The 72,089-nt window shown below is 37.6% G+C and overlaps 1 protein-coding gene across 1 annotated transcript; it reads right to left on the bottom strand.

Moving 5' to 3' along the window:
- Positions 1-14,190: 14,190 nt before the first annotated feature.
- Positions 14,191-45,361, bottom strand: LOC106060126 (collagen alpha-5(VI) chain-like). Its single transcript, XM_056007277.1, has 10 exons — positions 45,142-45,361; positions 44,450-44,468; positions 35,954-36,129; positions 35,589-35,785; positions 30,354-30,547; positions 29,658-29,708; positions 27,850-27,983; positions 26,085-26,210; positions 19,288-19,428; positions 14,191-14,512 (listed from the first exon to the last, which is right to left on the bottom strand). Exons 1-10 carry the CDS (start codon positions 45,178-45,180, stop codon positions 14,378-14,380), a joined length of 1,212 nt encoding a protein of 403 aa, XP_055863252.1. The 5' UTR covers positions 45,181-45,361; the 3' UTR covers positions 14,191-14,377.
- Positions 45,362-72,089: the final 26,728 nt, after the last annotated feature.

The raw sequence follows: 72,089 nt of genomic DNA, 5'->3' as shown, positions 1-72,089 counted from the left end.
GTTTGTTATGAATCTCACTGCTCTATTTTGTGTCTGTTCCAGTTTCTTAATGTTTTCTTGAGTTGAGGGGTCCCAAACGGAGGAAGCATATTCTATTATTGAATTGAGGGAAAAAAATAATATTTGTACAATTTCTCTTACCACTTAACCCTAAATAATTTGTTACATGTCTTGGAACCTACACAATTTCACAATGAATGTATTCTACTTGTGAGATTCACATATAATAATCAACACATTCGTGACATAAAACAAAAAAAATATTATGAACATTTTTAATGGATTCGACGTCGCTCTCTTTTCGAGTAGAAATGTTGAAAGACTTTAGGTAATGCTTTTACAAAGAATAGTTTTGGGGATATCTTGAAATACACGCTGATAATGCATCCTCAATTTAAAAAAAAAATGATCATATTTCACTAATAAGCCTAAAATCACACACTTGTAATATTGCTCAAATGGCAGCCTATATACCTGCCGTTCAACAAAGAATTATGAGAATATAAGGCATTGTGTAAAGTTTAAATTCGCAGATATAAGGAACGAATTTATGTAAAAATGCTTTAGAAACACATATTGAAGGTTAATTTTTAGTAAATAATTGACTATATTTTGTATTTGTATGTGTCAAAGTAAAAAAAACTATCTTTGCAAAGTGTGTTTATAAAAATTCAATTTAGATCCTTTGGGTCATGTCTTATGTAAACATTGCTAAATGACCTCGATTCATGAAATAGTAAGACTTTCATAGAGTTGGGCAACTATTTGTTTGAGGTTTCCTTGATGCTTATAATCAAGTCTTGTCCTCGAGTACGTACGTGGCTACGAAAACCAAGCTGTGACACACGCAGTTTGCCACATTCAACGCTATTATAACCATATGCCGGTGGTCGATTTAGGTTCTCTTTTTGCCGTCTACGCCTGTCCTTGGAAGTGGATTTTTTTTTTGGTCTATAAATTGTATCCCTTAGCCTTAGCCTTTGTAAAAAAAAAATATATCCAGATATCTCGTTCTAAAGCCGCCTGCAGTCAGATGTCCTTTTCTATGTCAGTTAAAGCAAGCTGGTGCCTAAGCTGGTCTTTAAATTGTTTCTGTGTGACATCTCTGTTACCGCTACCACCTGTCAGCTCACAAAAGAAACTGTCTTTTGTAAACGTCCGTCCCCCATAAGGGATAGTGCTTTCTCCAGCGTCACTGTCCCACTATACTGTCCTTACTGGCGTTCGCTAGAAATTTGATTTGATCAATCATTCTTTAGAATACTTATGTAATGTTTTAAAGTCTTTCTGATATTTTATTTAGTTAAAAGTTAAAAAAAACAACACATTTCCAAGATAAGTAAATATCATTCATCAAAAAACTATTCAAACAAGCGAGGCTCAGTCACCTGGTAATTTTTTATTAACGTAATCACTTACTTTGAACTATCGTAATAAAAGCGTTGTACGCCTTATTGATTAGCCAGGGTCAGTTTGGCAGACTCAGCTGACCACTAGATGGGTTTTGTCATGCAGACCAGTGCAGCTGTTATTGTGTGTGTGTGTTTGAGTATGCTAGCGGTTGTGTTTGAAAGTTAATGTATGCAGATGAAACACTTTCTACAGAAAGATTCCATGTACATTTTGCAGTTTGCTTTAAGTGAGGGTCCATTACACCCAGTGAATCATTCAGTTACAATAATTAACTCAACAATTATGTTATAAGATTACGACAACCGGAGTAAACTATCGATGACTTTCCTGCAATCTAGAAGCTGCATAGTTTTGTTTACCCTACTCTGTTCCTTTAGTCCTCTTGTATTTATTGGCAGTATATTAGAAACAGGTTCGTTCAAAGAATGGTGAACAAAAAAAATTACTCCCCCCTTTCACTTTACTTTGTTATTGCCTTAGTTCCACATTTGGAGCATTCGCAAAGAATTTAGTTACGACAATCTCGTTTCTGCTTCAGAGAGACCTAGACAGAAATCACCGATAGAAAATGAAACTTGATGTCAGTCATTGTGTATGGGTGTACTTGAGCACTGTCTCACTTTTCTGCAGTCTTAAAACATGGCTTCGAATTTTGTGTTGAATAGAAAATCTGATAAAACAGAGAAAAGGATTTTTAGCAGCACCCTTTAGGGTAAACCCGCTATTTTCTGTGCTAAATGTCCGTCTGTCCGACTGTCACACTTAGATCTCAAAAACTAGAAATGTAATGAAAAATATTATTTCACTATGCGATGTGACTTGCAAAGTTTAGGTGCAACGACTACTTTTTGTTTTCAAAATGCAAACCGTTTTGTTTATAAAATTAATTATTCCAGCTTTTTTTCATAAAAATACACCAATTCTAAAACAGTACATAAATGTAAGGGGGATAATGTTTTAATATGTTAACAAAGAAAGATAATGTATTGTGTATTTTTAGTATCTCTAAGTCAAATATATTTATAAAATGTACAAGAAATGTTTACAGCAAATATAAATGTTAGCTAAGTGTGTATTTTTCTGGTCAACTAACCGCTAAAATTTAAAGAAAACATTTATGTTTGTTTATAAAGGCTTAGAATGCTTTTTGTATGTGAATATCACGCATTTTTTAATGGACTTTTTTATGCAGCGACTTTCGTGCAGAAGGGTGACATCCGCTGCTATACATCGTACTAACTAGTTCACTTAAAAAATGTTAAATAATCAGTTTTTTTATTTTGTTTAGTGCCACCAGCAGGATAAAATCCGTTTATTTTTGTGCGTTTATTTCTATTAGTCGGTCTGTCCGTCACGTTTAGATTTAAAAAAAAGACAACACTAAAAGCTAATAAAAATCTGATTTAACCTTTAATGTTCCATCCGAACATCGCAATAGTTTTAAGTATCTATAATAGATTGTTCAAGATGTTTTTGTGAAAAACAAATCAATGCCAATGAATGTTTGTTTGTTCTTCTAGCTTGTATTACATTTAATTTCCATGCTTAAACGTTGCCAAAACACGTGATCAATAATATGTTGTTCCGTTTTTTTTTAAATAAATGGCATTTAAATTTTAAATAAAAATCTCTATACTGACTTATATTTCATTAACAATAAACTTGTTCCGGATATTGTTTTATAAAAAATAAATTATGTCAAATGATTGTTTGAAATCTTATAAATGACTAATATTACACTTATATTCTTCGATAATACGTCACTACAGTTAAATTATCGATATCATTTTGTTCAGGATTTTCAGCTTAAAACAAATTTATGTCAAATGACTTTTTTTTTTAAATATTAGATAATAAGTAGTTCGGGATTTCAAAATAAGAAAGTAATTTACAAGAAAAGATTTTTGAAAATCATTTTTTAGACTTATTTTACATTCAATTTTCTTGCTGAAAACATCACAAAAGACTTTTTATTCCAGCTAAATTACTCAAAGAACTAAGCAATGAGCAAGCACCAGTGTTCATAATACTTTTTCAGGCATCTCTTACCCTGAGAACAGTACCAAGGACTGGAAAGAAGCTAATGTCACCCCTCTATTTAAAAAAGGAGAAAAATCTGACCCAGGAAACTACAGACCAGTATCACAAACCAGTGTCACTTACCAGTATCACATTTAAAATCCTAGAACATCATAAACCACTTCTACAAAAATAATGTCCTTACTTCATACCAACATGGCTTTAGGAAATATAGATCATGTGAAACACAACTAATAGGATTATTTGATATTTTTCAAAAGGTTTAGATAAAAGTGAACAAATAGATGGTATCTTATTAGATTTTTCCAAGGCTTTTGACAAAGTTCACCACCATAGTTTGCTTAAAAAATTAAAATATTTTGGCATTGATGGTCCATTGCATCAGTGGATTAAAGATCTTCTGATAGGGAGAGAACAAACAGTTATAATAAATGGCTCTAAATCAACACCGATAACAGTAAACTCAGGCGTACCTCAAGGAACAGTCTTGGGTCCACTACTATTTTTTAATTTACATAATTGATTTATTTAGTTCAGGAACCAAAGTCAGATTATTTGCAGACGATTGCATAATATATAGTACAATAAAATTAACACAAGATACAAGATACAGAAACTTTACAAAGAGAATTAGACGAATTAAAGAAATATGAGTCAAAATGGAGCTTGTCTTTCCACCCAGAAAAATGTCAGTTATTAGAAGTAGCAAAATAGCAAAAAAAAACTAAAACAAATTAATTCCACTTATCTTATTCATGGTAAACCAGTAACACAGACTAAAAATGCAAATTACTTAGGTTTTATAATAAATAAAATACCCATATTGATGAAACTATCAAAAAGTCAAACATAGCATTATGATTTATTGAAAAATAAATTTCTATAAATTAAATAAGTACATAAAACTAAAATGTTATTTAACCTTGGTTAGGCCAATAATAGAATATGCATCCTCTGTTTGGGACTCCTCAACTCAAGAAAACATTAAGAAACTGGAGTAGACACAAAATAGAGCAGTGAGATTCATAAAAAACGAATATTCCCATTTGACTAGAGTAAAACCTTTAGTAAAATCATTAAATTTAGAAAACCTTCAGAATAGAAGACTCAAAAGTAAAGAAGTAATTATACATAAAACACTGAACCATAATCTTCAAATACAAAAACATAATCTAATAAAATACTCAGAAAGACACAAAGATAAAGGCACATTCCTCATTCTATATTCTAGGTCAAACTTGTACAAAATGCTCCTTCTTCCATAGTGCTATTAGAGCATGGAATGGGTTGCCTGAGCTAGCCAGGAAAACCAGGGACTTGGCAGAATGTAGGTCATTGGTTAACATGCATGACTAAATGCATGACGCATATGACGTAATCATCTTCATATAAGAAGATAAGACATCGGTAAAGAATGTTCCGATTTTGTTTTGAAAAAGAAATCGACCTACATTACTTAATTTTCTTACAAATCGTCACCAAAATTGTTCCAAATTTTTTATGAAGAGTCTACTAACGCCAGATAACTGTTTGAAATGCCTCTTCTAATAAATAAAACAAATAATTTTTTGGTAACACGTAATAAAAAAAAAAAAACAGCTCATTTACGAAAATCGGTTAGTCCTGAATTTTTATTAAAAAAATGTAACTCAATTTATTTCCAATCTGCCATCTATCTTACACTACATTTAATTTAATTGTCTAGCTACAACGTTACAAAATCTTTTGATCGTTACTATACTGTTCGTTTTTTTTTAACGAAAACAACTTCAGAACACAAAAGTACGGCTTGAAAATCTCTCCACAAGGCTAGGTGTCACGATCATCAATGGTGTTGATGTCACACTCTAAGATGATGCTACTGTCACGATCAGACTTGAACTATATTGTACCATCAATGATCGTGATTGCCGAGGATCTTGAAATGATCTTTCGATAAGATGATCGCATAGAAGCAGACAGATCTATGTTGATGATACGATCATATAGAATGTTGCCAATTGATAAGAGGATCATCTAGGTCTAGGAGTTACAACTTGACAAATATGATCTAAGTACGATCTAAATTCAATGAAGAAACTTCTCTTCGTTCAAAAACAATTACTTTAATTAATAACTTGAAAACACTATACACATATAGTTACAATAGTTAAAATGTACTTGAATAACTGATCTATTCAATAATATATCAGAGTCTTGTGCTGATAGCGGATCTTTTGTTGGAGTTTTCTTCCCCAGCACTGGGTAAGTTAGTTTATGTTACTTTATTCTTCGTCGTGTAGCTCTAAATTCGTTGGTCCTATGATCTTTTGAATGGCGATCTCAAGGAATGTTTATTTTTCTTGTTTAGGGACGCAGGAGCAAGAGCGCACAAACCATTATGGCGCACAAAAGAGAAACATCACACAAGAAGCAACTCTAGATGCGCACGACAGGATACACATTTGAGACCAAAAGAAAATTCGCTGCCGAGGACAGACGTAGACGCTAAAAGAAAATCTTAATCGACCACCTGCGGACAATGTTTATGATTTGCCTTGGAGGTGGCAAAATATATAGGTCACAACTGGGGCGGCGTATCCACGGGAAATACTGCATTCCTCATTAATCTTCGGACTAGATGACAAGTCCTATTTTTATTATTATCATTTTATTTTGACATGCGTTAATGCTTCGAAGTCTACTGTCCCGTAGCAAAAGAAAGGAAATGGTCAGAGCACAGCTTCTCTACGCTTTACTTGCTCACACTGAACATGATATCTAGCTAGCGATCAACGAGTTGGCTTACGATGCAGCCTTTTTTGATTTAATTATATACCTCGGTAAAAAAAACTTGGGGTTAGGGCGTGGAGCCGGAAGGCCCAGGAGAGATCTGAATGGAGGGATATATATATGGTTCCTGGTCATTTCATCTCCAGTCACTTCATCCTACTTCATCTCCGTTCACTTCATCCCCGGTCATTTCATCCCCTGGTCTTTTCATCATTTGATCATTTTATCTTACAAAGAGTAATCGTAGAAATCATGAACTAAGCAACTATTTATTGTATTCATTTTTATTGACATGACAAAAAGTGTAACACATAGGATAAGAATAAAATTAAATGCCACTAGAAAATATAAAAATGTTACATTTATAGAGGTCATGTAAAATAGTTTTTATGTATTCATTTCTATATATCAAAACTTTTCAGGCTATTGTACCTACAGAAGACGATCCATCGATGATCAATTCATATTACTTAATAATGCTTTAATTCTCTTTGCCTATAACACAATTTACAAGTTTAATGTTTAAAAGAATTTAAAGCAAAACTTATATAAGCGACATGATATCCTAACGATGTTTAAAGTCAGCTCTTATAAGAAAAAAATTAAACCTTATTTCAAAGCTAAAAATGACGCGACCATTTTTAAGAAAGAGTGATTAAAAAATAAAATAAAGTGAAAGATGGTCGTCAGGAGTTATCAGCGGCATGATCATAAGTAATCTAATCGTTCTCATCTTTTAAATGATTTCCACTACTTCCACCACACCTTAGCCTTTGATCATTGGGTCCTGCGCAGAATAATATTATAATATCCTCCACCCAGATTTACAATATATTATAAGATTTCTCATCAAGAATATAAAGTGGAAGGGGAACACTATAAACGCATTAATAACATGTAAAAGAAAATATCAAAAAAGCATTCTATCTAATCTTATTTCTATATTAGATCAAATTAGAGCTTAAAATCAAAGCCTTAACAGCACAATTAAACAATGAATAAGAAAAAATATTTAATTGGGTATAAAATGACAGGAGATGAAATGACCTGGGATGAAAACTGGGGATGAAGTGACCGGGGATGAAGTGACCGGGGATGAAGTGACCGGGGATAAAATGACCGGGAACCATATATATATATATATATATATATATATATATATATATATATATATATATATATATATATATATATAATATAATATATATAGATAGATAGATAGATAGATATAGATATATTTAAATTAAATGCTATAAGAACTCGATGCACCAATATGTCTATGAACCCTCGTCAGCTCTCTCGTGTTAATAAAGACATTTTTAGTCTAACTAGGCGGTGTGGCGTAAAGGTTTTGTTTTCCTTTGAAGTCATTTTTAAAGGAAATCTTATCTTATCTTATATAATATAGACGTTACTTCAAAAAAGAAGATTATTACGTCCTACGCGTCATGCACTAATGTTTATTAAACATCGCCAACTTTGTCGTATTAAAAAAAGACATTCTATCTAGGTTTAGATCTAATCTAGATTTTTTACACTAGATCTAGATTTTTTACACTAGATCTAGATTGTTTTACACTAGATCTAGATTTATATTCTAATTAAAATCTTTGTAGATTCTAGATTTAGAATTTCTAGGTGTAGTTTATAATTCGACTAGATAAGATCTAGAATTTCAATTTCTAGATCTAAATCAAGACTTAAAGTGTAAATTTTGATTTCCAAAGTCAAGATCTATATTGCAAGGTTAAAAATATTAAAACTTATCTACAATTTTTTAATTTAATTTTACTTTCAGTCTATTGATAGATTACCTAGGCTTTTTTTTTAAGTAAATCTTATCTAAATTACATACGAATTACCTAAAATTTAGATTTTAGATCTAGATCTAGTAAATATTGATCTTAAGAGTGCTAAATCAGAAGTTTAGTTTAGGTAGATCTACATCCTTATTCTAGTTCCATTTAAATGAAAATGCCAATAGCTCTGTTGGTAACTGTGCTGGGACATCGAGCAGACGTTGCCGAAGTACAAGGTCGATACCTGTTCTTTTCTTCTTTTTTTAATTACAAATCAATCCAAAACATTATCTCTACAATGAAGAGTTTCATCTTAATACAACAAAATAAAACTATGCCAATTAGATCTTCGTTCACATTCCTCCCTTTCTTAAAACCTCTTCTTTTTCTTTCAACACGCATTCGCACCATCCCACATTCGCACTATGCTGCGCACGTAACAATTATCTCGACGGTGTCGTGTTCATAGCTGCTCGCTGCCATCCCCCATCGTCTAGCTGTAGGTTTGGACTAGGAATTAGATTTATCTTTTAATTTGAAGGAACATTAGAAACATTTAAATATTTTATAGAATAAAACAACATTTTCCCAACGCTAAATGAGTCTTTAAAACATTATTAATTTTGACAATGAAAACAAAATCACGTTTTGAATATTCCTTGCAAATAGGCGGATCCGATGGGGATCCGACGGGGGCCGCTTTTCAATTTGAATGATAACATAAACTCTATTTATAATTTTGTTGATACATGAAATTAGATCAGATAGTAATCAGGGCTAATTAAATCCAAGCTAAATGAATCTGTTAGGCGTTATGTCTCATAGCCACTGCAGAAATCCGAACGCTCATTCATGAGAAGTGGTTAAAGTCCTGGCAGGAATCCGACAGAGCACGTAGTGTTTTCTGGCAGAGTATGCGTCACCATGGTGGCGGTTAAGGAGGTCAGAACAAGCAATCATTGCACAGTGTAGGACGGAACATTGTCCTGTTGGGGGCATACGATTACGCCCGAACTATGAGTCCCGATGTCGTCTTATACGAGTGTCCCCAGCTCCGAGAGCCACGGGTGGACGTGTCTGAGCAGTCACTCGACTTGTATGGTAGCTACGAGGCATTACGCCGAACGGCCCAATAGCACTACGGGAGGATTGAGTCCTTCTTGCTCTGATTTTTCAATAGGAGTTCATCTCAGGTATGCCACGAATAGGATTTTGGCGCGAAAGTTGTTTCATAGAAAGGAAAAGTGTTGACTTAGAGACTGTGAAATGAGTAATAATAACAAGACTAATATTTGAGGAAAGACAGCGAAAAATTAACAGAGAACTTTTAACGGCTTTAGAGGAATGCACGTTTTATGGACGTTGACATTTCGTTTCACGACATTCGACTTTAGAGGAAGGTAGGTTTTATGGACGTCGAGATTTAGTTTCACGACATTCGACTTTAGAGGAAGGTAGGTTTTATGGACGTCGAGATTCAGTTTCACGACATTCTACTTTAGAGGAAGGTAGGTTTTATGGACGTCATTTTGTTTCACGACATTCGACCGTTCCCTTCATTATTATAAAACTTTTTAATCGACATTGTTCTTTATCGTCGTGTACCTTTGTACTGTTGGCCTTACGCCTTTGTTATTTCATTATTTCAGTGTTACCTCCATTTGGACATCCACACAAGACACAGCGACAAAAAGCCTAACATACATTGCAAATCAATTGACTCTGCATTTCCTAGAAGACACTCACCATTGTTTTCGAAGACTTGTCTTAGACAACAGTTGTCATCATAGTTTGGTCAGTGCAAGGAAAACTATGAACCCAATGTTAGGTTTGATTCCAAACTGCTCAATCATTGATCTTTTTCTTTTACTTATTTTGCCTCTCTTTGTTAAAAACATATAAACTACCAGACGCAACAATAATTGTCGGATTTTACCTAAATATTTAACCACGTATAAGTTACACCTTGTTAGATTAATGTTTAAGTCTGTTTGTAGCTAGGCAAAGTAATATATAGTAAAGTTAAAAATAATTGTTATTTCTAAAAATGTTTTTTTTTTAAATTATCACCAGACCTCTAACGGGTCGCGCGAAGACAGATGCGCTAAAACCGTACCGAAAAATCACAGCTTAAAAAGCCCTTGGATTTTGTCATCTGCTAAATAGAAAGCTTCTGTAACCAATATTTACCTTCACCCCAAGACTGTGTCTGGAATCTAGATCTGCAATTGAAATAAATAAAGCTCGCTTTCATTAAGAGAAAATGACTGCAGTCCTTGCCTTCAATTAGTTGACTAAACGCTCAGGGTAAATGTAAAACAGCAATCTCATATGCTCGTAATTGTTTACCATCTCTGAAACTCTCTACGCTTCTGTTTGTTGTTTTTCGTGTCCTCCCTCCCCCACCCACCACTGCACACTTCCCCACTGTATCTTTCTCAGCCTATACATTCCCATCTCTTCCCATGAAAACCACGCATGCACAAAATGTGACCTTGTCCTGTCTACATGTAAATTGTATAACCTTGAAGTCCCTTTCCTGAGCACTGCTCTTATATAACTTAAACGTCACTCGTCCTCCCTGACCTTGTTTTTTTTTTCTTTTTGATAGTTTGTTTCCCGTGCACCATAGAAACGGACCTATTCGCAAAAGTCACAGTAATTGGATCATGATTTGACTAATCGTTCTTAATTAACAAACACATTTTTATTGGCCTCGCAAAGGTGAAAAGCCCCTATTAGGTTTGTTCAAAATGTCCGTCTATTCGTCTGTCACACTCAGATCGCGAAAACTAAGGGAGAAATTTTTTTAAAAAATTCAACATAAGTTGTGGCTTGCGCGTGAGTGACCTTTTTGTTAGATGTACGCGACTAATGAATGGAACTATTAAAATGTATGTCAACACGGCTTCGCAGCTATAACGAACGAATGTATAAAAAATGCTTTAGAAAAACACATTTGAATGTTAATTTGATTAAAATGTAATATGAATGGACTATAATTATTATGTTCATATTGTTATAAACCTGGTGGTGGCACAGATGGTGGTACTGATGTGAGTGTAGTCAGTCGACGCAAATCGCCCCAGGCCAGGGCTAGACGAGCGGTCAACCGTGACAAGCTACGACGGTCAGTCGAGACGAGTGTCAACATGACGGTTCGGGAAGGATCGCCGTCGTGAACAGAGCTCAGGAGCGTCACGAGAGTTGTAGTCATGTGACGAAGCTAGAAACGTCCAGCGACGTTATGTCCGGTTCTAGAAGGCCAGCAGGGACCCTATATAAAGAGCGGAGATGTCGCATTCAAGACGGTTCACGAGAGAAGGTTCACGACAGGGCTCAGAACACGGTCAACTACAGCACAGCTCAACAGTGTGGTTCTGTACGGAGCATTACGACGGTTCAGTGCGGAGTACTGTCAAGTACAGTTGAGACGACTGGCGTCTTGATCTTGGTCTGCGATCGAGTCCGACACAACGAGCCTAGTGTGTGAAGTCAGTCCTGAACTGTTGAACCCAGTGCAAGCCCGGAACGAGACGGAGAGGCCAGTGCAAGAGTTGATACGGCGGTACGGTGTTATCGGAGAGATATTTGTACAGTCCTGTGTTACGTGTTGCCAATTGTACAGTATTGGCTGTTATTTATTCAACTATTAAACTGTTACGTTACTTTGGAGCTCTGAGTTGTCAAGTTCTTTAAGTTGGTGGTGTATGGTGCAATTTGCAGAGAGCCTGGAAAGTGAGATTCGTAACAATATGTTAAAGTATAATACTATATTTGCGAAGAAAAGTTCTATCATCTTAGAGTTCAATTAGAGTTTTAGACCTAGGAATAGAGAGATGTGTAACATTTTGGTCTTGTCTAATGAAAGAATGTAAGGAACAAATATATTTAAAATGCTTTTGAATGTGAAGGTTACTTTTATTAAATAATGAAAGCAATATACTATTTCTTGTATTTTCATGTGTCAAAGTAAAAAACTATCTGTGCAAAGTGTAGTTTTAAAAAAAAAATTTAGATCTAGATCCTTTCGATCTAAACATGGTAAACATGGCCTAGATCCATGAAATAGTATTACTTTCATAGAGTTGGGCAACTTTTTTCATCGTCTTAATTTTGTTTTAGGACTACTATACATACGTCAAGGTTCCAGTTAGTACTCAAGGAACATGTATGCCAAGTTTTATCAACATTGGTGAAACGGTTTTGATTTCTATGCGGGGACATACATACATACATACATACATACATACATACATACATACATACATACATACATACATACATACATACGCCTTACTTTCTACTATAGTATATATATCACCCGTCGTCCAGCGCAGGGTTTGGACTAGGAATTAAATTATCTTTAACTTTGAAGGAACATTTTACATTTTGCAAAAAAAAAAAAAAAAAAAAAACTTTTACAACTCCAAAATAGCCTTTAAAATATTATTACTTTGGACATTCAAAATAAAAACATGTCTTGAATATACCTTGCAAATACGCGGTTTCGATAGGGATCTGACGGCTGCCGCATCTGTTTTTTTTTTTAAAACAATTAAATAAATGTCATAAAAAAGTGTCATACAAAATTTCATTAAAAATGTCATAAAAATGTAATTAACAAGGTTACAAAGACAGTTTGTGTGAAACACAAACTCAAAATCGGCCCCCGAACTGGCCCACCCAGGCAGGCATCAATATGTTCAGAAAGTACATCCGAATGAAATAATTTCAAAGGCAAATGACGGATAAGAATGGAGAAAGAAGGTTGACAGATCTTGTGTAGTGCCCCAACAGTCCAGCAGATCAAAGGATAGGTGAAAGTGAATGTAAAGTTAGATGTAAACCTGGCCTAACTGATGTCGTATAATTGATCTAATTGTTTTGTAAAGGCTCAATCTCTTATTCGAATTCTCAAGAAAAAAAACATTTCCGTAAAAAGGAAAGAAAAAACCTGAAACAAGCGTATAAAACTACACATTTACAGTAATTTATTTGAGGAGTCTTTTACCCAAGATCTGTGTATTTTTTTTTAGGCCTAGCTTATTCCAAGTACCCGGAATTTTCCGATACATTATTTTACACACAAAATAATTGTAGAAAAAAAAATTGTAGTGATTTTAAAACCTTTAATGATTTTTTTTTTAAAGTGTTACTCTAATCAATTGTGAATATTCGTAAGTTATGAATGTCACTGTCTATTTTAATTTCTTAATGTTTTCTTGAGTTAAGGGGTCCTGTTTTTTCCTGATGTTTATACCTGATTTCTTTTATCAGCCGTTGTGAGACATTGGTCCAAAATAATACTAAGCTTATAAATATAAAAAAATGCATATGAACATATGAATGAACTTGTTCTAGATGAAGTCCATTAATTATAGTTGCTTTAAAAATTTGATCTTACACATGCCATGGACCTTGTTAAAATAATCATAGACTTATAAAATCTAGTTATAATCTGTAATCTTTATATTTATAAATATTCAAGTTGAGTTCAAATTGTAACTATTGGGCAGACAGCTGATCTAAAAAACAAAATGTAACAGTTGATGTATATCGCCTAGAAAAGAATTACCAGCTCATCGATCACACGGGGAAAACTCTAGTTGAACCGTAATAATTTTTAAAATTAAAAACAAGGAAATTTGGCTAAAGACTATATCTAGGTCTAGAGCCAACATGACGTAGTCAGCCGTATTACCGTAATTATATTTTATGTCTATATTATGTATACTATGTATATAATAAAAAATAATGATTATATATTTACGTAAATCTTATATACATTACAATATCTAGAGTCTAGATCTTGAAGTACATCAAGACTAGATCTTAAGATTTCTAAATCAGAACATTGGGTCTAGTGTTAGATCTAGTTATCCATATAATGAACATTCCAATAAACAATCGCTCAAGAATCCCTTCCTCGCAGGGCGAATCAGAAAATGCGCAATTTTTAGCAGATGACATTGTTAAGGGTTCGATACCCGAATGGAATCAACATTTTAGATATTTTAAAAATTAATTGATTATATTTAAAGTTTAATACTAGAGGTTTCTAAAAAAGGGTTTTGTTTCTTCTTTCCAACCAAAGTGCTTGAGTCGCAAATCTAAATGATATTTCTAAAAGCAAAAGTCTAATAAGAAGACCAAAAGACAGCTCTGAGAATGATATTAATTATAGATTTTATTGTTGTTGTTTTTCACTTCCAGATCAAGACATTTATTTCCCCAAAGTCTAAACATAATTTCAAAAACATATAAAATAAAAAAAAAACAAATTGCCAAATGCATTCACAATGAAATAATACACAACAATCTCAATGCAGTAATGAGGTCCCTCCTGACTTCTACTTAGACGTAGCGGGCTGACACGGGTTACACAGATAGTGGATGAGTTCTTCAGCCTGTGCCAATGACTGGCCTTTAAGTGTGGTAGCTCCTTCAATCTTAACACCAGAGTCTGTTGGGTCCGCAATGAACACCTAGTTAAAAAAAAAAGTTTTTATTCAGTGCTAACTCGTAAACATTCTTATTAGCCTGGAAACAAGACATAAAGTACTTTAAAAACACACAAAGCTTATTAGCCTGGAAACAAGACATAAAGTACTTTAAAAACACACAAAAGCTTATTAGCCTGGAAACAAGACATAAAGTACTTTAAAAACACACAAAAGCTTATTAGCCTGGAAACAAGACATAAAGTACTTTAAAAACACACAAAGCTTATTAGCCTGGAAACAAGACATAAAGTACTTTAAAAACACACAAAAGCTTATTAGCCTGGAAACAAGACATAAAGTACTTTAAAAACACACAAAAGCTTATTAGCCTGGAAACAAGACATAAAGTACTTTAAAAACACACAAAAGCTTATTAGCCTGGAAACAAGACATAAAGTACTTTAAAAACACACAAAGCTTATTAGCCTGGAAACAAGACATAAAGTACTTTAAAAACACACAAAAGCTTATTAGCCTGGAAACAAGACATAAAGTACTTTAAAAACACACAAAAGCTTATTAGCCTGGAAACAAGACATAAAGTACTTTAAAAACACACAAAAGCTTATTAGCCTGGAAACAAGACATAAAGTACTTTAAAAACACACAAAGCTTATTAGCCTGGAAACAAGACATAAAGTACTTTAAAAACACACAAAAGCTTATTAGCCTGGAAACAAGACATAAAGTACTTTAAAAACACACAAAAGCTTATTAGCCTGGAAACAAGACATAAAGTACTTGAAAAACACACAAAGCTTATTAGCCTGGAAACAAGACATAAAGTACTTGAAAAACACACAAAGTTTCTGCGATATATACTTGTATCAATTAGATGGATCAGGCATGTGATTAAATGTGTCATTGCTGTAGATTTCTAGATTAACTGATTAAATCTGTACGATTAAAAATATTTTTATCAATTCTTTAAAGCGCTATTTCATACTTGTAGCTTTCTCAATACGCTAAGATCCAATCAAATAACTTTGAGACTAGATTTGTTAACAAACTATTATCTCTGAATAAAAATTGGACCAGCCCCTCTTACTCAAAAGGTTAGGGTGTGGATGGGTTGAAGCAATCACACCCCCCCCCCCCTGACCCAGCCAACCAAATCAGCTTACATTACTAAAAGGAAGGGGAGACATAATTTAAACATTGGTTTAAATTTTATAATTTGTATAGATTTTTAAACGTAAGAAATAAACGTGTCTACACATTGTTTGATTTCTCTTCTCAAATTCGCCCGCTTTCCCCCCTTCTCTCTGCGGGAGCGGGTGGGGGCTTGGCTGAGTGGGAAGCGATCGCATCTACCGCCCACCCCCATCCCCCCTTCGGATCCGACAGCGTCCTATGATCAATATAGCCATGTCTCTTTGTTATAACTCAAGGTCTCAATTTCTTCATTCATTACAAGAAAATAAACATATTGAACTTTTACTGTAACACACTGTGATGGTTTCTTTTGTTTCCTAAATATTTAAAGCTATTTTTATTATTTTATTTTATTACTTTTATTTTTCTTTGTTTAGATTTCATCTCGTTTTCTTTTAAATATGTTATCAAGATTACATTAACATTTTATGCACAATTCAGAAGACACTAAATCTATGTGATGAAGACTTCCAAGGACGCAGTCGTCCTAATAAAAATAATAACAAGATTACAAAGAGAGTTTGTGTTATCACACAAACTCATAGGCGCCCCCTTCGCATCACTGTCGGATCTGCCTATTCGCAAGGAATATTCAAGACGTGATTTTATTTTGATTGTCAAAAGTAATATTGTTTCAAAGATTTATTTGCCGTTAAAAAAAATGCCTTACATGTTTCCGATGTTCTTTCAAAATTAAAGATAATTAATTCCTTGTCCAAACCTCCCGCTGGACGACGGGGAATGGCAGCGAGCTGGGTGTGAACCCGGGACAGTTGAGATTATCAGTCCATAAAGCTAACCGCACGACCAGGCATTGCTGTTAACTTAAAAACAAACTGGTAACAAACTAATAGCCTATTATTGATAAAGAGATATATTACACATTACTGCATGGCATCTATCGAATATGTACAATATTATAGATCTAGATAATCTTTCAGCATTGATTTGTAATTGAAAAAAAAAGAAGAAGAAAAGAATAGATATCTTGCTTGTAGGCCTTCAGCACAGTTAACAACAGAGCTATTGGCATTTTCATTTAAATGGAACTAGAATGAGGATGTAGATCTACCTAAACTAAACTTCTAATTAAGCACTTTTAAGATCAATATAAAAAGTAAAAAGCCTATATAATCCGTCAATAGACTGAATGCAACATTAAATTTAAAAATAGTAAATAAGTTTTAGTATATTAGGCTATAGCAATATTGATCTAGACGTTTGGAAATCAAATCAATACTTTAAGTCTAGAAATTGAAATTCTGTATCTTGATCTAGTCAATATCATTTTAAACTAGACATAGAACGATTTTAATTAGAATATAAATATAGATCTAGTTTAAAAAATCTAGATATACTGTAAAAAATCTAGATCTAGTTTTAAAAATCTAGTTAAGATCTAAATTTAGCTATTAAGTTTTTTTAAAATACGAGTCAGATAACGAGTTTTTTTATAAACATTCTTTAAATGAATGGCTAAAACAAAATCGGTACAGAAGAGATAGATTTTTTACACTAGATTTAGATTTATATTCTAATTAACATCATTGTAGATTCTAGATCTAGAATTTCTTGGTCGAGTTTAGAATGTTTATTGTTTTACATGTTTCGGGTGTTCTTTCAGAGTTGAAGTCCAAACCTCCCGCGGGACGACGGGGGATGGGAGCGGGCAGGGTTTGAACCTGGGACCATCGATAAATCCAAACGACAGTCCAGCGCGCAAACCGCACGACCAGGCAGCCATGATTTAGACTAGAATAAGATCTATAACTTCAATTTCTATACTTATATATAGGTTAGATCATAAGAGTGCTAAATCAGAAGTTTAGTTTAGGTAGATCTACATCCTTATGCTAGCTCCACTTAAATTAAAATGTCTATAGCTCTGTTGGTAACTGTGCTGGGACATCGAGCAGACGTTGCCGAAGTAAAGGTCAATACCTGTTGTTGTTTTTTTTTTCAGTTATCTAAAATCTCTCGTCTGACATATTGTTCATATCCGGTAGTTGTCATGCCGTAATGTGTAATAATAGGCTATTTGTTTGTTATTAAGTTAGCTGGTCGTGCGGTTAACGCGCTGGACGGATGATCTCATACACTGCTCGCTGTTATCACCCGTCGTCAAGCTGGAAGTTTGGATATGGAAGTAAATTCTCTTTATCTTTGAAGGAATATCCGAAACATGGAAAACAGGGATCCGACTCCGACGGGGGCCGCCTCTAAAAAAGTAACAAGTTCATTAAGTTTTTAAATATTTGAATAATTTGACTAATTAGCTTCTTTAGTCAGGGTAAGAGTTAGGTATATATATATATATTCGACTTCTATTCATACTAAATGTATTACTTCTCTTTAAAAACAAAAATAAATATGTTACTTGAATTTTTAGAAATTGTATTGCAGAAAATAGTTGACTTAGTATGCAAGTTTTTAAATATGTTTATTTAAGAAAAATAAAACACACTTTTATAGAAATAGTATACAAATTTGTATTGCCTACTCTGTCTTTTGTTGTTTGTTTTTTTGCTATTAACTCTTTCCATAATGATGTTTCAACGTTGTAATGGAATTCTTCAATTTGGTCATTACTATTTCACGCCACTAATAGGATTAAGCTTCTATAGTTTTGTTATTGTTGTTTTGATCAGAAAGTGTTTTATTTGGTCTAGAATTCAAGGGGAATGCATGCTCTTTTTATGTTACACAAAGTCAAGTTTATAAAACCATTGGATTTAATGAGGTCAAATCAACGATAATATCGTCAATTAGGAGAGAAAGAGTTAATAGTAAATCAATATAAAATGATGTACATTTATGAAAAAAAAAAACCGTCTTAGATAGCTAATTTAAAAAAAAAAACAAGTTCTCTTTCAGAGGATAACAAAAATAGTTGCCCTTGCACCAAAGGTTTAGAGGGTGAAAATGTGAAATCGGGTTTAATCATCTTTTCTAGTTTATGAGATCTAAGTGGGAGGAAGGAACTAAATGCAGCTTTTCTCCTTTCAGAGTCCGCTCAAATAAAATCCATAGGGCACTACAAAAAATAAAAGGGCTCTTCGAACAGACTAGAAGTCCGAAAAACAAAAAAAAAAGTGACTTTTTTATTCTAGACTCATTCGTGACAATGTCTTCTGTATGATGTTTAAACCAAACCTGCTACTCGGTATTCCTGAAGATCTCTGAATTTTTCCTTAACAAAAGAAAGCGGCGCAGGGAAGAAGAAAGGGAAGTCCTATAAAATATGTTAAGAAACTGTTCTACACGTATATCTGTGTGAGAGGTGAACTACTGTAATAATTTACTTGCTGACCAATAGGATACTTTTAGTTTTACAGTCTTTGATTTCTTCAATTCAATTGTCAGTTTGGTTTAACGGTTCAGTCTTAGTTTTTAAAAATCTTTTTGATTTTACATGGATGTTTCCTTATTTCTGTCCACATTTGAGGTCTGGTGACCCTATTAAACATACTGTCTTAATGGCCCTATTAAAAATACTGTCTTAATGACCCTATTAAACATACTGTCTTAATGACCCTATTAAACATACTGTCTTAATGATCCAACCAACCAGATCTTAATCTACTTTTTAAATGGTAACTGACCGTGATGCCCTGGTCCAGCAAATTTTTCACTTGTTTTGACACCAACTCTGCAGACTTGACACCGCTTACTACCAAGACAGCAACTTTTTTAGCGTTAGGTCTGGCTCCTCGCTCGGAGGTATACCCAGAATCAGCAAGTTGCTAGACATATGAAAAAAGGGAGACAAACAGTGAAAGTGAAATAAAATAACCGTCATCAATGTTTTTTTTTTATTATTTCCCTTCTGAATCCCATCAAAATCATACGCATTTCATTGGACTATTGAGCAGAGCACAAGAAACAAATTGAAGCACTAGATTTATATTTTGTTGAAAATTGTTTTAATAATAAACTAATGAATGAAGGGAGACGAAGAGTGAAATAACTTTAAGTCATAGTATTTTTTTTTATTATCTCCCTTCTACTATCCCAATAATGTCTAAATGTATTTCTTAGGATCATGGTGTAAAGCTTAAAAATAGAGATGGGAATTGAACAAATGTTTGAAAGTTTGTGTTTAATTCCGTTCAGTCTCATATAAGTTCGGGTTCGGGTTCAGATTTGGTTTTTGTCAGATATAAGTTCGGGTTCAGGTTTGGTTCGGTCAGATCTAAAGATCGGGTTAGGGTTCGGTTCGATGTTATGCAATTAGGTTATAGCAAAAGCAATGTGCATGCAACTATGCTCAATTTCATTTATTTAATAACACTGTGATGCCAAACCTTACACAGACAAACGATCATTTTTTTTCACAACAGAATAAGACAAAAAAGCACTTTTATTAGAAACTCGTCGATATAGTACTTAGACTGATTCATGAGATGTAGGAAGGCAGAAGAATGTTCCGAGCATTAAATGTAATTGTCAAATCATGTCATGACTACATTTTTTTTCTTAGTAGTATATTGCAAAATCTTGATTCAGTTTGGTTAAGGTAAGGATTGTTCTTTTGGTTCGGTTCGTACAGATCAGTTTTAAAGTTCGGGTTCGGTTCGGTTCGGTCGTAAGTGAGTTTTTACTTTGGCTCGTTTGCAACTTAAAACACAATATAATGGTGAGAATTATTTTAAGTTATAGTTTCAAAAAATGATTTTTAAATATTATTTTCCTTCATTTTCTAATGTGATATTTTACGTTTTGTTACATTTCTCCTACTATCCAGGCTCTCTTCAAACTGCACCACACGACACAAAAGAACCTTACAACTCAGAGCTTCAAAGTATCAGTCAGTTTAATTTCAAATACATCGCAATTGGCAACAACATTAACACTGTCTTTACAAAAACCTAGTCTTGCTGGGCCTGACTTCACACACCGTGCTGGTTCTCGCCTCGTACTGGTCACATTGCGAGGTAACGTGAAGTGTCTAGACTCAAACACACTCGCTCTTATATAGGGAACGTTGCTTGACCACTCCGGTTGATTACAATCGCCGTGACTTGCGTGCGTAATATTTACAGTACAGGTCTTGGCCGAACTGGCATGTACCGTCACTGGTCACGGTTGACCGCTCGTCTAGCGTTGGACTGGGGCGATTTGTGTAGGCTAAAAACGCACACAGCCTACGACCATCTGTGTCACCACCAGGTTTATAACAGTATATACACTTTGCTCTAGCAACGGCCTATAATTCTAAGACTTCGAAGACCCCAAAAGATCAAGTGGCTTACTGTACTCCCATTTTAGTTGAATTTTGGGAAAGGGGGGGGGGGCAAATTAATACTCTGACATGAATATTACAATATGCAACACATTGGAAACAAATTTCAGATGTTTTTTTTTTCTTCTATGTATGGTACTCTAATGCAGGGTAATGTAATGCAGGGTAATCTAATGCAGGGTACTCTAATGCAGGGTAATCTAATGCAGGGTACTCTAATGCAGGGTAATCTAATGCAGGCTAATCTAATGCATGGTAATCTATGCATGGTAATCTAATGCATGGTAATCTAATTCATGGTAATCTAATGCATGATAATCTAATGAATGGTTTTTCTTATACAGGGTTATCTAATGCAGGGTAATCAAATGCAGGCTAATCTAATGCATGATAGTCTAATGCATTGTAATCAAAAGCGTTGCTTTCGGATTCAAAGATTTACGAGTTCTGTAGTGTTTCACGTGAAAAAACAGACCCAACCGTGACCTACATACTTTATTACCTCCGATGCATACATACCGTTGCCCAACTATTCCACATCTAGGTAAACATTTTTATTTGGTGCCACCTACTTATTTTACTAAGCTTTCAATAAGTTCTCATATCTACTTGTTGGGGTCTTTATGAGGGAGTCTTACGTTTTGGCCCTTTGGTTTCACTCTGAATGTAATGAGCAATGACATGGATTACATCGAAAAGAGTTATTAACATTCCAAAAACATGTAATTATTTCTTTCGTTAATTATTAAGGGCAGCAAACTTTCAGTGTGTACATCATTACAATGCTAAAAGTTTTAGTAATAGAAAAGAACATTTTAATTTAAAAACTATGGTTAAAAAAAAAAGCAAAATAAAAAAAAAATCGTTTAAAAAAAATCAAAGCTTATCTAAGGGAATAACTCCGGACTTATAACGATATTTCTCTATATATTTCCCTTATTCGATAAATTAAAGTTTCAACTTGATACGGAAATGGGTGTGAAACAAATATTGTAAATACTAAATGATTAATTTCCCTTGTTGATATTAAACAAAATAATTAATTGGCAATGTTGGACTAATGCGTTTCGTTTCTTTGGTTAAAAAGTAGAATCACAAATTGGGCCGGAAGTGCCTTTTTTCCTTATATATCTTTGCATTTTTTAGTTCTCTTTTTAAATTAAACTGACATTATTCTGCTATAATTTTAAGTGTGTATGATAGAGAAAAAAAATTCTGAACAAAAATACGGGTAGTTGGGATCAAACCCGATAGAGGCTATAAAAAGAAAAGACTTGAAACTAGCGCCAGAAACTACGCGTTTACAGTACTTTATTTGATGAGTCTTTTACCCAAGATCTGTGTATTTATTTTAGGACTAGCTTACTTCAAGTACCCGACATTTTCCGATACACAATTTCACACCAAAAAAATAATTGTAAAAATAAAAATTGTGATTTTAGAACGTTTAATGATTTTTTAAAAGGTGTTTTTAAAAAGGTGTTACTGTAATCAAATGTGAATATTCGTTTCTTAAGAATCTCACTGTCTATTTTGTGTCTGTTTTAATTTCTTAATGTTTTCTTGAGTTAAGGAGTCATGTTTTCTCCTGATGTTTATACCTGATTTCTCTTATCAGTCGTTGTGAGGCATTGGTCCAAAATAATACTAAGCTTATAAATATAAAAAAAATCGCATGTGAATATATGAATGAACTTGTTTTAGATGAAGTCCATTAACCCTCAAGATGCGTGTGGTACTTTAGCCTCTAAACATGAACATTGTAATTTCATTTTGTATGTCTTCATCGTAAAACAGCCCAGCACTTTAAGGGTTAATCATAGTTGCTTTGTAAAATTGATTTCACACATGCCACAGGCCTTGTCATAATAGTCATAGATCTATCAAATCTAGTTATAATCTGTATCTATATAATCATAAATATTCACGTTGAATTCCAATTGTAACTATAGAATCAGTATAGATCTACTTCTAGAATATGTATCTTTGACTGTCTTAGACAGTCTTGATTTTAGACTAGATTTAAGTCTAGTACACTATATAAACCTATATATACGCTGCCTTTGTGGTTAATTGAGGATTTTGGCCAGGCTCAGATGCTATTCGTTATCGTCTTTGGCGTAATGCTGGGTCAAATGAGGTAGCGATTGGAAGAAGGCATCGACATCACGTTTCGATCGGACTGCAATCTTCAAAAGAAAAGGTTATAGCAGAGCTTCTCTATGCCGATGATTATGCTTGCCCTGTTTGTGGGAAAATGTGTAAGTTCTAGATAGAACTAACAGAGCTTGCCAATTGATTAGGTCCATCATTAAATTTCACTATAAAATTTTCATTCTAAATTGAAAAAAACAACAAAAAAAAAAAAACAAGGTTACAAAGACAGTTTGTGTGGAAACACAAAATCAAAATCGGCCCCCGAAGTGGTCCACCCAGGCAGGCTTCAATATTTTCAGAAAGAACATTCGAATGAAATTATATCAAAGACAAATGGAGAAAGAAGGTGGACAGATCTTGTGTAGTGCCCCAACGGTCTAGCAGATCAAAGGATAGGTGCAAATGAATGCAAAGTTAAATGTGAACCTGGCCTAACTAGTTCCCTTTTCAGACCTTGTGGTCTATAGGGCAGATGATTTAAAGTTCATCTGTTTTTGTGGCCTACGGTTAACGAGGGTGTCATGTAGCCAGCACAACGACTGTCACAGCTTTCCTATTCTATTTATACTTAAAACTCGATAGAATCTACCTTAGGTCTCGATACGTCTAGGTGTCCCTGGTTCAGCTGTAGTTAACGAAATAAAACAATTAACCACTAGGTCAAACACATAAACTTTAATCAGCTTTACTGCATATCACACACGCTGGTCTCTCTGTCTCACAAAACAACACACTTCCGGTCATTCGCGCAGATTGTAAAAATAGATTATACATACATACACACATTTGTCCGTGACAACGACCAACCGCCTTTACTTTTCCCCAACTAATGTCAGGTACCCATTAGAACTGGGTGGACTCAGAGGCGCCCAAAGATTCCGAAGTTGAAAATTCCAGTCTTCAGCAGGATTCGAACCCGGGACCCCCCGGTTCAGAAGTTAAGCACTTTACCGCTCATCTACCTCGCCTCCCCTGGCCTAACTGAAGTGATATAATTGATGTAATTATTTTGAAAAGGCTAAATCTTACAATTGAATTTTCAAAACCTGCACAGAAGGGAATTTGTTAAAGAAAATGCAGTTTACATACAAGATTACTATTCGTTTTCAATTAGGTCTAATTTATAATGCATACTAAATATCTTTTTCTCTTTAAAAAACTGCTTGCATAAGTGATTTTAAAAATTAGATTTTTCGCTTTCAGAAAAAAAAAGTAGCCGTTGCATCAGAAATTTGAATGGTCTAAAATATTGTAATGTCAGATTTTCACTATCTTTTATAGTTTACAAGATCTAAACGGGACGGACGGACAGACATTTCACACTAAACTAATAGCATCTTTTCCCCTTTCGGAGGCCGAATTAGACGAGTCAGATATGCAGAAGGGATCACGTGATAATTGAATGTTTTCCCCTATTGAGTCATAATTTCCGAGAAAAAGTTAGAAAGAGTTTGACTCCAGATGTGAACACTATATAAAGAACATTGAGAAAGCTGAACACAATATCTACATGTGCAGCTTTCTACATTGCCGTGAACAAAATTTTGACTTGAAACATAGTCCTGGGAGAGTTTTAAGGACCAAATGTAAGGGAAGCTCAAAATTGGAATCAGTGAAATCTGCCATGCGAAGCGTCTCCAGAGAATGCTGACTATGTCATTCAAAACTGCATTCTTTACCAAGAGGCCCGCACAAAACACTGGCCCCCAAAACACCACAATAGAAAGAAAATTATATGGAGAGCTCCCTAGTCATCTGAACACTCAAATAGTTCAACTCACGTATTGGTCTACTCATCTGAACACTCCAACAGTTCATCTCATGTTTTTAGTCTAGTCTTCTGAACACTCCAACAGTTCATCTCACTTATTGGTCTAGTCATCTCAACACTCCAACAGTTCATCTCATGTATTGGTCTAGTCATCTGAACACTCCAACATAATAATGAAAAAGAGGAGGAAGAAGAAGGGAGGGCAGGGACTCCACAAGAGAGAAGCCCCCCACCCAAAAAAAAAAGATATTTGAAAAAAAATTAATATTTCAATTTTTTTTTCGAATTTTCACCCACAATACTTTTAAGTTGGCAACACAGCTGTGGTCAAGATGTGTCCCCTTTTAGCATCTCCGGATTTACGGCAGTGCTTCAACCCAAAGCCTTATCTTCCACAAATTCAAAAATATACATATTTTGAAATTAAACATGCGCATTAAATATTTTTTAAAGATAGAAAATGAGATTAAAATTACCAGTACTATTATTTTGACTTTTAAAATATTGTATACTTTTAGATATAAGTCGATTTTTATTAAAAGCTTTCGAAAAAGTATTGAACCTCCTCAAAAATAAATAAAAATAAAATAAATTATATCTTTTATATAGCGCTACTTTCATGCTTATACCATTCTTAGAGCGCTATGGTGCTGATTGATTGATTAATCTCATTAATCGACCGGTGGCGGAGGGGGTATCTTGGAGAAGGTTTTTCCGTGCTGCCTTTAGGCGCTCAGCAAACACAACACTGCTCGAGTCGAGTGTCGAACATCGAGCCCCTTTAAAGGTAGCCAAGACAAGCCAAGTTTAAGCGTACTTAGCCTTTCGACCACGCATCCCACCATAATACTAAAAATACAACCCCGGGGTCTCCACTTACTTCAGTCCGGCTCTGGATATAAGAGAACCTTTGTTAGGATTGCAAACATCCTCGATCTTGTTGCAAGTAACAAAGTCTTAGCATAATTCGTTAGCAGTAATTATCATAATGGCATATATTTTGCTAAGAAGGTCTTAATTAAAGGGATCATTGTTGTTTTGTTAATTGCTTTTGAAACACGTGAAAGAGATAAAACCTGATGTCAAGTACGTGAGCGTAAGAACCAAATCCAAGTCTCATATTGAAAATATCATGGATGAAGATGAAGAAAGTTTAGCGAGCTTGGGAATTGGAGGTATTAGATGAAGTATAATAAATATAATTAAACAATTATTAATTCAACTCTAACCTTTGAGAGAGAAATCAGTTTACTGGTTTCATAAGATTTAAGGCGATTTCTAATTTCTTTGGCTGTACTGTAGCGATCCAGGTTGAACCCTTCGTCGTCCGGACAGGAACCGGATATGACGCCATACTGAGGAGAAAATAGTCAAAAATTCACTCTTTTATTTGTCACAAATATTCGTTATTTGGGAATACGACACATTTACAGCTCGTCACCCCTATTGGAGTATAGGCGCCAAAAATAAATCTCTATAGTCCCCTGTCCTGGACCATTCTTTCCATCTCGTTCCAGGTGTAACCAGACTTTAATATGCCTGCCTCTAGCTCGCGTCGCTCAGTGCTTCAGGACACCCTCTCTTTTTCTTGCCTTGTGGGCTCCACTTCAATGCCTGCCTTGTGATCCAGTCCAGCTTCATCTTCTATTTCTGATTTTTTTCTTTTACAGGAGTTTGGTTGGTTCTTTGCAAGAGGTCACTGTTGCTGATGGTGTCTGGCCAACGAATGTGAAAGATTCTTCGCAGGCAACTGTTAATGGAAGTAAAACAACACATAGACTCGAGTTTTCAGCTGTGACTTTCTTCCCCTTCAACGTCATTGTTATACGTCTTTCCTATTAATGAAACATTTCTTTCGTAAAAATAATTCTGAAATAATATTCAACTTTGGCCCGTGTATAACATATTGTAAAGAAATATGACTTTGTCAACTGACATTTTATAGATAAACCCATGTGTTTAAATTGCTTATGAAAATGCCTAAGACATTAAAAGAAAGAAAACAAATTGTATATATTGATTAAAAAAACAACAACAAAAAGCTGTAATCGATGTCCGAAAATGTGGACCAATAACCATTTTAAAGTAAACTAAGTTTCTATTCAAGATAGATATTCAGAAAGAACCCTAATAACACGGAACTGGAGCCTTAGTGTTGTAGATATTTCTGCTCAGACAGTAAATGAGATTCGATTTCTTAGAAGATTTAATCTAAGACAGAATGACAAGAAAATATACATAATATTAAAAAAAAAGCTTATATTAAGCGCAATTGAAAAAAAATAGTTTAAATTTATAATAGATCTTGCTATTAATAATAAATCTAACTAACAAGAATAAATCTGTGCAATTAGAATTTGTGTTACCAATTGTTTTTTTAGCGAAAATTTTATGCTTTTATATCTCTCAATACACTATGAACCTATCACCTTGTCAAGATAATGGGGTGTTATGGAAAACAAAGAATGGGGTATCTGGATGATGTTACATGGTCACTTTTTAAATATAAAAATAATAGTTGAACGACCTAAATTTGAACTCTAGGACTCAAGCCCCCTCAAGCCAAAATACTAACCACTGTGCCAGCGAAGTGCTTATGAAAAAGGAAAGCTATATGGTTATCTATTATTGGCTTCAAACTTAAAAGCCGCGACCTATTTTTCTCTACAACGTATAAAGGGGACTAATTCAACTTATACAACCATATCAATCATGTAAAATTTATTTCCTTTATTCCATACCAAACACAATAATTCATTCCCAATAGTTAAATTAGTTAATTTGTTTTATTGAATCTTGTTATATTATGTAAAATAAATAATTTCCGCTTGATTAGATATTGCGTGTGGGAGAAATAACGTGTATATACTTTTTACCCAGACAGGCAAAATAATAGACATAGTAAATTCATATAAGCTTTGTAAAATGTTCTTGTCTTAAGACATTAAGCTCGATATAAAAAAGCAGTACTTGTCCTTGGTCATTTGAACTCACCCTGAACCCTGTTTTTATATCTTCTGAAACAATGGTCCGTAAAATAAAGTCTGTGGTCCAGATTGTCTTCTCGGTGCCCAAGTCAGCAGGACTGAACAAAAAGTAAATATCTGTCGGATTCTTTTCTCCACATGCTGACAGACAAAAAAATCACTTTTAATCGTCTTAATATCTCAAAGAAACTTTGACTATTGTAAATGTTAACTAAAAATGAGTAGAGTTTAAGGTAGAGATAGTTGTAAAGTAATTCTCTAAATTTCTAATTTCTTTTTGTAATTCGTAATACGATTTTTTTGTGATAGACATAAAGGCAGATTCATTGCACAGAATACCGAAAGGTCCATAAGCGAAGTATTACCATATTGTATTTTCTAGGCTATCTTAAGCACTATAGAATTAGATTTGAAAGCGCTTCAAAATTAGCCTGTGTCACAAAGTATTTTTATGATTTAGTTGGCAACAGTCTTATCTTTCAACATGGCGACCTTAACATTATTTACTCCAGTGATTCTCAAACTTTACACTTCGTGGAGCCTTTACAAGCCATACGACATAATTGGACAGCCGTCGCAGTCTGAACTGTCTGCCCCAGTCGCATAGTTGTAAAGTCGCTGGCTAAATCAAACACCCCACAACCGTGAGCTTTGTTGCTCTGCGCTTTCCTCAATGCTGTTATATACGAAGCCTTAAGAGATTTTTTTTTATTCACACTTGTCGCATCGCTAATAATATTCTACTAATTTGCATACAGTTGATGTTCGTGTTTGAAAAAATCAATTGTTTGTCTTTTAGTCCTTTATGATTTGTTACAATATGACACATAGAATAGTTCGTAATCTATTTATCTATCTATCTGGTCTACCTATCAATCAATCAATCAATCAATCAATCAATCAATCAATCAATCAATCAATCAATCTATCTATCTATCTATCTATCTATCTATATATCTATCTGGTCTACCTATCTATCTATCTATCAATCAATCTATCTATCTATCTATCTATCTATCTATCTATCTATCTATCTATCTATCTATCTATCTATCTATCTATCTATCTATCTATCTATCTATCTATCTATCTATCTATCTATCTATCTGGTCTACTTATCTATCTTATCTATTTATCTATCTAATCTATCTATCTATCTATCTATCTATCTATCTATCTATCTATCTATCTATCTATCTAATCTATTAATCTATCTAATCTATCTAATCTATCTATCTATTTATCTTATCTATTTATCTATCTAATCTATCTATCTATCTATCTATCTATCTATCTATCTATCTATCTATCTATCTATCTATCTATCTATTTATCTATCTATCTATCTATCTATCTATCTATCTATCTATCTATCTACCTATCTGGTCTACATATCTATCTAATCTATTTATCTATCTAATCTATCTATCTATCTATCTATCTATCTATCTATCTATCTATCTATCTATCTATCTATCTATCTATCTATCTATCTATCTATCTATCTATTTATCTATCCATCCATCCTTCCATCCATCCATCCATTCATCCATCTATTTATCTATCTATCTATCTATCTCTCTTTCTCTATCTCTCTCTATACATATATATGTTTTAACTGTAGTGAGTGTTGATGTGATTTTTTTTTTCAAATTATCCGATCGGATAAACTGACTTTTAGCGAAAAAGTAATTTTAAATGTATGCAATTATGATCTTTCTGCGGCCCCCTACGGTCGTATGGCGGACCCGTGGAGGTCTGCGGACCACAGTTTGAGAAAGACTGGTTTATTCTTTTCTTATCAATAGCTCGTACTTGGCTCATCGCCTTGTTCGTTGGGAGAAATAGTCGTGGTGGATTCTTTTTCTGAAAAGAAAAAAGAAAATATTGTCACTAAAACATATATTTTTTTCAGAAAGAAAACCTCTTCAAAATATATCTATTGTTTCTATACTCTCCTTCTTATTTTACATGTTGTGTCACTAAGACTCAGAAGAGGATGTATAAAGGAGACTAATTCAGCTCATACCACCACAACTTCTTTCCCTTGTTTAAGATACCAAACAAAATAATTAATTATCAATAATTAATTAAGTACTTGTTTTTTTTTATTGATACTTTTGTTGTCAGGTAAAAGAAATAATTGTGCAAAATTTCACCTTGCTCCGAGATAGGGTGATAATAGAGAAATAACATGTACACTCTTTTCACCCGACAGACACAATGATTTAATATAAGCTTTGTAAAAAAAAAAAAAAGAATTGTTTATAAGCTATAATTTTCTTAATGTATATATTTTTTGTATAAATAGCTATGTGATTATATGCTACATACTGACACAGATCAACATTATAGGTAACTTACTGACAGAGTCATGATTGTAGTCTACTTACTGACACATGTCAAGATTAGTGCCTATTTAATGACACGCCATGCTTATAGGCAATTTACTGACACAAGTCATGATTATAGGCTACTTACTGACACAAGTCATGATTATAGGCTACTTACTGATACAGGTCATGTTTGCTAGACTTTTGATGATACTGTTCAGCTGGTCATAGTTGTCAACTTTTGCGACTCTGGACATGTCCCCCGCAATGTTGAGTAGCTCCCTGTCGCCAATCTCATTCCCAACTCCCACGGCGAACATAACGATACCACTGTCTCTTGCAGCCTCGGCCTCCGCTGCTGTTATTTTAGAACTACCAATCAAAATATGGAAATGAAAAAAAAAAAAGCAAAACACTTAGTATTACTAGATAAATTACTAAGATCTACCTTTTCAGAAAATACTTAGATCTACCTTTTCTTAGATAGAACAAAGTTGTATTTGTGAAAGGTCGTCATAAAAAAAATGCTCTGTAAACTAAAACAAGCAAAATAAATAAACACAAGATTACAAAGAGAGTTTGTGTTATCACACAATCTCAGAGGCGGCCTCCGTCGGTTCCTGTCGGAAAATGATACTAAATCATAAATACTGTGACGAACCGTTTTAGCTCACTCAAGATATCACTCAGGTCTAAGCATTTAATTAATTTATTTACTCGCTATTAATCATCAATTGCACTAATTTAGCGTTCAAGCGCTAAAAACACAACCACCACCCCTTCAATCCAACCCCACCCCCTATGGCAGCGATGTCACATTTGACTATCCCCACCTTGACACGTGTCACACTAGAGTCTTGACAAGAGTACACTCCCTCCATCTATCGTGGCAAACATCCGTTGACCCCCCCCCTTCCTGGAGCGGCCGGTCACTTCAAAGTGCCCATTCAACCCAACGCCTCGGGCAACGCTGTTCGTCTAGCACTAGCCATTATCAAGGTATAATCTCCTTTGATCCAGCCGAGCTCTGATACCCCCCCCTTCCTCCTTTCTATCCTCTGACCACCTGGCGAACTACCTGGACTTTCAACTCGCGCCTTCGCGCGGTGTCTATCTCCCGGAAACGTCGTCACGGTCAAGCGAGGATCTCTTTGTCAAGACCACCTTTGCACTTATCACCAGTCACTCACCCCCCCCCCTTTCTATCCACGTGTATATGGACAGCTTCATCGTCCGATCTCATTCACGCTGGAGAGCCCACAGGGAGCACATCTATCTCTTGCTTGAGCTCTAGACTATTTTCATTCCCTTATTTCACTTTGGATTGGTGGTATGTAGCTTAGTAAAGTGCTTTTACTTAGTAATGTATATATATATATATTTGTGAATTTATTACTACATTATTTGTGTATATATTTGTGCATTCTTATCATGGATAATGTAAGTAGATTACTGTATACTTATATTTTGTTATCATGACTTTGTGGCTAAATGTTCAAGCCATCTGGACTAGATTCTATTAACAATTCTTACCAGATGTATTTAGCTCTTTAACTATTATTAATTTAACTCGGCACGAGCCCTCAATATATTATCATTAATTAATTCCTTGGCAGGGAATTATCAAGACACTTATGTAAACATGTCTTATTACTGAGTATGTATCTACTTGTGCTCTATGTTTACTTATGTGGGAACATGGGCAAGTATCAGACGTTGATCTCTCCTTCCCCTTTCATCTCATTTATCTTAGTGATGTATGTACTTGCTATTCACCGTGATTGGTGAGCGTCACTTATATTACATATCACATATCACTTACTACTGTTTGTTATTTCCCGTTATAGGAGTCCCCATTATTATTGTTATCCCCCTTGATGGGACACTATATTCATTTGTTAGTTCCCTTTGATATTTATGAAACTAGATTATAGTTTCTTCACATCAGTCTGAAGATGTCCTCCACGGAAAGGCATCTACCTCCCAGTGTTATCATTATGGCTAAACCAACGCATACATCATATCGTTGCAGCTTTTATCTATAGGCTACATCCGCCTGAAATCTTAGCAACCTAAAGCTGATAGCAGATTTGCTGGCACCAGATCTGTAGACATCAGACCTACTCATCCTTCAAGAGTCCAAGTAACAACGCTAGCCACAGACTCGTCACTGGCTTAACTGATTGTTAGACGCAGCTTAGCTCTGCAACCATACAAGTTGGACTGCACACGGAGCCTGGATCCACTACGCCAGCCCACCAGCAGACAGCATCAGTATCAGCCACACCCGTCTCACCAGTGCAGCACCGGACCAAAAAGCTAATGACAGTCAGACCACTTGGTTCTAATATCTGATGATGATACTCCTATATATGTAAATACGCTAGATTCCATACTAGCAACCATGGGCGTAGCCAGGATTTTTTTTCGGGGGGGGGGGGTTTGGGGGGTGAATTTTTTTCTCCCCCCCCCCCCGACCCCCCCCCCCCCCCAGGAAAAAATATATGTATTTATGTGTGTGTGTGTGTGTACATAATCTTTATTACATTCTGACCCTTCATTCTTTCGGAAGACGTTTATTGTGCCCTAGAATAGGTTCTTCCATGAGTTAGTGAAAAAATTGTAGATTCCCCGACATTACTAGCAAAGGGGTCTGCGGGAGCGCTAGGAGCTCCCCCAGCGCGGGGCGAAGCCCCGCCGCCAAGCACTATTTCTGATATTGAAAACCAACAAAAACCAACAAAATGCATATTCTGAGGTATCTACAGTGGATTTTTCTGCTATTAAAAAGTTCTATTTAAAAAACCTAATGTGCTATTCTTACTGACTTAGACCCTCCCACGCCGTTCGGAGCATTTGACGTCAAGCAGGTTCCATAAAAATCTGTCACTGGTAATGTCTGAAGCCTCTTCCCACCTACCATGAGGACCTCAATGAATGAGTGGCGTCAAGTTGTACTAGGATATCATTGCAACTCTTCTTATGCGTAATTCATTTTGTCGGAGAACATGTCCCGCTAACCTCATGCGTCGTTCTCTCACAATCGACTCCCAGTTCGGCATAGGATTTCTTTGATTTAGATCCGATCTCTATAACTGACTCCTGAAATCTGTCTTAGCCATGTTGAGTTATATTTAGTGTTTTTCGATTTCGGTAGATGACTATTCACTGCAGTTTATTAATGGAACCCTGCCACTGGTAAAAATGTGTAACCTCTCTTGAATACGCTCTTGGAATTAAGTGACTGTAGTTTGCTTTAAATTTTATATCAAAAAGAGAAGTTTTATCGTCAAAATCTTCTGTTGGGGGTTTTCCACCTCAAAATGCTCTGTAGGGGGATCTTAGACTCAAAACCATCTGGAGGGGTTTTAAACTTAAAAAAAAAGCCATCTGTAGAAGAAACTCAAAACCCCGATTGGCTTGGCTACGCTCAAATAATTTTAGTGTGTAATTTGCTTTTTTTTATATTGAAAATGTATTTTTTAGCATCAAACCCCTCTGAATGGGGGTTTAAACTCAAAACCCCTTTCGGCAACGCTCATTGCATTTGCTTTTTTTCTTACACTGAAGATGGCGGAGGGTTTAAACTCAAAACCTCTTTGACTACGCTCATAGATTTTAGAGTGAGTAATTTTCTTTTATTTATATTGAAGAGGTACTTTTTAGCTTCAAACTCCACTGGAGGGGAGTTTAAACTCAAAACCCCATAGACTACACTCATAACATTTTTAGTGTATAATTTGCTTTTTTTTATTATTAAAAAGAGGTATTTTTTACCTTCAAACCCCAGTGAAGTGGGGTTTAAACTCAAAACTGAGTCAAAACCCATTTAACTACGCTCATAACATTTTGAGAGCGTAATTAGCTTTTTTTATATTAAAGAGGGGGTTTATCGTAAATTTTAGACGGGGTTTTAAAATCAAAATCTTCCTTAACTGTGCTCTTGGAATTAGGGGATTTTCGTTTGCATTTTTTTTTGTTTTGTTTTATAGAAGAAGGGGGAATTAACTGTAAAAACACCAATTAGGGGGTTTAAAACTCAAAACCCCTGGTAGGGGGTTTTAAACTCGAACCGCTCTGGTAGGCGTTTTAAACTCGAACCCCCCTGGTAGGGGTTTTTAAACTCGAACCCCCCTGGTAGGGGTTTTTAAACTCGAACCCCCCTGGTAGGGGGTTTTAAACTCAAAACCCCTTTGGTTGTGCTAGGGCAAGTGATGGTTTAGTATTAAAATCTCACCTAAAATAAACAAAATCAAAGCAAAAAATCAGTCACTCAATTCCGATTCCAAGGGGGGGGATTTCATTTCGGGGGGGGGGGGGGGTTTGAACCCCAAGAACCCCCCCCCCCCTGGCTACGCCCATGCTAGCAACTGTACAGCATTTCACCTTTCATTATCTTATTTTGTATAATAAACTGTACATAAGTTTACATCTAAATATAGTATTTGTTGCCTGCATTATAACGCTGTGCTTGTAGTTTATATGTGCAAGTAAGGATTCTCAAACCATAAAAATCCCCTAGACACTCAAAACGGCCAAATCTTTAATCCGACTTGTCACATATACAATGGAGTGTGGGGTAGGGGCCTCCACTAAAATACTGTACAGGGTGTTAGCTCCAAAGAAATACTGTTCTGGGTATTAGCTTCACTTATTTAAATCTGGAACTGTTGAAGATATATGTAGTAGTACTCAACACTATCTTTCGACCCACACATAAGTCAGCTCTGCAAGGGCTGCAGCTTAGGCCAGATCCGACCATATTTAACAACGGAGTCTACAAAAAAAAAATAGTTTTGGCATTCATACTCTCCCACCTTAACTACTAACACGCCGTGTTAGCAGGTATTCCCGATGACAAAATCTCCAAGCTGCAACGAAATTAGAATAGCGCACGAATAGTCCTAAGAAAAACAAGACGAGATTCTGCTACTACTTTCTTGTGCACACTCCATTGGATTCCTGTGAAAGCGAGAATCGACTACAAGATGGCCACACTTTGTCATCAATGTATCTATAATATAGAAATGCCCTTGTACCTTAGCGAACTGATCACTCCATATGTCCACCACAGAGCGCGTCGCTCAATGGACTCGACGCTTCTAGTGGTGCCACGTTTCTGCCTCAAGAGCTCCGGTCTGCGGGCTTTTTCAGTGCACAGACCAAAGGTTTGGAACTCACTTCCCATTGACCTCAGACAGACAACATGCTACACTACATTCAAGATTAACATTAAGACCAACCTGTTTAAAACGTTTTTTAGATTAGTTTGTCATTTTAGCTCTCGTGTTTATGTTTGTAATATTATCACAGCGCCTTGAGCCTACATTTTGTTTGTTAACAGCGTTCTATAATTCTTTATTATTATTATTATTATGTTTATTTGTCTTATCAGATACTAGGCACAACTCACTCCTGAGAATTCCCGTCTGTTATTACCAGGCCAATCTTGATGACCCCTGGCCTGACCACTTCATCATTCAGCTGGACCTCACGCATGTACTTGATGCCTTTTCCTGTGTCTGTATAAAGACCTTTTTCATGGGTGATCCTCCCTATAGCGCTGATGACGTCTTCTTTAGTTGTGTAAGTTGTCAAGTTGAAGGCGTTCTAAAATGTAGAAGATTAAAACAAATTCAGTAGTATCTAGTGGCAGCTTTCTAAATGTACTTGATATGCTAACTAAATGTGCTTATTTGATGTTATTATACAAGTTTCTGGAATGTCCCTAAACTTTTAGTTCATTCAGAAAAATAAATAAAATACTTATCTCCTTACATTCGTGTAGATTCCTTTAGCGAAAGGTATGATAGAAACTCTCATAGTGTCACTGCCGATGTCAAACTGTTGGAGGTAGTCTTGAAGAAACGTGATGCCTTTGACGAAGTCACTGCCCCTGATGGAGCTAGAAGAGTCAAGGACAATGCCGAGTTCAAGTGGTTCCTGGCTGCAGACTGAACAGAACAGTTTGTTTTGTACGTAATGATACCGCAAACTGGGTAAGGAAGTTTCATTTGATTTGAAACAAATACATAGGTCGAAATGTAAACAACAACAAAAATCAAGTCGAGTTCTTACATATGTTTCAATATTTTAGACCTTCCTACCTAGAGGCCAACAAACGTTTTGGTGCATCCGGTGGACAAAATGAATTTTTTTTTTAAGTTATAGGATTTTATTTTTTGTTGTTGCATTTTTCACTAAAGAATAAAATACATTCTTTTACGTTCTTTTGTTTGTATAATTTTGTTTTGTTAGTAAAAATTTAATTTTAATTTATAATTCTTGAAATTGTTTCGTTTCTCGTGATAATAAAATTTCCTATAATCAACTAAGTATTTGTTTTATTTCGTTAACAAAATAAAGGGATCGAACACACGACATTCGCCTTCTTAGCTTGACGACTATATCAACTTTGCTAACCAGCAATATTTTATGAGCAAAATTATAACTTAAAATAAATGATTCACTTGTTACAGCACATGACTCTTACTCCGTACTAATTAAAAATAATTCATTAATCATAAATAGTGTCTACGATTTTCATTACTTTAATTTTGGAATACATTCATCATATAAAAAACATATAAAACATCTCCATATATGTGTCGACTTTCTCTCTTGTTTTTTTTATATACTCGGTATGCAGACCATCCCACACGATTTGGACCATCTGTTAACAACGCGACAATATTATAGGACACTACTAACATCTGGCATTCTCTTCATGGTTGGGTGGGAAAACAAATTGGAGACTGGAAGTTGGACGGCTATGTCTAAAACGTCCCTAAAGATTTCCTTAAACATTTCGCAGTGCGCATATATATATATATATATATGAAAATATATATATATGAAAATCGTAGACACTATTTATGATTAATGAATTATTTTTAATTAGTACGGAGTAAGAGTCATGTGCTGTAACAAGTGAATCATTTATTTTAAGTTATAATTTTGCTCATAAAATATATATATATATTAGATAGCTAGATAGCTAGAAAGATAGATAGATAGATAGATTGGACAGACAGACAGACAGGCAGATATATATACATTTCGCAGTGCGCATATATATATATATATATATATATATATATATATATATATATATATATATATATATATATATATATATATATATATATATATATATATATATATATATATATATATATATATATATATTAGATAGATAGATAGATAGATAGATAGATAGATAGATAGATACATACATACATACATACATACATACATACATACATACATACATACATACATACATACATACATACATACATACATACATACATACATACATACATACATACATACATACATACATACATACATACATACATACATAAATTAGACAGACAGACAGACAGACAGATAGATAGATAGATAGATAGATAGATAGATAGATAGATAGATAGATAGATAGATAGATAGATAGATAGATAGATAGATAGATAGATAGATAGATAGACATAAATTAGGCATTGTAAACCCTAAACTAGATTTAGACTAGACCCCTTTAAAAACTAAAATCTACAACAGTCATCATGAAATTGCTCTCCTAATAATTACTAAATACACACTAGCTGAACACAGAACCAGATCTACCTTAGTCAACACTAAACTTAAAAAGGAAACAACAGTCATAATCAATCATCACACTTTAGATCAAAGCAACTTAAAAAATAACCTAACATACACATCCATAACACTAAAGAAGATTACCTATCACAAATGGAAGTTCTCAATCAGACACAGCAGAAATAAATATTTATCACTGTTAATATTAATAGCAGGAGATGTAGAGTCAAATCCAGGGCCTAGATCTAAAGATAGATGCAACATCTGCAAAAAAGTATACACCATGAAACAAAAAAGCCATTCAATGTGACACCTGCGATGAATGGTACCATGCATCATGTCTCCATATGAATACACCTGTGTATTATGCCTTAGGCAACAAAGATGCATCATGGCACTGTGTACCGTGTGGGTTACCTCAGTTTACATCATGACTGTTTGATTCCTTTGATGCGGACACTTCTAACCCATACAACATCCTAAACACCATCCCAAACCAAACTCACCAACCACTAGCCAGATCCACTCCTGTTAAACCTAAATATACTAAAATTAATACAATAGCCTCACTAAACAAACCTACTAAAGAAGTAACACCAAAATACCTTAAAACCTTAGTAATAAATTTTCAAAGCATTAGGAACAAAACAGCAGACTTAGAAATTTTATTAGAATGTGAGAAACCAGATATAATTGCAGGCACAGAAACTTGGCTACATCCTGAAATTTATAATGCAGAAATTTTCAATAGTAATTATGAAATTTTTAGAAAAGATAGGGCTGATAATCAGCAATAATGAATAATCTTTTAGCAATAAAAAACACTCTTATAGCAGAAGAAATTACCTTACCTAACTAAACAAATATAGAATCAACATTTTGTAAAATTAATACCACCTCAACATCCCTAATAATAGGCAGCATTTACAGACCACCAAATTCTAGTTTAGAATACATGCAGGAACTATGTAATCAGATTACTACACTTAAAGAGACAAATAAAAATGCAGTTTTTTGGATTATGGGTGATTTCAACCTACCTGATATAAATTGGAAAACACTAACCATAGATAAACACCAAAACCTTAAGGACATAAATGAGCTTTTCATAGAAACTTTACACAACCTAAGTTTAGATCAAATCATTAAAAAGCCAACTAGATTAAACAACACATTAGATCTCTTCTTAACCAACAGACCTGGGTTAGTAGTTGATTATGATATTATCCCTGGTCTATCAGACCATGAGATCATAAAAATACACAGTCAGATAAAAGCAGTAGCCAATACAAAACCCAAAAAAAAAATATTACTCTGGAATAAATGTAACCTAACACAACTACACCAAGCTGCATTAAACTTTCAACAAACATTCTTATTAGAAAAAGACATTAACCAACCAGTCGATGACCTCTGGAATTTCATTAAAAACCATCTTAAAAGCATTATAGAAAATCATATACCAACTAAATACACACCAAACAAAATAAATAAATGCTGGTTTAATAATAGACTAAAGAAGCTTTGTAAACAGAAGGAAAACCTATATAGAAAATTTAAAGAAACTAATGCAGAAAGAGTTTACAAAAAGTATATAAAAATTAAACACTTAACCCAAAAAGTAAGCAGACAGCTGCAGAGTGAATACATAAACAATGTAATATCTAAAGATAACAACAAAAACCTATGGTCATACATTAAGTCTAAGAAAATGGAAACAACAGGCGTAGCGCCATTACAAGATGAACATAACATAATACATAATGATAATGAAACTAAAGCAAACATCCTAAACAAATACTTTGCATCAGCATTCTCAGCCCCAGGAGACAAAGACATATTACTGAATTTGAACCAAGTAGACAACATAGAAGATATAGTAGTACAAGAAAATGGAATTCAAAAACTATTAGCCAACACCAAACCAAATAAAGCTTCTGGACCTGATGGTATTCCAGCTAGATTACTCAAAGAACTAAGTAATGAGCTAGCCCCAGTGTTCAAAATATTCTTTCAGGCTTCACTTAACCAGGGCAGAGTACCAAAGGACTGGAAAGAAGCTAATGTCACCCCCCTATTTAAAAAAGGAGAAAAATCTGACCCAGGAAACTACAGACCAGTATCACTTACCAGCATCACATGTAAAATCCTAGAACACATAATATGTAGCAACATCATAAACCACTTAGACAAACATAATGTCCTCACACCATACCAACATGGCTTTAGGAAATATAGATCATGTGAAACACAACTAATAGGACTAATTGATGATTTTTCAAAAGGTTTAGATAATAGTGAACAAATAGATGCTATCTTACTAGATTTTTCTAAGGCTTTTGACAAAGTTCACCACCATAGTTTGCTTAAAAAACTAAAATATTTCGGCATTAATGGTCCACTGCATCAGTGGATTAAAGACTGTCTGATAGGGAGAGAACAAACCGTAATAATAAATGGCTCTAAATCAACACCGATAACAGTAAACTCAGGTGTACCTCAAGGAACAGTCTTGGGTCCACTTCTATTTTTAATTTACATAAATGATTTACCAAATTGCATTACTTCAGGAACAAAAGTCAGATTATTTGCAGACGATTGCATAATATATAGAACAATAAAAACAACACAAGACACAGATATTTTACAAAGAGAATTAGATGAATTACAGAAATGGGAATCAAATTGGAGCATGTCTTTCCACCCAGAAAAATGTCAGTTGTTAAGAGTAACAAAAAAACTAAAACAAATTAATTCCACTTATCTTATTCATGGCAAACCAGTAACACAGACTAAAAACGCAAAATACCTAGGTGTTATAATAAATGAAAAACTGTCATGGAATCCACATATTGATGAAACTACAAAAAAATCAAACAAAGCATTAGGATTTATTAAAAGAAATTTCTATAAATCAAATAAGAACATAAAACTAAAATGTTATTTAACCTTGGTTAGGCCAATAATAGAATATGCATCCTCTGTTTGGGACCCCTCAACTCAAGAAAACATTAAGAAACTAGAACAGACACAAAATAGAGCAGTGCGATTCATAACAAACGAATATTCACATTTGACTAGAGTAACACCTTTAGTAAAATCACTAAATTTAGAAAGCCTTCAGGACAGAAGGCTCAAAAGTAAAGTAGCAATCATACATAAAACACTGAACCATAATCTTCAAATACAAAAACAAAATTTAATAAAATACTGAGAAAGACACAAAGATAAAGGCACATTCCTCGTCCCATATGCTAGGACAAATTTGTACAAATACTCCTTCTTCCCTAGTGCTATTAGAGCATGGAATGGGTTGCCTGAGCTAGCCAGGAAAACCAGTGACTTGGCAGAATTTAAGTCATTGGTTAATATGCATGACTAAATGCATGACGCGTAGGACGTAATCATCTTCTTTTTTGAAGTAACGTCTGTATTATATAAGATAAGATAAGATAGATAGATAGATAGATAGATACCACGTGATACGCATATGCTAGTGCCACCACGTGTTACACATAATTCTACTTCAATGTTCATTGGTTTTTATGCAAGAAAGAAACAACAAAAAATGTTCACGTGCTCAGCTATTGTATAGTCAACACGTTTTTCTGTGCAGCCGCTTTTCTAGAGTGAAGATATTATTCAGGATTATCTAGAACACAAGTCAGCAATTATGAAGGTTTATTTAATTGTATCATTGAATTGTTTTAAAATAACGTATAGTAGAAAATATTTTTTCTTTTTAACTTTTCAACTTAGAGATTAAAAGTAGGCTACATACTAGTCAGGGACGGATTTAGGACAGGACAGGGGGCCTCCACAAAATTTTACTTTTCAGCAACTTTATTTATTTTTTTTATTTTTTTTTCGCATTTCGACACTTTACATCTTAGTGTCCGCTTCTAGCGTGCTCATTATAGAGAAATACAGTTTCGGATCAACAGGTCAACCCAGGACATTAAACTAAAAAATATACGAAATCTATTCTTTTTTTTTTTAAACTAAAAAAATGCAATAAAATATTATTTTATATGATATGACCCTCGGCCTGCGGCCTTAGTTTTGGTATTACTGATTTACTGGTTTGAATTTACATCTATGTTAGACATGGAGAATGTTTCTTTACATGTTTTTATTTGGCACGAAATCAAAAGTAGATTGTGAAAATGGGTTTACCCGATTTCTAAAAAGTTTAGTTTTGTAATAGAGATACCTTTTGTCTATTTTAAGGGCCATCCGGTAGTGGTCGGGACATTAAACATACACTACGGTCTCCGCCGTTATCTAAGGAACTTTTATGCCAACTTTTATCAATATTGATCTAACGGTTTTGATTTCTATAAGGGACATACATACTTACATACATACCCTTTACTTTCTGCTTTATATATTAGATAAGTGGATTTTTATTACGGCTTTTAGAAAAAGTGGAGCACAAAAGTTCTTTCCAAGAAGCTTCCAAATACTTAAATCCGACCCTGATATTAGCACAGTATTAAGGCAGTATAAGATTTATGCCTTTGGTTGGCAGTTGCCCCTCGGGCTTTGTGATTAAAATAATTGTTTCTATGGACGACGGTTATTAATGGTGTCATTTGACCAGCGCAACAACCAACAACTTCATTTCCCTATTTGGGTCGGGTGGACACATGGGCGTCCTAAAATTCCTTATATCAAGGTCCCACCCTTGATCTCTAAACCATTCGTTTTGGAAGTCAAACAAATTACCACCAAGCGGCCACGACCCCATCGTATGGCTTTACACTAAATACTGTGACGTTAGCCAATTGAAACAAATCAAAGTCTCTTCAATGTAATAAGTTATTTAAAATGATCTATGAATTATAAGTGACAACAGGTAGATATGTCGATAACACTTTGAACATTCACTAACTCTGTTATAAGTTTAATAGAGATGATGTCACGAATTTGTAGAACGACCTAACCGCCACTAAAATATACTGGAATAAAACCTGCAGAAGCATATTAAGTATTTTGTTATTATATTTTTTAAAAAGCGATATAAAGATATTCTTGTTAAAAAATGTTCAATTAAACAACATTTTTGTATCAATGGCTCATGTAAAGAAAATCATCTATAAGATGTTAACAAGATAACACTGGGCCCGGGTTCCAGAATATATGTTTCTACCCCCCCCTTCCCCAATAAGACAAATTTAGTGTTTCTCAACAAACTCGAGTAGTTTGTATATTTACAAAAGACATTCCAATGCAACCTAGTTTTAAATCGGCTTTATAGAAGTACGAAGTATCATCTCTAAGGGCTCATGTGGGCCCCAATAGGTCACGAGCCATGGGCCAGAACGCAAAGAAACACCCACTTGCCAGGGTTGTTACATCACAGGCTGTGGGCCCCTAATGGACCCCTTCGCTCCATGGATGCTACGCCCCTGGTTCAAGCACAAAATGCCCATCTAAAAATGTTCAGTTAATGTTCATCTATTAGATGCTTGTTGATAAGAATACTTTGTTTTCTGTAAAAAGATTCTCAAGTAAAGAATGATCTTTCTTTAGGCTATTTAGCAAAGTATAAAATGCTGGTCGTTGTTAGGGTTTCACGATACCCTCGTAAGTCTTGGCTTACTCAAACACTTGCGCTAAAAACATTGACTTTATTTAGAACAAACGTTAAGATTTTAATGCAACTGTGATTTTGTTCTTGCTTATATTAGAGTTCTTCATACTTAAAAATGCAATTCATTTGTAGCTAGCTTGTTAGGGTATCCGAAGGAGGGTTGAAAAGCTTTCTTTTTAAAAAGTTTTATAATAATTTTTCTGCACTTTGAGCCCTGCAGAATCAAATGTTCAAATCTTTTCCAGTTCTTGTTTTTTTTTTTTTTTTTTTGTTTGGTAGGATACATTGAAGTTTAATTTAGCATCATTGCAATTGATTACTTTGTCGTCAAAATCTAAACAAAAATGTCGATTGTCATTAATATGTCACGTGGTATTGGGAAAAACAGGTGGGGAAGAAAAGTTGTTTCTTTTTTTTTTTCAATATTTACAATGTATTAGTGGACATTTTTGTGACAACATGTTAAAATATGTCAGAGAAGTTTAACACTACGAGCAATCTGTTCTTACACAACGATATTTTTTATTATAATTTATAACTTAAAATTGGAATGCCATAGTTTCTTTCATTGTGTTTAGGAATGTAAATAGTGTCGCGTAAAATAGACCAATTATTAGCTTTTATAAAATTTCTATACAAAGTTTTGTTTAAAAAGGTTTCAAAACTACGGATCAAGGGCAGAACCATATCATATATGTTTGTATTTCATAAGTTAAAAAAAAAGAGAGTTAAATTATTTCTATTTGTCTTTGCGCCTACTTAACAGACCGTGAAGAAGTATGAGAATGTTTGCGACAAAGACTTGCTTTAAGATGTTTCACTAATCTGCTCCATATTTGTATTCACTTTGACTCGGACTGGCATTGTCAATGGAAAGGAAAGCATCTGAAAACGTCTCTCTCTCTCTATATATATATATTGAATATCAAACTCTGTTGTGACTACCTCCATTTAAATAGCTATTGTATACCTTAGTTTCTAAACAGATATTAAGCATGTGCTTAACAGGTGTTAAACAGGCGCTAAACAGTTGTTATCAACATAAGTAATGAAACATTGAAACATGTTGGAGTACTTACATTCAGAGGAGAATGTCACCTACAAAGAAGAAAACAAAATAATGTGTTAAGTTACTGGTTCAAACTTTTTTTTTCCACTGAGATGTAACTACAAATATCCCAGGCTAGTTAATGAAGTATTTAAATCATTGTTTGGACTGTCACAATCTTCCTCTCGGGTTAGAGCTCCACCCGTGTCCACCCCCTCTCCGCAGTTCTACAGGAGATTTGGATTAAGACATTATCATCTTTATTTATGAAAAGCATGGAACGTTCAATTATATCTTTTGTTCCAGTGTGTTGAGGTAAAAGTGAAACCATTCTTTTAACGTCAGCATTTAATGACTTAGTCTAGTAATGCAAAACATGCACACACACACACACAATCTAAGATACTGAAGCGCTCTGTGTAACAGTTATTGTTTTTTGTTTGTGCACAGCCTCAAATACACTAACACTTTTTCATGCAAGACCTTGCAGAAAACTTTGTCAAACTTTATTTAAGTTGAAGCCAAAAATATGAAAGATTGAATATATTGATGGATAATATGCAATTGAAGTAAGCATAAAGCAGGATATTTTTACACTATATGCCAATGCCAGCCGGATTGAGGACATGACCCCCCCCCCCCCCACCCAAAAAAAAAATAATCTTTTTCTCCTGAGGTCTGGTAATCCTAAATCTATACATAATTTGTCTGTTTTTACTTTACCTGTAAGAGAGACACGCAAATGAGCATCAGACACAGCATCTTCTAAGTATGAAATATCTCAAGTATTCTTTTAATTCGATGTAAACCTATTGGATGTAGGCTTGAGGTACATCCAATTCAAAAAGAGATCCAACTAACAAACCCTTTTATTGAAGCAGACTGAAGTGACTATTAGATAGGCCTGACCTGGAGACCAATGCTTAGGTGCTCATTCTTATTGCGGCTTTTACTTGCACGTATGTGTGTTAGTCATTTGCCTGTGTGTGTGTGTGTATTAAGGTTTTAAGTGTCTTGTTGTAATTGCGAGCGTGTGTATTTGGGCTGTAATTGAGACTGCTTGGGAGTAGACATGTTCAGTGTCACGGTGTCGTGATAGTGTCAGACCCCTGACATTTTTCTCGTTTGGTCCTAATGAAGGATCATTACATCTACTGTATCATTAAGTCCTAATGATTCACTACATAATCGTGGGGTATTGTATAACAACATTACGAGAACCAGCCCAGCCGTTGTTCTCTTCCCTGTAACATCAAGTAAAAGTTACAAATGTTCTGTCGACTTCTTGTCGCCATCTACTGCTTATTAGTCACAAAGTAATAGTAAACAGAAGATAGTAGAACAGCAAAGTGAGTATCGAGATGAATAAAAAGAAAAGTATCGTCTGGAGTGTAGAGAAAGATCGTCAGGAGTGTAGAGAAAGATCGTCAGGAGTGTAGAGAAAGATCGTTTGGAGTGTAGAGAAAGATCGTTTGGAGTGTAGAGAAAGATCGTTTGGAGTGTAGAGAAAGATCGTCAGGAGTGTAGAGAAAGATCGTCAGGAGTGTAGAGAAAGATCGTCAGGAGTGTAGAGAAAGATCGTCAGGAGTGTAGAGAAAGATCGTCTGGAGTATAGAGAAAGATCGTCAGGAGTGTAGAGAAAGATCGTCAGGAGTGTAGAGAAAGATCGTCTGGAGTGTAGAGAAAGATCGTCTGGAGTGTAGAGAAAGATCGTCAGGAGTGTAAAGATCATAAAGAATGGACTCAGGAGCTAAGGTATATATTGTCAGGAGCTAAGTTATTGATTTTCAGGAGCTAAGAGATCGTCATGAGTGAACTCTGGAGCTAAGACATAGTAGTAAGAAAAAAAAATGACTTTCTAGCCTAGCTTTCGGTAACACCCTCGTTCCAGATTTAGAGTACTTGGTAATCAAAAAATTGTGATTAATTCATCTCCACTTCATCTTTAAGATCTGCACCTCTATATTTTTCTGTCCTCTCATCTCCCACAGTTTGGTGTTTTCTACTTTGTCGTACCAGTGTATTCTTTGGATATTTCTCAAGCATCTGTTGATGATGTTCTGTACTTTTTGGTTGTTGCTTCAGTTGTTTTCGATGTCTCGGAACCATACAGTAGGACCGCCTTGACATTAGAGTTATAGATTCTTAGTTTAGTCTTGTCTGAGATGTGGGATAAAATGTATAGAATCTAGACTATATCTAGAAGCATTGTTGATCTAGAGTCTAGTCTATAAAGATCTAGTTATTTTAGATCTAAATTGTAGATCTTATTGTTGGAGAAATTCTAGATCTATAATGGCTAGATCTACTTTATAATCTGTATAATCTATATAGAATAGAATCTAGGTCTAGAATGACTAGATCTATATAGACTAGAAGATCTAATCTATAAACTATGTAAATCTAGTAGTAGATGATGGATTGACGAACACAGATGATTAATAACAAAAGATAATCATTACGTCACTATCTAATTTCTTTACTCAAAAATATTTTTTTAAAGCAAGATTTAAATCAGTATTTCATTCCATGAGTTAATTTAATAAATAATAAAAATATTTGTAATGAACCATTAATACTTTTTCCATTGTGACATCAGAAGCAAATTTTTGTGTAGTAGGCCTACTGGTAATTCTACAAAGTAATAGTGCAATATGCTTTTCGCATCCGATTCACTACTACTATTTACATATTAAATAAATCTGCACCCCTAAGCTTTAAGAAGATAAGCTATTGCCTTAATAATTTATAAATGTAAACTTTGTTCAAATTATTAATACATTTAAATCTTAATTTAGGTCTGCATCTGGCCTCTACTAAGTCTAATTTAGCTTGTTTTCAAGTGTATAATGAGGATACATCAAAACTGATTGCTATAAAAGTAGATTTTCTTTTTTAAACTTACAACTAAAGCGAAGTTCGTATCAAAATTCTTGTTTAAAAGCAACATTTGCGTCAGTATTTCACTCCACGAGTGAGTTAATAATATTAATAATAATTAATTAATTAATTAAAATTTAATGTATAATAATAAGGCTTGTCTTTCCCGTGGCAGTGCAGCCCCAGCTGTCACACAAATATTATTTTCTAGAGCGCTGTTAAGAGACAAAATGTAGGCTCAACACACTGTGATAGCATTACAAACATTGTGATCTAAGATGGAAATTGTTTTTCGTCCCGAGACATGACGTTAAACTGCGCTCCTCTTTCCTTAGCACTTTTGGAGCTCAAAAGTGCCCTACTTCTTTTCTATCATTGTGTCTGCCTCCTCTTTTCCTAAGTCTGCCTTCATTGATCATCACACTGTCTCCTTAACTTTAAATTCTCACTACGTCCTAGACCAGTCCGTTTGCCGTGGACTGCAACGGGTAAGGGGGGATAAAGAGATCCTGGTGTTTGAGTGGTGGCTATCTGAGGATAAACCACAACAACACAATACTTTGGCTCCAAGTTCCCCTAGACCTGAGACCCAGATGGCCCGCTCTGGGTCAACCGGCTGGTCATGCCGAGCTACCAGCATAGGTCGTCGACCTATGCTGGAGGGCGGTGGCTGGAGGGTCAATCAGGGAGCTGCTGTATCGGACACATGTCCGATGTAGCAGCTGACTGAGTATAGCACCTGTGTAGCCCTGGCGGGCTCATTCTGGACATCCGAATGGCCCGTCCCCTTGTTGGACTCGATGGCGGGTGGGGAGCACAGGTGCCGAATTAACCAAAATATATATGGACAAAAAAACACACACAAAACTACTTGCCCCAGACCTATGTCTGGGCAAGAAACGACGAATTGACGATAAAAAAGAGGAGGTCCCAAAAAGCTGTGCCACCTGGCCATCATTTCTGGTGGTTAGATGCACAGAGGAGGGAAAAAGCCTGACCAAGTTGAGCCCTTTTATTATCTATAAGGGACTCAAGTCAGTAGTGGGAGAGCCCAAGAGTGTGTCTAAGCTACACAAAACAATGGAACTCCTTGTAGAAGTAGACAGCAAGACACTCTGATGGGCTTTTAAGATGCAGAAGACTCTGTGATCTCCAAGTGGAAGTCATGCCACACAAGAGTCTGAACACCAGCAGAGGTGTAATCAGCTCTAGGGACCTACTGGAATGTTCCGAGAAGGAAATAGTGGAGGGCATTGAAGGAGTCACCCATGCCCGGCGCATTACCAGGCGCAGGGAGGGTGAGGAGGTCAAAACCGCCACTATTATCCTCACATTCGGAACTAGGACACCGCCAGAGTATGTGAAGGCAGGATACCTACGAGTTCCAGTGAGGCCCTACATACCTAACCCCATGAGGTGCTTTAAGTGCCAGGGTTATGGACACGGCGCGGCAGTCTGTAAGAGGAACACTGTGTGTGCCAGATGTGCTGGAGAGGGTCATGAGGACAAGGGCTGCACAGCCCAGTTCAAATGCCCAAACTGTCAAGCTGGCCACTCAGCCTACTCCAAGGACTGCCCTGTGTGGAAACAGGAGGTTGCCGTGCAGGAGTACAAGGCAAGAAACGGATGTACCTTTAGCCAGGCGAAATCGGCTGTACTGGCCCTACCCAAGGGCCAATTCGGCTTGACAAAGACCTACGCCCAGGCTGTTGCTAAGAAAGGAAGATCCATAGCCACACAGACGGACACATTGACCCCACCACCCCCTCCTCCTCCCCCAACTCAGAAGAAAACACCGCCAAAGAACACACCTCTGAAGAAACAAGAAAGCCCTGTTGTCATGCTAAAGAACAGGTTCTCTGTGCTCGCTGATGAGAGCATGGAGACTGAGCAGCATGTCAAAACCAATACTCCGGGAGAACCCGGAGACATCATGTCTGACACAGGTTCTCCTCAGAGAACCCAGCCAGACACCCCAACCTCTACTGAGTTAGAGGTTGACCAACTCCCTAAGGGGAGAAATCAAAGCGGAGAGGATGCCCGAGGTGAGAGAGGAGGAAATAACCTCCGCTCTAACCAGAGGGATCTCCCCTCTCCAGAGAGAAAGACTTCCCCCAAAAGGGGGTTGTCCTCCTCTCCATCCAAACCCAAGAATAAAAATACCAAGGTCACTGGAATAAAGGGAAACCCCTCCGGGGGCCTCCCAAGGCCAAATAGCTCCAAGTAGGTCATCTAGAATAAGCCATGGATTCCAGAATTGTACAGTGGAATTGTAGAGGCCTCAAGGCCAATTACGAGGAAATGCAGCTACTGATGGACTCTGAGACTCCTGTAGCTGTCTGCTTACAGGAAACATTTCTAAAAGATTGCATCAGCTTCCGAAGCTACCGTGCTTACACCAAGAATGTTGAGGATGCAGAGAGAGCATCAGGTGGAGTCTGTATCCTTGTGAAGGATAGCATCCCCCATGAGAGGGTAGAACTACAGACCACACTACAGGCCGTAGCAGCTAGGATAACCCTTCACAAGGTTATCACTTGCTGCAGCCTGTATCTACCACCAGGCGCTCCATTAAACCGAACAGACATGGAGGACCTATTGAAACAACTCCCCCGGCCTTATTTAATCCTTGGGGATTTCAATGCCCATAACACCATGTGGGGATCCAACAATACCAACACAAGAGGTCGTATGCTGGAGGATATCTTCCTCCAACATGATTTATGCATACTTAATGATGCATCACCGACCTACTTGCACCCAGGAACTGGATCATTCACATGCATTGACCTCACCGTATGCGTCCCCGGACTTCTGGACGATTTTAAATGGTCAGTTAGCAATGATCTACGGGGAAGTGATCACTTCCCAATCATCATTACTAACAATCTCCCTTCATTGGGACGACCTCAGCGGTGGAAACTGAATAAGGCCGATTGGGAACAATTCCAAAAAAGATGCTCTGAGGATATCACAGAAAATATCCTCCATGAACAGAACCCAGCTGATACCTTTGCTAGCAAGCTACTAAGTATAGCCAGGAAAGTTGTACCCCTAACCTCTGCAAATCCAAAACGGCCTTGCAAACCATGGTTTGATACAGCTTGCAAAAGTGCTATTGGTGATAGGAAAAAACGACTGGCTGCATTTATAAAGAATCCTTCCCAGGAAAACCTAAAGCTATTCAGGATAGCTAGAGCAAAGGCTAGACAAACCATACGGTCAGCCAAAAGGAATTCCTGGAGAAGTTTTGTCGGCAGTCTGGATACCAAAACTTCTGCTAGAGCGGTTTGGAAGGCAGTAAGGCGAATCAAAGGGAAAGAATCAAATGCAATAGGGCATTTGAAAAACCAAGGACGAACTGTCACGTCCCCCAGAGAAATAGCTGACTGCCTTGCATCCTCAATAGCAGAAAAATCATCCACTGCACACTACACGCCAGAGTTCCAAAAAGTCAAAACCAGGGAGGAAAGACACCCCATTGATTTCAGGTCAGAGAACAATGAAGACTACAACAAACCGTTCTCGCTTGAGGAACTGAGGGAATCGCTGGACAAGTCACATGACACAGCGCCTGGAGAAGACGAAATCCATTACCAGTTCCTCAAGCACCTTCCCGAACCCTCATTGGCAGTCCTACTAGGGGTCTATAACTGTGTGTGGCAAACAGGCGCTTTCCCAAACAGCTGGAGGAAAGCCACAGTTATACCGATACCTAAACCGGGAAGAGACGGCTCTGACCCAGCTAACTATCGACCAATAGCACTAACAAGCTGCATCTGCAAAACCATGGAAAGAATGATTAACAGTAGGCTGGTCTGGTACCTGGAAAGGAATAAAGTGATCTCAAACTACCAGTGCGGATTCCGCCAGGGGCGGACAACAACTGACCACCTGGTAAGGCTGGAAGCTTATATTAGAAATGCATTACTCAGAAGAGAACATCTAGTAGCTGTATTCTTCGATATAGAAAAGGCCTATGACACAACCTGGAAACATGGCATTCTACATGACCTGGCACTTATGGGGCTTAAGGGACACCTCCCCCGTTTTGTGGAGGAATTCCTGAAAGATCGAAAATTTCAGGTCCGAGTGGGCAACTCCGCTTCTGACACTCATGACCAGGAAATGGGTGTACCCCAGGGCAGCATTCTGTCAGTCACCCTGTTCAACATTAAAATAAATAGCATCATAAATGCGCTGTCCCCTGGCATAGAGTGCTCTTTGTATGTTGATGACTTTGTCATTCTTACTTATGGGAAAAACATGAACACCTTAGAAAGGAAATTACAGTTATGTTTAAACAAAATTCAGGGTTGGGCAAACTATAATGGTTTCAAATTCTCTGACTCCAAAACAGTTAGTATGCATTTTTGTAATCTAAGGGGGCTCCACCCAGACCCTGAACTATTTATACACAAAAAGAAGATCCCTGTCGTGAAAACTACAAAATTTTTAGGCCTCACCTTAGATTCCAAATTTAATTTTCTCCCCCACATTAAGGAACTTAAGAAGAAATGCCAAAAGTCATTAAACATACTAAGAGTACTCAGCCATACGGACTGGGGAGCTGACAGAGATACCTTGCTGCTGCTCTATCGGAGTCTGATTCGATCCAAGCTAGACTACGGATCCATAATATATGGAGCAGCAAGGAAGTCGTACCTAAAAATACTGGAACCAATACAAAATGCTGCCCTGCGTCTCTGTCTCGGCGCGTTTCGTACATCACCTATCCCAAGTCTCCATGTGGAGGCTGGAGAACTCCCCATGGATATAAGAATGAAAAAGCTTGCAATGCAGTATATAGTCAAGCTAAAATCCAACCCCACAAACCCTGCTTTTGACTCCATATTTAACCCCACAGAGGTAGAATTATACAATCGAAGGCCTAACGTCATACAGCCGTTGGGCCTTCGAATGAGAGAACCCATCCAAAATTTAACCCCACCCATTGACCAAATCTCTAAAATAGAAACCCCTCAGAATCCTCCTTGGCTAATGAATAAACCTAAATTAAATTTATCCCTCCGTAATTTCAAAAAAGAAAATACAGACCCAAGCATACTACAAGTCCACTTTAGGGAACTGCAGGAGAGCTACGGAGATTGTGGCACCATCTACACAGACGGATCCAAAATGGAGGGAAAGGTCGCATGTGCCTGCTCCTTTCGGAACAAAACAATCTCCCGTAGACTCCCCGATGGCTGCTCCATCTTTACGGCCGAATTGCACGCAATATTGCTTGCACTTATGGCCGTAAAAGCATCAGAAAGGAGTAAATTTATAATCTGCTCCGACTCCAAATCTGCATTGCAAGCTTTGGGGCGGATGAAGACTGACATCCCATTGGTACATAAGAGCCTGAAGCTGTTGGACCTAATAACAGCCGACCGTAGGGATGTCACCTTCATCTGGGTCCCCTCCCATGTTGGCATTGAGGGAAACGAAGCCGCAGACAGAGAAGCAAAGAGAGCCCTAAATCATGCGGTGTCAGGAACCCAAATTCCCTACTCGGACCTGAGACAAAGAATTGCCTCTGCCACCTATCGAGAGTGGCAGAACCGATGGGAGGCTGAGACTCACAGTAAACTCAGGCAGATTGTGGCGGATGTCAGGTGGCGGCCCACATCTAAGGGTCTGACAAGGCGTGGTAGCACAACCATGTCCAGACTTAGGATTGGCCACACCTACATCACGCACTCTTTTGTACTGAAGAGAGAGAAGCCCCCACTTTGCGAGTACTGTGACTCTCGCCTCACCGTGGAACATATCCTCGTTGATTGCCCCAGATACCAGGATGTCAGGGCGAAACATTTTAGAGCCACTAATCTAAAAACACTATTTAATAATGTCGACCCTGGGAAGGTACTGGGCTTTATTCGGGAAGTGGGGCTATCTACGAAGATCTGATTTCTGAATTTGTGAACATGCACTATTTACATTAGATTTTTACCAAATATTTAAATTTTTACTACCTTTACTATTTTAACTGTGAATAGACCTTAATTTTAATTATATGACTGTATAGAATCTGGCCCTTGTTGTTTAGAGAGAGAGTAGTCCTTAAGGGACTGCAGGCACGACATGGCCTAAATTGTGCCAATGTGCCTCAAATCAACAATCAATCAATCATGGAAATTGTTTTACCAATTATTGAATCTTAGAGTGAAGCTTGAGTTATTAAGAAGCCTGTGACCTTTATAACAAAAATATCTCCCCTAAACTTTCTGAAATCTAAAAGGGACGAACGGACGGATGGACAGACAGACCACAAAAGTAACTGCGGCTATTCCCCTTTCGAGGGCGTTAAAAAACACATTATATACATATCTAGTTACTTATATTGTTATGTATAATTCTCTGCTTTCTGAAAAGTGCATGGTTCAACTTACTTGTGTCACCCCCCTGCAAAGGTGTCACGGTGCGGCCGCAACCCTCGCAGCCCTTAACGACGCCACTGCGTCTATCTCTCTTCTTCCTAATTACGCCTCAAAAATTTCATTCTGTGCAATATGTAGACAACGCATAGACCCAAACGTGACCTAGTTCTCTACGCGTGTGGAATGTGTGACGAAGAAGCCCCTCCCAAGTTCCAATCCAACAGCCATCATTCCATCCCCCTAGCGCCATTTTGTCCAAAGCACCACGGGACGGGCAGGCACTAATGAGCTTCAAGTTTCTGCGCGAGAGTCACTGAATTATAATTAGGTTTTGACAAAGTGTTTCTGATAAACTATTTTTATTTGAAAAAAAAAAAAAGCTGACCTATTTATTTATTTTTCTTTTAAAATTAAAATAATCTATATTACAGGCGCAAAGGCCCTGATTCATTCAATCACCCACTCACCTAGCATCAATTCTCCCACTTGCCTTGGATGAAAAAATACGAAACTTTAACCTGTTATTACTTCCCTTGAATCAACAAAGATATTTACACGATCAAAACTGCAACAGTAAATTTACAAAAGAAAAAAAAAAATCAAATCAGATTTTTTATTCTCAGTTTCGAGCCAATGTGTTTTTTAGCCAGCATATCGAAAGTACAAGATTAACTTCCTTCCGTTTTTAGAACTAAACTCTTTTTGTGCTTCTCATAGACTTATATATGAGCGTAGCCGGGGTGGGGGGGTCCCCTAATTCCAAGAGCATAGCTAAGGAAGGTTTTGATTTTAAAACCCCCTCCGAAATTTGTTATAAAACCCCCTCTTCAATATAAAAAAGCTAATTACACACTGAGAATGCTATGAACGTAGCCAAAGGGGTTTTGAGTTTAAACCCCCTTTCAGCGGGGTTTAAAGCTAAAAAATACATCTTCAATATAAAAAAAAAGCAAATTACAAACTCCAAATTCTAAGAGTGTAGCCAAAGGGACTTTTGAGTTTTGAGTTTAACCCAACCCCCTTTCAGTGGGGTTTGAAGCTAAAAAAATACCTCTTCAATATAAAAAAAAGCAAAAATCTTTGAGACTAACCAAAGGGGTTTTAAGTTTAAACCCCCCTTCAGCGGGGTTTGAAGCAAAAAAATACCTATTCTATAAAAAAATGTCAATTACAAACTCAAAATGCTATGAGCGTAGTCAAAGAGGGTTTTGAGTTTAAACCCCCCTTCATCCGGGCTTGATGCTAAAAAAATACCTCTTCAATATAAATAAAATAAAATGTAAATTACACACTAAAATTCTTTGAGCTTAGCCAAGCCAAAGGGTAGTTTTGAGTTTAAATCCTCTCTTCCAGATGGCTTTTTTTTTAGTTTAAAACCACTCCAGATGTTTTTGAGTTTAAAATCCCCCTATACAGAGTTTTGAGGTTGAAAGCCAACTCTTCAATATTATTCTAAAGCAAACTACACTAACCAAATTCTATGAGCGTAGCTAAATAGGGTTAAAAAAAAAACTCCAGAGATTTTTAGTTTAAAACCCCACAACAGATAATTTTTATGATAAAACTGCCATTTTTGATATAAATACTAAAGCAAACTAGAGTCACCTAATTCCAAGAGCGTAGCCAAGAAAGGTTACACAATTTCTACCAGTGGCTGGACTCCATTAATAAAGTGCAGTGGATAGTCATCTGCCGAAATTGAAAAAGACTAAATGTGGCTCAACAAAGATGGCTAAGACGGATTTTAGGAATCAGTTATAGAGAATGGGGCTTAATCAAGGAAATGCTATGCCGAACTGGGAGTCGACCCCTTGGTAAGGTTGTGACAGAGCGTCTCATGAGGTTTACGGGACATGTATTCCGACAAAATGAATTACGCATAATAAGATTTGCAATGACATGGGGGCCATTACGAGGAAATCGCAAACAGGAACATCCTAGTACAACTTCACGCCACACTTTCATAGAAGTCCTCAGAGCTGGTGGGATGGGGCTTTAGACATTGCTAGTGACAGATTTTTTGTGGAAACAGCTTGCCGCCCAATGAGCCGAACAACGCGGGAGGATCTAAGTAAGTAAGAGAGCACAAGTTTTGAAATAAAACTTTTTAATAGCGTAATAATGCACTGTAGATACCTCAGAATATGCATCTTTGAGGCTTTCAATACCGGAAATAGTGTTTGGCGGCGGGGCTTCGCTCCGCGTTGGGGGAGCTCAAAGCGCTCCCCCAGACCCCATTAGTTTCCAGGACGGGGATTCTACAAATTTTCCACTAACTCCAGGAAGAACCTATTCTAGGGTATAATAAACGTCTTCCAATAGAATGAAGAGTCAGAATGTAATAAAGATTAATTATATATACACACACACATACACACACACATACATATATATACGAATCTCACTATCCAGGCTCTCTGCAAACTGCACCATACACCACCAACTTAAAGAACTTGACAAGTCAGGGCTCCAAAATAACGTAAAGGTTTAATGTCCATAAATAACAGCCAATACTGTACAATTGGCAGCACGTAGAACAGTACAAATAGCTCTGCGATAACAAATATCTCTCCGATAGCACCGTTCCGCCGTATCAAGTCTTGCACTGGCCTCTCCGTCTCGTTCCGGGCTTGCACTGGGTTCAACAGTTCGGGACTGACTTCACACACTTGGGCTCGTTGTGTCGGACTCGATCACAGACCAAGATCAAGACGCCGTTCGTCTCAACTGTACTTGACAGTACTCCGCACTGAACCGTCGTAATGCTCCGTACAGAACCACACCGTTGAACTGTGCTGTAGTCGACCGTGTTCTGAACTCCTGTCGTGAACCCGCTTTCTGAACCGTCTTGACTTCGTCACCTCCGCTCTTATATAGGGTCCCTACTGGCCTTCTCGAACCGGACAGAACGCCGCTCGACGTTTCTAGGTGGTCAGATGACTACAACTCTCGTGACGCCCCTGAGCTCTGTTCACGTCGGCGATCCTTCCCGAACTCTCTTGTTGACACTCGTCTCGGCCGATCGTCGTAACTCGTCACGGTTGACCGCTCGTCTAGCGCTGGCCTGGGGCGATTTGCGTCGGCTGACTACACACACACCACTACCCCCATCTGTGCCACCACCAGGTTTATAACACTGCCCCCTCCTTAGATCTGTCCGTCCCGGACAGAATCAACATCATGGCATTGGCTGTGAAGTTTCATCGCTTTAGGTGGGGGTCGATCGGTGGCAGTTGGCTTGCCTCTTGAGCTTGACGGAGTCATCCATGTTACAGTCAGCAATGGTCGCTTCCTTCTTCTTCGCCAGTTTGCCTCGACCTGGTTGCCCCGCCGTCGTGCTTTCATTGCCATCCACGTGGAATTCAGAAGACGTTTTCTTCTCCTCCAGTTAGCCTTCATCTGGTTGTATGGACCTCGTGATCGCATGGTCATCCATATTGCACTCAGCAAAAGTCGCCTTCTTCTTCTTCTCCGCCAGTTGGTCTTCATGTGGTTGCAGTGATATCGAGGTTGCATCGTCATCCATCTTGCATTCAACAAAAGTAGCCTTCTTCTTCTCCGCCAGTTGGTCTTCATGTGGCTGCAGTGATGTCGTGGTCGCGCCGCTCTCTTGTCGTTCGGTATTGAAGGCAGCCGTTTGGCACATGGAGAGGTATAGGATATAAGGGCTGGGGATACCAAGATCGTTGGCAAAAGAGGTGGCTTCATAGGGCTTTGCGAAGAAGGACTGGGATGGGCTTCAAACCCACAGGACAGGGAATTGTGGAACAGGTCATCATCTTCAGCCTTGTCTGGAGTGCATGCTCGTGGGGCATGTTGGCAACACTCCTCGTGCAAAGGTCCCTCGTCTTCGGCTTCAGGCTCCATTCGGCTTTCTTCACCACCATCAGGACCTCTCTCTCTCGTCTCAGTATCGGGCCAATCACTTGTTGGTTTCAGACCTGGTCGATGACTTTCATCGTGCGGATGTCCATCAACTTCAACGTCAAGCTTCCTTGGATTCTTTTCACCACCATCAGGACGTTCCTCTCCAGTCTTGGCAGCCTGACCAACGTCTGTTGGGTGCCGATCTAGCTGGTATCTTCCGACTTGCAATTGTCTCTCAACGACTTCATCAGGTATCACTGGGTTCTCATGATCACCATCAGGGCTTCTCTCGCTGATCTTAGCATCTGGACGAACGTCTGTAGAGTCCAAGCCTCGTCGGTAGCTTTCATCATGTAAACGTCCCTCAGCAACAGGCTTGTAGGCAAACTCAGCGTTCTCTTGATCTGTCTCTTTCGGCTCCACAAGTCTGTACTCCTTGTTTTCGGATTCACAGGCAGCACCACCGTCATCAGCATTGCCATTGTTACTGCTTATTGATTCGCAGCATTGGGTGGGTAATTGTTCAATGTCCAACGATGGTGAATCTCCTTCATCTTTCAAGTCTCCTTGGTCGTACAAGGTTTCTTCCACCACGTCCATCGTTTTCACCACGGGGCTGGTCATTTCCTTCACTGAGGTACCCATCTTTTTAATCTCTCTACAGAACTCCTCTGTGTTCTTCTTCAATGTCACACTCATCTCTTCTAGCATGATACGGGTACTGGTGATCTGTTGCTGCATGCTACTGGTGAGCTGTTCCAGCAAGTTAGGTTCGACTTCAAAAAGATATGTGTCCGGATCTTCTTTTTCTTCCAACATGTCTTCTCGGAGGCGTGCTTGTAAAGTTTCCTTGTTACCATATACCTTCAGCCTTCGTCCACGGAGTTCTTCCTTCAGTTCTCTAAATTCAAGTTCGTACAGCAGTTTCAGACAAGCCATAGTAGATCCGATCCAATCCGATTCCGATCCGATCCCACTTCTGACACCAGTGTTACGATTCTCACTATCCAGGCTCTCTGCAAACTGCACCATACACCACCAACTTAAAGAACTTGACAAGTCAGGGCTCCAAAATAACGTAAAGGTTTAATGTCCATAAATAACAGCCAATACTGTACAATTGGCAGCACGTAGAACAGTACAAATAGCTCTGCGATAACAAATATCTCTCCGATAGCACCGTTCCGCCGTATCAAGTCTTGCACTGGCCTCTCCGTCTCGTTCCGGGCTTGCACTGGGTTCAACAGTTCGGGACTGACTTCACACACTTGGGCTCGTTGTGTCGGACTCGATCACAGACCAAGATCAAGACGCCGTTCGTCTCAACTGTACTTGACAGTACTCCGCACTGAACCGTCGTAATGCTCCGTACAGAACCACACCGTTGAACTGTGCTGTAGTCGACCGTGTTCTGAACTCCTGTCGTGAACCCGCTTTCTGAACCGTCTTGACTTCGTCACCTCCGCTCTTATATAGGGTCCCTACTGGCCTTCTCGAACCGGACAGAACGCCGCTCGACGTTTCTAGGTGGTCAGATGACTACAACTCTCGTGACGCCCCTGAGCTCTGTTCACGTCGGCGATCCTTCCCGAACTCTCTTGTTGACACTCGTCTCGGCCGATCGTCGTAACTCGTCACGGTTGACCGCTCGTCTAGCGCTGGCCTGGGGCGATTTGCGTCGGCTGACTACACACACACCACTACCCCCATCTGTGCCACCACCAGGTTTATAACAATATATATATATATATATATATATATATATAAATTTTCGCCGGGGGGGATGGGGAGACTAATCCCCCCTCCAATCCCCCGCCCCCCGAAAAAAAAATCCTGGCTACGCCCATGGACTTATATATATACTATATCAAGACTGGACATGGAGATATTTTAAAATTACACAAAATGTAAAAAAAACTTTTTAAAAGTTGAAACAAGGCGTTGTTTTGTAAAGTAGTTATAAGAAGTAAAGTGGTTTTTTTTTAACCCTAACCTAATTTATTTTCTAGATCTAGATCTAGTAATTGAACATCAAAAATAAGAGTACTCTCGTCTCATAATTATTATTTTGCAATTGTTAGATACATAATCTAGAAAGATCTAGGTAATCAATCTATTTAAATGTACATAAGATGATTAAAATCAACAGACATGAATTATTTCGATCTAGGATTTTTTTGAAACATTATCTCAATGGAAACTAACAGGAAATGGCTTTTTTTCATATATTAGCGTAAATCTGTGATTAATAGCCTATTCTAAAGGAAATCCAAGAATTGATTTTGCATTATTTCTAACCTTCGAAAACTAAAGATCATTAGTTTTCTAAGACCGAAAAGATTGATTAGGGCGATTTCCCTCAGAGCTTGAAAAACAGTTACGTAGATAAAAATCTATATATATATATGTCTGTGAATCGATCAATCTCGGATAAAATATAATATATAAGTCTATGGTGCTACTTTATTTAGTAAACATTGTATAAAACATTGACTGAAGGTGTGTTTTTGTGTAACAAAACAAAATGAAACTATGACTCTATTATTTTGTGTGTTCTTATTAAACGTAACATGCTAGAATTCAGTGACTAAATGGGGATGGTTGAAATGCGGTCAGTTTGATTGAAAGTGTAAAAAAAAAAAAATAAGGGTACAGTCAATGTATTATGAAATCATTACGATTTGCAGTATGTAAAAAAAAAATGGCCTAGGTCAAATACATCATGGAGCCCATCAAATAGTTCCAATAAGAACTTAAAAGCAGAAGAGTAGTCAGGTAGTGTAAATAGGACTATTTATTTCTGAGTAGTTTTAAAACGGGGAGAAAAGGGGGAGGGGGGAAGTGACATTCGTTTTGACTGTGAGATCCAATTCAATTTAATTAATAATAAAATTCACTGATCAGTTTTGGGGAGCCGCTTACTTGTGAGTCTTTATTTTTTGTTTTGTTGTATGTAAGAAAAAAAAAAGGGCAAAATAAACAATATAAAGCCTGGGAACAAATCAAATGGTGTAGCCGCTGGGTAATGCTAGTAAATAATATATAACAAAGCTAGTTGAAATGAAACAATGCACCCGAACAGATTAAAAGGACAAATGTGGGTTGATTCATGTGTCATCTGTTTGATAACCAATGCAGGTCAAGAGATATGTTTCACTATTTTCAGCACATACATCCCAAGCTGAAGTTATGTAGTCCAGACTATCAACAGCCACACTCTGACCTTTCTCCTTTAAAAGAAGCATTTTATTTTTAAACCAAAACTCTTAGTTTTTAGAACAAAAAAAAAGTAGCCCTTACACCAGAGCTTTGCAGAAAGAATTCAAAGTATTAAATCCTAGCCCAAACCTACCCAACAACAGTGGGGAATGGTGGCGGTTTTCAAACCCCGGGCCATCGAGACGACATTCCAGAGCGTGTATCACACAACCAGGCAACCATAGACTACAAGGACTAAACAAAAAATGTATTGAGGTATTTGTGTACGCGTTGGCGTTTAGTTCGTAGATATGCATACCACCCAAAACTCTGCGTGCCCTCTACTTAGGCCTAAAAAAATAAAGAGCATTCAATGTAACTAATAGTATTTAATTAAGCAGAGCAATTAGCAGCAAGAGTTTGTCCGACAATTAAATCTGGGTGGTTATGAAAGAGATGTGATGCCGGGACGTGATTCGGGTCACGTGTTGATGGCGTGCAGCACTTGTCCCGCCTCTTTTCTAAAGCAAACAATTTTCTGCTGGTTAATTTGTGGTTTTGGTCTTTGCTCAAAATTAAGCAAATATTTCATACATCAAATTTGTTGTACAACATTTCTCATGGCGGGGTTAGGACCAGTTAACTATTTCAATAAATATCTCTTCCGTGAATGTTCCACGCTTGGCCAATTGTATTTCAAGATGGCGCCACTGTTTTTATGTTTTCAAATTGGAGAGTATTGTTAAGTTCGAAGAAAAAAAAACATTTTGTAAATATCTAGATGTAAATATTATTGTCACTTCTCTAGTCAGTAAGCGCTAAGAATAATAAATTAATAAATCTTCTTTCAAGATCTGTTATGAGAGATAATAAAATGATTTTAAAATTCACATTAAATCAAATGTCTCTGTAGATATATTTTATTTATATTGTTTCAATTGTCAAATAAAAATAATACAATTATGTTTATTTAAAAAATATTCAGTAAAAAATCAGAAGTATTGAAATAATTCGATAAAACATTCAAACAAAAACCTGAACGAAAAAAAACATTGATATGAGTAGGTGTGAGTGTGTTTCAGCCTGTGTAGAAGTGTGTGAGCATGTGGAGTGTGAAAGTTTGTATGAGTAAGTGTGTGTGTTTGTCTTTGGGGTTGTGTGTGATAAAATCCTATCCGGGTCAAAGGTCATAAAGGATTTGTTTTATCTCGAACCTTTAGGATATTTCAACGAGATCTAGACGAGATCTTAGGAGTTGTAAATCAGAAGTCTAGGTCTAACGGTCTAGTATTAGATCTAGATGTCCATATAACGATAATATCAATAAATAAACTCAAAAATATCCATTCCCGTTGTCTGATTGGTAAATACATTTCACGCATCTGACGGTGTCAAGGTTATGGATTCGATACCCATTTTGAATTAAATATTTTTTTTATATCTAATTATATTTCAACTTGTAAATAATGTAGGAATTTTTTTCCTTTAAAAACAATTTTTATTTTTTTCTTGTATAAATTAAAATAAAAAAATATATGTCTGACCTATATATTTACATTTGCAGAAGTATACCCCTTGTTTATCTTGGCGCTTATGTTGTAGAAATGATCTCTGAGTGACACCTGAAAGTAATGTCGAAAGTAATCTTAAAACTAACGGAGTTCAATTATACCAGCTCTATTTAATTAAACGTGGTCATGAATGAGCAGAATTAAAAAACAAAACAATGTGAGAGTAAAAAAAAAAACAACTACAAAAAACCTAGCTATAAAAAACAATTGACGCGGCGGCGCTATTCTGGTCACGTGTATATAAGACGTGCAAAGCAGGCTCCGCCCCTTCACCTTACATAAGTGACGCTAATGACTATGTTATTGTGATGACATTATTGGATCCTAAGTGAACATAAACACATAATTAATATAGCACCATTGTTAAGCTTGAAATGCTAATGACGCATCACTTGTCAATGGCGTTGCCGAACGGTCTGTTTGGGCATTTGAAATGTTTGAAAGGATATTAAGTCTTAAACTGTCTGCTGTTGACACATGTGTCTAGTAGTTGCACAATTTCTGTGCTATTTCAGCACTTTACCCAATCCAGTATTTAGTAGAGTATTTCCTATCGAGAAAAAAAAATTGAATACAACAGGTCCAATATAGGACTGTGCAAAGTCTTAGAGCACGCATGACCTCGACAAAAGATAACTTCTTGCGCCAGTCCGACTTGTGTTGTTTTTTTACAAAGCTTATATCATCTCACTCTGTCTGTCTGTCTGTCTGTATGGTGAAAAGTTTGTAAACGTTATTTCTTCAACGCAAATCTCGGATTAAGCTGAGATTTGGCACAATTATTTCTTTTACCTGACCACACAAGAAGCTATACTAAAAAATAACCAATTAGTTAATTTACTATTGGTAATGAATTATTTTGTTTGGTTTCTTGATCAAGGGAAAGAAATCGTACTTGATGTATGTGGTGGTATAGATTGAAGTACACCCCTGAGGAATCTTGAGACGACATTTTAGCGAAAACCGCGGTTTCAGACGGCACTCGTGCATGACGAACCGTGCTCTTATGAAAGTGTTCGATCCCGAGCCGACTGTCAATTGTTGGCACATTGGTACGATGGCTGGGATGCTTCCGATGAAGGCCGTAAGCTCCATATACAGATGGTAACTTAATTGTGCGGAGCAGGCCGTCCTAGCCCAGTTCCGAGTCAGTCACTGTCCAATAAATGTTTTCTTCGGATAGTTTTGAGCAAATCACGACACACGGTGTCGCCACTGCATAGAGGACGAAGAAGCAGTAGAGTGAGTAAACAACATTCTTTACGATTGTCGCGTTCTGCATGAAGTGCGATCGGGACAAAGATTAGATAGAGGACTGGTCCATGTGAGGCAATGGGCGTGTCCTTGCACGGGGACAGGGCGACCTCAAAACTCACTGCCCGCTTCCTTTCACGTGCTCTATGGGAGTTATCTCAGTATTATCTCAGCATGTTTTATTTACTAATGTGTTTTCTAATTGAGCCCTAAGTAAACATTTTTTATGCATTTAAAAAACGATCATGTAAACATTCACAAAGATACCCCCCTTCTTCCCTCCCCTCTTCTTCCCTCCCTCCTTCTTCCCTCCCCTCTTCTTCCCTCTCCTCTTCTTCCCTTCCCTCTTCTTCCCTTCCTCCTTCTTCCCTCCCCTCTTCTTCCCTCCCTCCTTCTTCCCTCCCCTCTTCTTCCCTCCCCTCTTCCTCCTTCCCCTCTTCTTCCCTCCTCTCTTCTTCCTTCCCCTCTTCTTCCCTCCCCTCTTATTCCTTCCCCTCTTCTTCCCTCCTCTCTTCTTCCCTCTCCTCTTCTTCCCTCCCTTCTTCTTCCTTCCCCTCTTCTTCCCTCCCCTCTTCTTCCTTCCCCTCTTCTTCCCTCCTCTCTTCTTCCCTCTCCTCTTCTTCCTTCCCCTCTTCTTCCCTCCCCTCTTCTTCCTTCCCCTCTTCTTCCCTCCTCTCTTCTTCCTTCCCCTCTTCTTCCCTCCCCTCTTCTTCCTTCCCCTCTTCTTCCCTCCCCTCTTCTTCCCTTCCCTCTTCTTCCCTCCCTTCTTCTTCCCTCCCCTCTTCTTCCCTCCCCCCTTCTTCCTTCCCCTCTTCTTCCCTCCCCTCTTCTTCCCTTCCCTCTTCTTCCCTCCCTTCTTCTTCCCTCCCCTCTTCTTCCCTTCCCTCTTCTTCCTTCCCCTCTTCTTCCCTCCCTTCTTCTTCCCTCCCCTCTTCTTCCCTTCCCTCTTCTTCCTTCCCCTCTTCTTCCCTCCTCTCTTCTTCCTTCCCCTCTTCTTCCCTTCCTCCTTCTTCCCTCCCCTCTTCTTCCCTCCCCCTTTCTTCCCGCCCCTCTTCTTCCCTCTCCTCTTCTTCCCTCTCCTCTTCTTCCCTTCCCTCTTCTTCCCTCCCCTCTTCTTCCCTCCCCTCTTCTTCCCTCCCCCCTTCTTCCCTCCCCTCTTCTTCCCTCCCCTCTTCTTCCCTTCCCTCTTCTTCCCTCCCTTCTTCTTCCCTCCCCTCTTCTTCCCTTCCTCCTTCTTCCCTCCCCTCTTCTTCCCTCCCCCTTTCTTCCCACCCCTCTTCTTCCCTCTCCTCTTCTTCCCTCTCCTCTTCTTCCCTTCCCTCTTCTTCCCTCCCTTCTTCTTCCCTCCCCTCTTCTTCCCTCCCCCCTTCTTCCTTCCCCTCTTCTTCCCTCCCCTCTTCTTCCCTTCCCTCTTCTTCCCTCCCTTCTTCTTCCCTCCCCTCTTCTTCCCTTCCCTCTTCTTCCTTCCCCTCTTTTTCCCTCCCTCCTTCTTCCCTCCCCTCTTCTTCCCTCCTCTCTTCTTCCTTCCCCTCTTCTTCCCTTCCTCCTTCTTCCCTCCCCTCTTCTTCCCTCCCCCTTTCTTCCCACCCCTCTTCTTCCCTCTCCTCTTCTTCCCTCTCCTCTTCTTCCCTTCCCTCTTCTTCCCTCCCCTCTTCTTCCCTCCCCTCTTCTTCCCTCCCCCCTTCTTCCCTCCCCTCTTCTTCCCTCCTCTCTTCTTCCTTCCCCTCTTCTTCCCTTCCTCCTTCTTCCCTCCCCTCTTCTTCCCTCCCCCTTTCTTCCCACCCCTCTTCTTCCCTCTCCTCTTCTTCCCTCTCCTCTTCTTCCCTTCCCTCTTCTTCCCTTCCCTCTTCTTCCCACCCCTCTTCTTCCCTCTCCTCTTCTTCCCTCTCCTCTTCTTCCCTCCCCTCTTCTTCCCTTCCCTCTTCTTCCCTCCCCTCTTCTTCCCTCCCCTCTTCTTCCCTCCCCCTTTCTTCCCACCCCTCTTCTTCCCTCTCCTCTTCTTCCCTTCCCTCTTCTTCCCTCCCCTCTTCTTCCCTCCCCTCTTCTTCCCTCTCCTCTTCTTCCCTCCCCTCTTCTTCCCTTCCCTCTTCTTCCCTCCCCTCTTCTTCCCTCCCCTCTTCTTCCCTCCCCCCTTCTTCCCTCTCCTCTTCTTCCCTTCCCTCTTCTTCCCTCCCCTCTTCTTCCCTCCCCTCTTCTTCCCTCCCCCCTTCTTCCCTCCCCTCCTTCTTCCCTCCCCTCTTTTTCCCTCCCCTCTTCTTCCCTCCCCTCTTCTTCCCTCCCCTCTTCTTCCCTCCCCTCTTCTTCCCTCCCCTCTTCTTCCCTCCCCTCTTCTTCCCTCCCCTCTTCTTCCCTCCCCTCTTCTTCCCTCCCCTCTTCTTCCCTCCCCCTTTCTTCCCTCCCCTCTTCTTCCCTCCCCTCTTCTTCCCTCCCCTCTTCTTCCCTCCCCTCTTCTTCCCTCCCCTCTTCTTCCCTCCCCTCTTCTTCCCTCCCCTCTTCTTCCCTCCCCTCTTCTTCCCTCCCCTCTTCTTCCCTCCCCTCTTCTTCCCTCCCCTCTTCTTCCCTCCCCTCTTCTTCCCTCCCCTCTTCTTCCCACCCCTCTTCTTCCCTCTCCTCTTCTTCCCTCTCCTCTTCTTCCCTTCCCTCTTCTTCCCTTCCCTCTTCTTCCCACCCCTCTTCTTCCCTCTCCTCTTCTTCCCTCTCCTCTTCTTCCCTCCCCTCTTCTTCCCTTCCCTCTTCTTCCCTCCCCTCTTCTTCCCTCCCCTCTTCTTCCCTCCCCCTTTCTTCCCACCCCTCTTCTTCCCTCTCCTCTTCTTCCCTTCCCTCTTCTTCCCTCCCCTATTCTTCCCTCCCCTCTTCTTCCCTCTCCTCTTCTTCCCTCCCCTCTTCTTCCCTTCCCTCTTCTTCCCTCCCCTCTTCTTCCCTCCCCTCTTCTTCCCTCCCCCCTTCTTCCCTCTCCTCTTCTTCCCTTCCCTCTTCTTCCCTCCCCTCTTCTTCCCTCCCCTCTTCTTCATTCCCCCCTTCTTTTCTCCCCTCCTTCTTCCCTCCCCTCTTTTTCCCTCCCCTCTTCTTCCCTCCCCTCTTCTTCCCTCCCCTCTTCTTCCCTCCCCTCTTTTTCCCTCCCCTCTTCTTCCCTCCCCTCTTCTTCCCTCCCCTCTTCTTCCCTCCCCTCTTCTTCCCTCCACCTTTCTTCCCTCCCCTCTTCTTCCCTCCCCTCTTCTTCCCTCCCCTCTTCTTCCCTCCCCTCTTCTTCCCTCCCCTCTTCTTCCCTCCCCTTTTCTTCCCTCCCCTCTTCTTCCCTCCCCTCCTTCTTCCCTCCCCTCTTTTTCCCTCCCCTCTTCTTCCCTCCCCTCTTCTTCCCTCCCCTCTTCTTCCCTCCCCTCTTCTTCCCTCCCCTCTTCTTCCCTCCCCTCTTCTTCCCTCCCCTCTTCTTCCCTCCCCTCTTCTTCCCTCCCCTCTTCTTCCCACCCCTCTTCTTCCCACCCCTCTTCTTCCCTCCCCTCTTCTTCCCTTCCCTCTTCTTCCCTCCCCTCTTCTTCCCACCCCTCTTCTTCCCACCCCTCTTCTTCCCTCCCCTCTTCTTCCCTCCCCTCTTCTTCCCTCCCCTCTTCTTCCCTCCCCTCCTTCTTCCCTCCCCTCCTTCTTCCCTCTCTGTTTCCCAACTGGTCCAAAGAAGTGATAGAATCATAGCCCATTGAGAAACCTAAAAACTAAACAAGAACTATAGGTAAAATTGTTTCCCTCTGACAGATCGATATGTCTAGGTCCATCACAGATATATAATTACAAGACTGATCCGATTCAATTACACTTAATATAAGCCTTTTTTTAAAAAGTATTTTCTATGTTTTTCTTGTTGTGGTCTTACGTTCCGTCAGAGTTAAAAACGATTGGGGGGGGGGGGGATTCCTTCATATATACTCAACAAGCAAAGGTCGAGTACCTGAAGGTCGTGTACCTGAAGGTCGAGTACCTGATGGTCGTGTATCTGAAGGTCGTGTATCTGAAGGTCGTGTATCTGATGGTCGTGTATCTGATGGTCGTGTACCTGATGGTCGTGTACCTGATGGTCGTGTACCTGATTGACTTTACTAGGGACTCAAAGAGAGAAGAAAGGCTGTCAGTCATGTTATTTCTGGCTAATAAGGAAAAGGTCAGGGTCAAGGGTCACGTTACTAGAGACAAGGCATCACCGTGGTCACTCCGTCTATCTGTTGGCTGATAAATACATGATACTTGTCAAAGTATTAAAGCGCATATTTTGACCTATTCGAAACAAATTCTTTACGCCTGAATGAGACTGCTAGTACATGGACCAAAGTATCAATACATGCAAAGCTTGTAGCTTGATCTGATCCCATGACGTGTTTTCTAACTATAGAATTTAGCCGCAAAATCAAATATATCCGTAGTTTGCTTCAGATCTCATTAGATCATTTTTAGTGCACTTCTAGTTCAGTGCTGCTTTTAGTTCAGTGCTGCTTTTAGTTCAGTGCTGCTTCTTGTTCAGGCTTCTAGTTCAGTGCTGCTTCTAGTTCAGTGCTGCTTCTTTTTCAGGCTTCTAAAAGTTCAGTACTGCTTCTAGTTCAGGCTTCTAGTTCAGTGCTGCTTCTAGTTCAGTGCTGCTTTTAGTTCAGTGCTGCTTTTAGTTCAGGCTTCTAGTTCAGGCTTCTAGTTACGTGCTGCTTTTAGTTCAGTGCTGCTTCTAGTTCAGGCTTCTAGTTCAGTGCTGCTTTTAGTTCAGTGCTGCTTCTAGTTCAGGCTTCTAGTTCAGTGCTGCTTCTAGTTCAGTGCTGCTTCTAGTTCAGTGCTGCTTCTAGTTCAGTGCTGCTTCTTGTTCAGTGCTGCTTTTAGTTCAGTGCTGCTTTTAGTTCAGTGCTGCTTCTAGTTCAGTGCTGCTTCTAGTTCAGTGCTGCTTCTAGTTCAGTGCTGCTTCTAGTTCAGTGCTGCTTCTAGTTCAGTGCTGCTTCTAGTTCAGTGCTGCTTCTAGTTCAGTGCTGCTTCTTGTTCAGTGCTGCTTTTAGTTCAGTGCTGCTTTTAGTTTAGTGCTGCTTCTAGTTCAGTGCTGCTTCTAGTTCAGTGCTGCTTCTTGTTCAGTGCTGCTTCTAGTTCAGGCTTCTAGTTCAGTGCTGCTTCTAGTTCAGTGCTGCTTCTAGTTCAGTGCTGCTTCTAGTTCAGTGCTGCTTCTAGTTCAGTGCTGCTTCTAGTTCAGTGCTGCTTCTTGTTCAGTGCTGCTTTTAGTTCAGTGCTGCTTTTAGTTCAGTGCTGCTTCTAGTTCAGTGCTGCTTCTAGTTCAGTGCTGCTTCTAGTTCAGTGCTGCTTCTAGTTCAGTGCTGCTTTTAGTTCAGTGCTGCTTTTAGTTCAGTGCTGCTTCTAGTTCAGTGCTGCTTCTAGTTCAGTGCTGCTTCTAGTTCAGTGATGCGTCTAGTTCAGTGCTGCTTCTAGTTCAGTGCTGCGTCTAGTTCAGTGCTGCTTCTAGTTCAGTGCTGCTTCTAGTTCAGTGCTGCGTCTAGTTCAGTGCTGCTTCTAGTTCAGTGCTGCTTCTAGTTCAGTGCTGCTTCTAGTTCAGTGCTGCTTCTAGTTCAGTGCTGCTTCTAGTTCAGTGCTGCTTCTAGTTCAGTGCTGCTTCTAGTAGTTCAGTGCTGCTTTTTTCTCGTAGCTGCATATCACCCACCGCATCTTTCAAAGAAGGCTAGGACACACTTGTACAAGTATGTTCTTGGAATGGGTTGCCTGAATCAGCCAAGAAAACATATGACTTGGCCGATTTTAAGTCAATGATTAACATGTTTGACTATATTAACACTGCTATATTATCAGTGAAAAATATTTTCCAAAATTATGTTAATCATTTTAAACTGCAAATTTTTTATGTTTAAACTCACTAGACATTTATCTTGCATGCACGGTTATTCTTACGAAATACAAACTAAAATGAGATAGAATTAATTTATGTATAAAATGTGTACATTTAGATGTACGTATCTCTATTTCAGAAGAGCATCTTAGAAAATTACTATAGACCTAAAGCAGTTAATAACCTTCAACTGTTATAAATGTATAGCTCAATAGATAATTAGCTGTTGTAATAGAAATGAAATCTCTGGGGTGTGTCATCTTGTCAAAGAAGGTTTATCAAGTTTTTTAAATTACAGTTTGTTTACTAACATAATTAACACCGGTTTTTTTATGTTTACCAAAGCAGACATATACACACAAAGACAAATTATAAGATAAGAACTGAAAGTTGTTGTTTTTTTCAAAACACTAGGCTCTTGTATTTGAACTAAACCATTAAGGCCCAAAATTAAAGTTTTTTTTTCTTATATTGTCTTATCTTATCTTATAGTTTACAGACGTTACCGGTACTTCAAAAGAGAAGACAATTACGTCCAACGCGTATGATCCACGTCTAGTCCTACATATTAATCAGTGGCAGACATAGGCTCAGTATAGCCACAGTATTATAATCTCTAAATGGTTTGGTCTAAAGCATAGTTTTATAACTACAAGCGTAACAGGTAATCATTAGTAACAAGTATATGGAAAATACAAATTTACAAAGGATACAAGTTTATTAGATCTATGTTTTAAGCATTTACAGGCTTATAAAACCTATATTTTAATTGCAAAAGGCAATGGTATATAATTACAGTTTACTCACTGTTTCGGATTATGAATACGGCGTGTCTTATATTAATTTACGTGTTTTTCAATTTTGGATCTGTTACCCTTTTGTAACAGCTTACAAGTCCATAGAAGCTGCAGACAACATTCTCACAACAGCTACTTATTTCAATAAGCTAAATATAACAAATATTAAAAAAAAAAAGAACATAACCTATGTAAGTGGGAGAAGTCATTTAATATCCTTTTTTTTTAGGTGAAACAAAAAAAAATTATCAGTAGGTAATTGTATTTTTTTAAATGTATTCATGCTTTTGTTATGTAAAATAAATAATTATTTAAAGTTTCAACTTAGATTAGATATGGGTGTGGGAGAAATAAAGTGTATAATAATTTAAATGGACTAGACCCTACATATTTAACCATGTATGTGAGTATTGAAGGATTAGTTTCCCTTGTTGGTATCAAACAAGATAATTAATGACCAGAAATTAATTGACTAATAGTTTAATTTATATTGATTGATGCCTTCTCTACGTCAATGAATAATTGTGTGCAAAGTTTCAACAAAGCCGACAACGGGTGTGGAGAAATAACGTGTTCAAACCTTCTACCAGAAAGTGAGACAGGCAAAAAGACAGACAGACAGATTGAGTCGATATAATCTTTGTAAATAGCGACAGGCTTATAACAGCTACAGGCGTCTGCCGACTTTATGCTTATTATGGCTGCAGATTTATAACTACAGCTACAGTGTATACAGGGCCGGTCTTAGGCCACTGCAACCTATGCGGTCGCAGTGGGCCCCTCGCTTTCATAGGCCCCGCGCTAATTCATGTTTAATTATTAAATGTAGAATATATACGAAAAAGTCATGGAAATCTCCTGAATTTATTTAAATCTCCTGAAAACTCATAAAAATCTCCTGAAAAATAGTCAAAATTGTCATTTGTGGGTGTCATTCTTTGCGGAAAACGCCAATCCTACGCGCGATAAAAGAAAAAAGACATTGTCAGCTTTCATGTAATAAAATGTAATAATCGGGAGAATTTTCACCTTAATCGGAAGTTACTTAATTTATTTACTTTTATAGTCACTGGCATATAAATATGCCACAGGTTGTAAGGTTCGTAAATTAAAGTTAATTTTATCTCAATTTTATACTTAGTAAAGAATAAATACAATTCAAAGTCGAATTTTTTTTCTAATTCAAAATCTTAATTTTCACTTATTACCCTTATTCCCACCAAGACTAGGCCCCGCGCAATCAGTTTCGCATAGGGCCCCGCAATTGTTAGGACCGGGCCTGGGTGTATAACAGATTTAAGCTTATAACAGCTACAGGCTTATAAAAGATATAGGATTGTAATAAATAAAGATTTATGACAGTTTAATATTTATGAAAGGTATAGGTTTATAACAGTTATAGATTTATATGAGATAGATTTATAACATATTAAGGTTTATAAAAGATAAAGGTGTATAACAGATATAGGTTAATAACATTTTTTTCGATAAAACGGACAGTTTAGGAATTTCGTTCATTAGTTTAAAAACACACACACAAACAACAAGCAAACAAGAAAGATAACTCACAATTATTTGTAAACTACATTACCTCTTATTTCATTTTAAGACTTTTTTCTTCAATTTGACATTTGTTAGTCATCTGTACCCTTTACATTATGTACACCTATAATAGAGTTATACTTATTAAGCCGCTTTAAGCATATATTCTAAATGAGTGTATTCGTATACTCATATAGCTATTCTTTTTTCAATGCTTTCTTTATGTATTTTTTTCTTCACTGAATTCATGCGTACTGTACGGCAAAGTTTGTCTCCTCGCGAAGTAATATGTATATTTGTAGCACAAACTCTGAGTCATGGGTCG

The sequence above is a fragment of the Biomphalaria glabrata genome, chromosome 12 (genome assembly GCF_947242115.1).
Source record: "Biomphalaria glabrata chromosome 12, xgBioGlab47.1, whole genome shotgun sequence".
Classification (NCBI taxonomy): domain Eukaryota; kingdom Metazoa; phylum Mollusca; class Gastropoda; family Planorbidae; genus Biomphalaria; species Biomphalaria glabrata.
The sequence above is the reverse complement of the archived record's forward strand: the minus strand, read 5'-3'. Positions and strand labels throughout refer to the sequence as shown.

Bases quoted from the DNA above. Each gene is read 5' to 3' on its own strand.
- LOC106060126 (XM_056007277.1), bottom strand. From the start codon at position 45,180: ATGCTGTGTCTGATGCTCATTTGCGTGTCTCTCTTACAG. The intron at 27,984-29,657 runs GTACGAGCTATT...TTTGTCTGTCAG, and splicing joins CGAACAAGGCGATGAGCCAA to CATGTGGAGAAAAGAATCCG. The intron at 19,429-26,084 runs GTTAGAGTTGAA...TCATATGTCTAG, and splicing joins AACTGATTTCTCTCTCAAAG to CAACTTGCTGATTCTGGGTA.